At 44.8% G+C, this 72,089-nt stretch overlaps 1 protein-coding gene across 1 annotated transcript; it reads left to right on the forward strand.

Annotated features, from left to right (window-relative positions):
- The first annotated feature begins 11,951 nt into the window (after window positions 1-11,951).
- On the forward strand, window positions 11,952-58,764 carry SDR16C5 (short chain dehydrogenase/reductase family 16C member 5). Its single transcript, XM_040432782.1, has 7 exons — window positions 11,952-12,094; window positions 31,196-31,553; window positions 41,544-41,675; window positions 43,941-44,040; window positions 46,167-46,311; window positions 56,992-57,117; window positions 58,366-58,764. Exons 2-7 carry the CDS (start codon window positions 31,233-31,235, stop codon window positions 58,457-58,459), a joined length of 918 nt encoding a protein of 305 aa, XP_040288716.1. The 5' UTR covers window positions 11,952-12,094; window positions 31,196-31,232; the 3' UTR covers window positions 58,460-58,764.
- Window positions 58,765-72,089: the final 13,325 nt, after the last annotated feature.

The following is a 72,089-nucleotide window of genomic DNA, read 5'->3' on the forward strand; positions in this document are numbered from 1 at the left end:
ATTTTTTATTTTTTGTCACAAGTTAGTGGAAAATGATGATTTTTTTTTTTTTTTTTTTCATACAAAGTCTCATATTCCACTAACTTGTGACAAAAAATAAAAACTTCCATGAACTCACTATGCCCATCAGCGAATACCTTGGGGTCTCTTCTTTCCAAAATGGGGTCACTTGTGGGGTAGTTATACTGCTCTGGCATTCTAGGGGCCCAAATGTGTGGTAAGGAGTTTGAAATCAAATTCAGTAAAAAATGACCTGTGAAATCCGAAAGGTGCTCTTTGGAATATGGGCCCCTTTGCCCACCTAGGCTGCAAAAAAGTGTCACACATCTGGTTTCCCCGTACTCAGGAGAAGTTGAGGAATGTGTTTTGGGGTGTCTTTTTACATATACCCATGCTGGGTGAGATAAATATCTTGGTCAAATGACAACTTTGTATAAAAAAATGGGAAAAGTTGTCTTTTGCCAAGATATTTCTCTCACCCAGCATGGGTATATATAAAATGACACCCCAAAACACATTCCCCACCTTCTCCTGAGTACGGAGATACCAGATGTGTGACACTTTTTTGCAGCCTAGGTGGGCAAAGGGGCCCATATTCCAAAGAGCACCTTTCGGATTTCACAGGTCATTTTTTACTGAATTTGATTTCAAACTCCTTACCACACATTTGGGCCCCTAGAATGCCAGGGCAGTATAACTACCCCACAAGTGACCCCATTTTGGAAAGAAGAGACCCCAAGGTATTCGCTGATGGGCATAGTGAATTCATGGAAATTTTTTTTTTTTGTCACAAGTTAGTGGAATAGGAGACTTTGTATGAAAAAAAAAAAGAAAAAAAAAAAATCATCATTTTCCACTAACTTGTGACAAAAAATAAAAAATTCTAGGAACTTGCCATGCCCCTCACGGAATACCTTGGGGTGTCTTCTTTCCAAAATGGGGTCACTTGTGGGGTAGTTATACTGCCCTGGCATTTTCCAGGGGCCCTAATGTCTGGTAAGTAGGTAAATGACCTGTGAAATCTGAAAGGTGCTCTTTGGAATGTGGGCCCCTTTGCCCACCTAGGCTGCAAAAAAGTGTCACACATCTGGTATCTCCGTACTCAGGAGAAGGTGGGGAATGTGTTTTGGGGTGTCATTTTACATATACCCATGCTGGGTGAGAGAAATATCTTGGCAAAAGACAACTTTTCCCATTTTTTTTATACAAAGTTGGCATTTGACCAAGATATTTATCTCACCCAGCATGGGTATATGTGAAATGACACCCCAAAACATATTCCCCAACTTCTGCTGAATACGGAGATACCACATGTGTGACACTTTTTTGCAGCCTAGGTGGGCAAAGGGGCCCAAATTCCTTTTAGGAGGGCATTTTTAGACATTTGGATACCAGACTTCTTCTCACGCTTTGGGGCCCCTAAAATGCCAGGGCAGTATAAATACCCCACATGTGACCCCATTTTGGAAAGAAGACACCCCAAGGTATTCAATAAGGGGCATGGCGAGTTCATTGAAAAAAAATTATTTTGGCACAAGTTAGCGGAAATTGATTTTTTGGATTTTGTTCTCACAAAGTCTCCCTTTCCGCTAACTTGGGACAAAAATTTCAATCTTTCATGGACTCAATATGCCCCTCAGCGAATACCTTGGGGTGTCTTCTTTCCAAAATGGTGTTATTTGTGGGGTGTTTGTACTGCCCTGGCATTTGAGGGTCTCCGCAATCATTACATGTATGCCCAGCATTAGGAGTTTCTGCTATTCTCCTTATATTGAGCATACGGGTAATGAGATTTTTTTTTTTCCGTTCAGCCTCTGGGCTGAAAGAAAAAAATGAACGGCACAGATTTCTTCATTCGCATCGATCAATGTGGATGAAAAAATCTCTGCCAAAAAAAGAAAAAGGAGGGGAAAGGCGTCTGCCAGGACATAGGAGCTCCGCCCAACATCCATACCCACTTCAGCTCGTATGCCCTGGCAAACCAGATTTCTCCATTCACATCAATCGATGTGGATGAATAAATCATTGCCGGGATTTTTTTTTTTATATATACAAAGTGTTTGCCAAAGTATATGAACACCGCCACCTCCTCAGCTCATATGCCTCGGCAAACATATCTTTTATTGCAGAGGAGAAATCTCGTCTTGCAGCGCCGCATACACCGACTTGCGTGTAATCTGACAGCAGCGCAATGCTTCTGTCCGAATGCACATCAGTGCTGCAGCTGGTCGATCGGTTGGTCCACCTGGAAGGTAAAAAAAACAAAACAAAAAAGAAAAAACCAGGCCGCAAAGCAATAACTTTATTAACTTTAGAACAGAACATATTAACTTTTTTAACTTTTTTACTTACCGGTAATTTTTTTTTTGTTTAGTTTTTTTTACCTTTATAGAACAAACCTCTCCTTCCCCATGGGACAATGTGCAAAGCGCAAATCGCCCAAAGATGTGGCGAAGTACGTTATGCACTTTATCCCAGGTGAAAGGAGAGGTTTGCAGCAGCTGAGAGTAAAAGGGCCCTAATAGCCCTGTGTGCCTGTCCTGTGAGATGCAATCCCTATGCTAGGTGTACCTGTGTGTGGTACTTCCGGAAACACTCTCCATAGCATAGGGCAGGGTGGTCCGGACAGTCAGGACAGAAATAGCGGGTGTCACGCCTTATTCCACTCCTGCTACAGACACGACATCTTTTTCGGGGTGACGGTTGGGTTGAGGTACCAGGAACGACACTGGGGAAATGTCGCTCGTGTAGACGGCTAACTACACTGGGGGATGGGGCCACGGAACCTCCTGGGTAAAGGAGGTTCTCGATGATCTCTTCCTGGAATTTGAGGAAAGATCGTGTTCTCCCAGCCTTACTGTAGAGAACAAAACTATTGTACAGCGCCAATTGAATTAAATATACAGACACCTTCTTATACCAGCGTCTGGTTCTGCGGGAAACTAAATACGGAGACAACATCTGGTCATTAAAGTCCACCCCTCCCATGAGCGCATTATAGTCGTGGACACAGAGGGGCTTTTCAATGACACGGGTTGCTCGCTCAATTTGGATTGTCGTGTCTGCGTGAATGGAGGAGAGCATGTAAACGTCACGCTTGTCTCTCCATTTCACCGCGAGCAGTTCTTCGTTACACAAGGCAGCCCTCTCCCCCCTTGCAAGACGGGTGGTTACAAGCCGTTGGGGGAAGCCCACGCGACTAGTTCGCGCGGTGCCACAGGCACAAATCCGTTCTAGAAACAAATGCCTAAAGAGGGCCACACTTGTGTAAAAATTGTCCACATAAAGATGGTACCCCTTGCCGAATAAGGGTGACACCAAGTCCCAGACTGTCTTCCCACTGCTCCCCAGGTAGTCAGGGCAACCGACCGGCTCCAGGGTCTGATCTTTTCCCTCATAGACACGAAATTTGTGGGTATAGCCTGTGGCCCTTTCACAGAGCTTATACAATTTGACCCCATACCGGGCACGCTTGCTTGGGATGTACTGTTTGAAGCCAAGGCGCCCGGTAAAATGTATTAGGGACTCGTCTACGCAGATGTTTTGCTCGGGGGTATACAAATCTGCAAATTTCTGGTTGAAATGGTCTATGAGGGGCCGAATTTTGTGGAGCCGGTCAAAAGCTGGGTGGCCTCTGGGACGGGAGGTGGTGTTGTCGCTAAAATGCAGGAAACGGAGGATGGCCTCAAATCGTGCCCTGGACATAGCAGCAGAGAACATGGGCATGTGATGAATCGGGTGCGTTGACCAATATGACCGCAATTCATGCTTTTTTGTCAGGCCCATGTTGAGGAGAAGGCCCAAAAAAATTTTAATTTCGGAAACTTGGACTGGTTTCCACCGGAAAGGCTGGGCATAAAAGCTTCCAGGGTTGGCGGATATAAATTGTGTGGCATACTGGTTGGTCTCTGCCACGACTAAGTCCAAGAGCTCCGCAGTCAAGAACAGCTCAAAAAATCCCAGGGCCGAACCGATTTGAGCCGTCTCACCACTGGGCGGTGAAAGGGGGAACTACAGGTGCGGCTGAAGTTGGTGACTGCCAATCAGGGTTTGCCAGCACCTCAGGGATTCTAGGGGCTCTACGGGCCTGTCTGCGCGGTGGCTGCGACGGGGTAACTAATGCACGTGCCACCTTCAACTGCCCTTCTGGTGCTCGCCACGTCACCATGTTGTACGGCAGTGCTGGTACTAGGTCCAGGGAGGGCTGCGCTGCTGGTGTATGCCTCACCACGTGATCCGGCAGCGACAGCCCCACTCTGCTGCTCTTGAAGCGGATCCTGCATAACCTGTGGTCTAGCGACACGGGGCCGGGTACGCCTGGTGCTGCCAGGGACCTCCACCTCCTCGTCCGAACTTTGGGTCAGAGAGCCACTGCTTTCCACAGGTTCATATTCTGACCCGCTAGATTCATCAGATGAGGGTTCCCACTCCTCATCCGACTAGGTCAGAATCCTGTAGGCCTCTTCAGAAGAATACCCCCTGTTTGACATTTTGGACTACTAAATTTAGGGGTATTCCCTGAGACTACCCAAGAAAAAAAGCAAGCCTGTCTTACAAAGGGGAGGCTAGCGAAGTACCGGAGGCCGCTGCGGTTGATAAAAAATATCAAAACTGATTTTTTTATCGCCGCAGTGCGTGTAAAATGAATGTGCAGTGATCAAAAAATATATATTTTTTGTCACTGCGGTGGGGCGGGCGTGGGTGAACGCACGTGTGGGCGACCGATCAGGCCTGATCGGGCAAACACTGCGTTTTGGGTGGAGGGCGAACTAAAGTGACACTAATACTATTATAGATCTGACCGTGATCAGTTTTGATCACTTACAGATACTATAAAAGTACAAATGCTGATTAGCGATACGCTATTCAGCGAATAAAAGTGACTGCGGTGCGGTGGGGTGGGCGCTAACTGACGCTAACTACCTAACCAAGGGGCCTGAACTATCCCTAAAACCTAACAGCCAATACTAGTGAAAAAAAAAAAAAGTGACAGTTTACACTGATCACTTTTTTTCCTTTCACTGGTGATTGACAGGGGCGATCAAAGGGGTGATCAAAGGGTTAATTGGGGTGCAGGGGGGTGATCAGGGGCTACAGTGAAGTGTTTGGTGTACTCACAGTGATGTCTGCTTCTCTGCTGGATCCAACCGACGAAAAGGACCAGCAGAGAAGCCATATAACAGATCATATTTACTAATATGATCTGTTATATGGCTTGTGATTGGATTTTTTAAAAATCGCCAGCCTGCCAGCCAATGATCGTTGCTGGCAGGCTGGTGACGAACTTGTTCTTTAACTTTTGCCGGCCCGCGATGCGCATGCGCGGGCCGGCTTGGAGCGAAATCTCGCGTCTCGCGAGATGACGCGTATATGCGTGACTGTGCGCAGCGCTGCCACCTCCGGAACGCGAATCTGCGTACAGCGGTCCGGAGGTGGTTAAAAAGAGAGTGGCCGACCTGCAGAGGGGTTCATACTTACCAGTTGCCCGTCACTGGGTTCCGGTGCTATTTCTCCCCGGCCATCTCTGCGGTGCGCTAACCACAGGGTTGCCCAACCTGCAGCCCTCCAGCTGTCGCAAAACTACAACTCCCAACATGCCCCGATAGCTGTAGGCTGACTGGCCCACACTGTGTGCTGTCCGCATCCATATATCCGTTCCATAGTCCCGCAAAAAATATAGAACACATCCTATTCTTGCCCATTTTGCGGACAAGCATAGGCATTGGTACAATGGATCCCCCTCCCCCCCCAAAAAAACGGGTGTAACACGGATGTTATCTGTATTTTTTGCGGTTTGCAAAATACATACGGTTGTGTGCATGTAGCCTAACATTACAAAACTCATCCAGACTTATATATACATGAGTTAAGTATTGTCACATTGGTATGGCAGAAGTTCAATATCTGGGACACAGGGTTGGTTGTGGAAGACAACGACCGGAGCCGGCTAAAATTGAGGCTGTTGCCAATTGGCCCACTCCCCGTACCAAGACACAAGTTATGGCTTTTTTTAGGGACAGACGGTTACTATAGACGCTTTGTCCCTGACTATACCCTTGTCAGACCTGACGAAGAAAAACTCGCCCCGACAGGTCCTGTGGTCCCCAGAGTGTGAGACAGCTTTCCAAACCCTGAAGCAAGCTCTTGTAAATGCTCCTGTTCTCGCCGCCCCGGATCCTAATAAACGTTTTATCATTCACACAGATGCTTCCATGTTTGGACTGGGGACAGTGTTAAGCCAGGTCAGAGAGGATGGAGGGGAGCACCCAGTAGCCTATCTGAGCTGGAAACTATTGCCCAGGGAGGTCAGATATGCAACTATCGAAAAAGAGTGCCTAGCTCTCGTCTAGGCACTGAAAAAACTGACACCTTATCTCTATGGCCGTGCATTCACCCTCATCACCGACCACAATCCCATAGTCTGGCTCAACCGGGTTGCAGGGGATAACGCCCATCTTCTCAGGTGGAGTCTAGCCCTACAACCATACGACTTCACTATACACTAACGGTCTGGCAAGTTGAACGGGAAAGCGGATGGCCTGTCTAGGAAAACGGAGTTGGTAGCTTAAGTATCTCAGGGGCTACCCGGACAGCCCCAAGTCGACCCGAAAACGGTCCATCTGTGTTTGCCGGAGCTGTCAGCAAGGAGGGAGCAGTGTGAAGGAAGCCCTTTATTTTGCCCTCCATCATGAACACTGTTTGACTCTTGTTCACAGTTTTACCACAGCCAACTAAGGATGTGACACCTGGGGAGGGGGGTTGGCTTATGTTGTCACTCAATTATCTCCCAGGATACTGGGGGAGGAGTTATGTGCACTGTATAAACTTGATGTGTGTGTGTCAATAAAGTTCAGTTCATGGTTTACCCAGCAATAGGCCTCAGCTGATGTGTGGGATGATTTCGTGCCTGAGGGAGTACGCTTGACAGGATTATTTACAATCCGGGCAGGAAAAAGGGGGACCCGTGACGGTGGGAGTTGACCAGACCGTCACAAGTATGATTTATATATAAAAAAACAAAACAAAAAACCTTTGCATAGCGCCTCCTTTGTTTACATGCTGTGGGAGCGTATAATAACAATCACTGGGCTCTCCTTCATGAATATTTGTGGGTGTGAGAAATCTACCCATCCCCTCCCCCTGCACTGCAGATATAGATACCCGCTCCCCTCATCGCCAGTGTATTATAAAAGGACCAGGAGAAGGTGTAAAACATAACTAGTCAATTAAATTTATTGACAAAAACAAGGGCGGGAAATATGTGTGCTGTCATGGAGACTTCCAGGAAACCGGATTACCGGTGAGTGTAATACTCATTTCCCCAGTCGTCTCCATGACAGCACAACCTGAGAACTATCAAAGTAACTTAGGGGGGGGACTACAGCACCTAGGACCTTGCATCCAAAGGCCAAGTTCTCTGGCAAATACGTCAACCCTATAATGTTTGGTGAAGGTGTGAGCCCTCTTCCAAGTGGCTGCTCTGCAAATTTGTTCTAACAATGCAGAGGCCCTCTCAGCCCAGGAAGTAGAGACCAATCTAACTGAATGGGCTCTGAGAGACGGAGGAGCCTCATTACCGGAGGCTTTATAGGCCTCGGAGATGGCACACCTAATCCAGCGGGATATAGAGCTTTTTGCCGCTTTTTTAACCTTTATTTGGGACTGCAAATTGGACAAATACATTTTTCTCCATACACCATTCTTCTCTGGCGTGTAAATAATGAAGCACAGTACGCCTAACATCTGAATTATGGAATCCAGATTCCTGCTCGTCTTTAGGGTTAGGAACAAAAGATGGGATGACTATATCTTGTGACCTATGAAAGGAAGAGACCACCTTGGGAAGAAAAGAAGGGTCTAACTTAAAAATGAGCTTATCTTCCAGTACTTTGAGGAAGGTCTCCTGTATGGACAGAGCCTGGAGCTCACAGACCCTCCTTGCAGAGGAGATGGCAACTAAGAAAATGGTTTTCAACGTGAGCCATTTAATGGATAAGGAGTAAAGGGGCTCAAATGGTGCATCCGACAGGACGGTGTTCAGGTTCCAGGGTGCAACCATATTCCTGATACGGGGATTTAGTCGCCACCCAGGAGACCTCGTAAAGGCTGGTATTGTATAGGGCTCCTAAGGCCGACACTTGGACTCTCAGTGTGTTAGGAGCGAGGCCCAAATCCAACCCATCCTGGAGGAATTCCAGGATAAGAGGAATATCAGGGGAAGACTGATTAAACCTAATCCCGCTCCAGGAGGCGAACTTCCTCCAGACTTTCAAGTATGCTTTAGAGGTGTTGGATTTTCTGCTAAGAGAGTACCAACCACCCTTTCAGACAGACCTAATGCTAACAGGAGGGATTGCTCAGAATGCAGGCGGACAATTTGAATAGGTTGGAATTGTAGTGAGAGATGGAATCCTGCGTCAGAAGGCTCTCCTCCAGGAGGAACCGGATAGGATCGTTCAGGCTGAGGGACCTCAGGAGCCCGAACCAGCCACTTCTGGGCCAGAATGGGGCCCACCAGGATTAGCTTGCATCTTTCGGATTGGAACTTTTGGATCACCCTTGGAATCATTGGTATCGGGGGAAAGCATAGACCAGACCCGACGTCCAATCGTGAGTGAAAGCGTCTATTGCCACACATGGATCTCTTGGATTGAGAGAAAAGTAATTCTGAACCTTGTGATTCTTCCCTGAGGCGAACAGGTCTAGGATGGGATTTCCCCACCGATCCCGGATTCTTTGGAAAGCCGACTGGGACAAGGACCATTCGCCTGGATCCAGACTTCGCTGACTGAGGTAATCCGCCTGGAGATTCAGGGAACCCTTCAGATGCACTGCCGCCAGGGATTTTAGATTCCTTTCTGCCCAAAGAGAGCTTCTGGAGGTGTTTTGTTCCTCCCAGATGTTGGATAAACGCCACGGCTGCGGAGTTGTCTGAATGGACCAGGACATGGCGATTCCTGACTTGGACCTGGATTGACTTGAGGCCCTCCCATATTGCCCGAAGCTCCCTGGAGTTGGAAGACATCCTCCTCTGTTCTCCGGACCAGATCCTCTGAAAAGTTTCTGAAGCTGTAAGAGCTCCCCAGCCTCGGTAACTGGCATCTGTTGTGAGAGAAACCACCTTCTCCTGCCTCCGAGGAACTCCCGTTTCCAGGTTCTTGGTCTTGAGCCACCAACCAAGTGAAGTTTTCACCTCCCGGGACATTGACATACTTTGGTCCAGGGTTAGTTGAGACTTGTTCCACTGTTTGAGGACAAGCCTCTGTAGGGGTCTCATATGGAATTGAGCCCAGGCTACCATGGGGATGCAGGAGGTGAGGTGACCCAGCATCTCCATGGCCTGTCTTATTGAGCAACAGGGTTGCTTTGTGAAGTGAAGGATTCTTAGCTTCAAATTCCGGATCTTTAGAGGGGGGGGTGGGGGGGGGAGTATTTAAGTATTTCTGGAGAGTAGAATCTAGGAGGATACCGAGGAATACTTTACGATGGTTTGGAAACAGATCGGACTAATCCCGATTGACTAGCCAGAATAAGTCCTGGAGGCACGAGAGAACCACCTGAATGTGCCTGTGAAGGAGATTATTATCCCGTCCTCGCTCAGGGAGGCCACGACCTCCGCCATAACTTTGGTAAAGATGCGGGGCGCAGATGATATGCCGAACGGGAGGCACTTGAACTGAAAGTGAGGAACTCTCCCCCCTCCACCGCAAACCTCAGGAATCTTCTGGAAAGAACATGTATTGGGATATGAAAATATGCGTCCCTGAGGTCTATTGTAGCCATCATAGCACCTCTTTTGATGAGTTTTACCGCCGACTTGCATGGAGACGACTGGGGAAAGATGTATATAAATATCTATATATATATATTCTTATATTCACATAGAATTACCTATCTGCGTCTGGGGGGGGGGGGGGGGGGGACTTATGGGCCGGATCACTTGTGACGGGAACGCTGTTTTCACAGGGCTGCCGCTAATGGCGTAATTAGAAATGACTGGGCCCCACACCCACAGCATATTTTTGAATGGAGCCCCCCTCCCCCAGTAATTTTTTCACAACCCCTTCCTTTCAGGCCGCCCCCATTCCTGTGGCTAGTAAAGATCGCTCTCTCAGACCAGGCCCGGCAGCTGTTCCATCCGTTTCCTACACTGTCTATACTGTCACTGTATATATTTTCATTGTGTAATACTGTTGAGGGGGCCCTGACAAAATCTTTTAGTCCTCCTCCTCCTGGATGGGCCCCTTCTGGGTCAGGGCCCCAAAGCAACAGCTTCCCCTATAGCTACGCCCCTGGCTGCCGCTGCACTGGTGAGTGATCGTGCATGCGCGATTCCTCATAGAAGCCGACCGGCAGCAAGCTGCTGAGAGAGGGGCGGCACACAGGCTCTGACGTTTCGTGTACAGAGCTGGGCACTCCCTCAGGCAGGGATAAGCCTGTACATGAGACGTCATCACAGGAGCACAGGGAGATATAAAGTCATTTACAAAATGATTGTTTAGGATGGTATAAGGCACATTAGAATAAATATATATAACTTGGACAACCCCTTTAAGCCTCAGGCGGACGTCCGTGGAACACGGTCCGTGAGATACCGGACTGGCATTGCAGGAGGGCACAGCGGCGTCATTGGTTGCTATGACGCCGTGCGCTCCTGCAATGCCAGTCCGGTATCTCACGGACCGTGTTCCACGGACGTCCGCATGAGGTTTTACACAGAAGCATTAATGTTCTCATTTATCCAAAGTCCAGTCACAGATGGAGTGCAGCTCCAGGACACGAGACCTTATCACTTTATTACAAACGAATAAAGGTTATGTTTTAATAAAATGTTGCCAGACTATGAGTAACATTGCATCCCACTGCACCCTGCAGAGCATTGCATCCCAGTGCACCCAGCCTCTGAAGAGCATTGTATCCCAGTGCACAACTTCCCAAGCAGCGCACTGCATCCCAGTGCACCATGTCTCTGCAAAGCATTGCATCAGGTCTCTGCAGAGCATTGCATCCCAGTGCCGCGTTCCTGTCCATTCAGTGTATTGCATCCCAGTGCGCTAACTTCCCTTTCCATGCAGAGCACTGCATACAGGGTGCACCCAGACTCCCACGTCCATGGACAACATTGCACCCCAGTGCCCCTGCAGAGGGTTACATCCAGTCCATGAAGAACATTGCACCCAAATCCCCCCCCCCCCCCCCCCGAGCACAGAATTGCATTTTTAGTGCTTCCAAGATCCCCAGTCCCTGCAGAGCATTGCATGGCGCCTATGCACCCCGAATCCCATGTCCCTACAGAGCATTGCACCCAAATTCCTCACCTCCCGAAGATAATTGTATTTTAAGTGCTTCCAAAATGCCCTGTCCCTGCAGAGCATTGAATGACGCCTATGCACCCTAAACCCCCTGTCCCTGCAGAGCATTGCATGACACCTATACACCCTGAATCCCCTGCAGAGCATTGAATGACGCCTATGCACCCTAAACCCCCTGTCCCTGAAGAGCATTGCATGACACCTATGCACCCTGAATCCCCAGTCCCTGCAGAGCATTGCATGACGCCTATGCACCCTAAACCCCCTGTCCCTGAAGAGCATTGCATGACACCTATGCACCCTGAATGCCCTGTCCCTGCAGAGCATTGCATGACACCTATACACCCTGAATCCCCTGCAGAGCATTGAATGACGCCTATGCACCCTAAACCCCCTGTCCCTGCAGAGCATTGCATGACACCTATACACCCTGAATCCCCTGCAGAGCATTGAATGACGCCTATGCACCCTGAACCCCCTGTCCCTGAAGAGCATTGCTTCTTATCCCCTTGAAGCTGTTCCTGCAGACATGCTGTTGCTCAGAAACGAGGAAACACAACACTTTTCCACAGGAAACTCCAGGACTGCCCCGCCCATAAGAAAGTCTGGTCACGTGGGCATGATATCATCAGAGGTCCCTGTGTCCACTAGGAAGCAGCATCTGCCCTGTCTGCCAGCGGCAGCGTCCTCCGTGCGCCTGCGCAGTGCAGCCAGGCTGTTCCTGTATAAGTGAGTTGTCGGGATCCCCGTGCTGCCCAGTGCTGCGCTGCTCCCTGTGATCGGTGAGTCGCGTTAACTCTTTACAGCCCTTATTAACCCATTTGCCTCTCTTCAGTAGTACGTAAGGATAGGGTTATGTTATGAGCTCAGCTGGCTGCTCGAGGGTTAGAAGACGACATTTATTATTACAGGAGTTTAGACTGTGTTTTCTATGAGTTAGGGCTCACGTACACGTTCAGGATTCACGTGCTGAGAATCCGCAGGTGTTCGCAGGCGAATCTGTGCGCTCAATCCGCATCAATTGGTTGGTTGCGGATTTTACTAAGTGAATGAAGAAAATCCGGTCCGGAAAAATAAAATAAATTGACATGCTGCGGATTTTAAAACCCGCACCGCAGGTCATAATCCACGCAGAATACAATGTACATGACCTACGGCGCGGATTTTCCGCACGCAATCCCGATCGTGTGCATTTAGCCTTAGAGCTCATGTACACGACCGTAGCCTGTTTTGCGGGCCACAAATTGCAGACCTGCAGAACGCGGATATTGCCTGTGTGTGCGTTTCGCATTTTGCGGAATGGAACGACCGGGCCATAATAGAACAGTCCTATCCTTGTCCGTAACGCGGACAAGAACAGGACATGTATATTTTTGTAGGAGCCACAGAACGGATATACGGATTCGGACAGCACGCAGTGTACTGCGACCCACAAAAAAATGCAGACAAATAATGCGGACTAAAAAAATACCTTTGTGTGCATGAGGCCTTCTAATGTTCTCACGTAATGTGCGTTTATCAGTCTCCAGAACCAAAGGCGATGCGGCAACTTACAGATCGGAATTGTGAATGCGATTGTAATGCAGCAGGATTGGATTTGTGGTGACTGTCATGCCGCGGTCGCCCCAGCCTTTACGTCACAGTGTGTTTATCGTTCTTTATGATTTTAGAGTTGCGATGTAAGTCATGTGACTAGAGTCGCCATGCAGCCTTAGCAATAGACTGTTTCCGCAGCAAAAAAAAAAACACGTATGCCAACAGCGCATTTCACTATCTCCATTGCAACGGGTGAAATCCACTGGGGATATCCGCAATGTAAATAGTCGTGCTGAAGATTTCATATCCATGCGGCGGAACGATTCACGCTGCGGTTTTTACTACTCAGCGCATGGATGAGATTGGTTAAAATCTCCTTCACATTGCTGGGACTGTATGACGCGGCTGATCAGCGGTGGCGATTCAGTCACACGTGAGCCCAGTCTTAGGGCTCATGCACACCACCGTATGCATTTTGCAGTCCGCAAAAAATACGGCTGACGTCCTTGTGCATTCTAAATTTTGCGGAACCGAACAGCTGGCAATGCGGACAATAATAGGACAAGTTCTATTTTTTGGCAGAACGGATATCGAATGCACAAGTAGCAACTTCCGTTTTTTTTTTTGGGACCCATTGAAGTGAATGGTTCCGCATACGGGCTGCAAAAAAAAACCAACGGCATGGAAAGAAAGCAAGTTTTGTGTGCATGAGCCCTTATATAGATAAGTGGCCACCATGTACCCTGTTGCCGCTTATCATAATCTGCTATGTCTGGCTGGCATTATGTTCTCGGTGACTGTATACCAGGGGGGAGATCTATCAAACTGGTGTAAAGTAGAACTGGCTTAGTTGCCCATAGCAACCAATCAGATTCCACCTTTAATTATTCACAGCTCCTTTGGAAAATGAAAGGTGGAATCTGATTGGTTGCTATGGGCAACTAAGCCAGTTCTACTTTACACCAGTTTGATGTCTCTTCCCCCGTGTGTTTACTGTATGTGACTCCTACGCTAATGGTGTCAGACATCTTTGTATACTCCCATTTTTATTTTTTTTTGTGTGTGGACTGCAAAACACATACAGTCGTGTGCATGTAGCCTAAGTTTGGGATTTGTGACTATTGGAGTTGTCAGAACATGTCAGAACTGAATGCACACGGGACACGCCCTGACCTACATGGACTATGAACCCAATTCATACATCGAGTGGGGCGGCTCCTTATAAATATGGATGAATAATGGGTTTTATTTCTCAGCCGAAGTCTGAATTTCGAAACACACACATCTTACGTTTTCTGCCGAGGGTCTGCCGCTTGTAGGATGAAGAAATCTCTTGCCCAATTCCCCTTGAAGGACTGATTGCTTTTTGTGTTGCATCTGCAGGAAGGAATGTGGAGGAACGTTGGTATTTGCACACAGGAGGTGGTCACTAGCAAGGAAATTATAGAATGTATCGCAGAATACGTTTTTCTGTAAGGCCCCTTTCACACGGGCGAGTATTCCGCGCGGGTTGAACGCATTGCACCCGCACTGAATCCCGACCCATTCATTTCTATGGGGCTGTTCACATGAGCAGTGATTTTCACCCATCACTTGCGCGTTGCGTGAAAATCGCAGCGTGCTCTATATTCTGCGTTTTTCACGCAAAGCAGGCCACCTAGAAGTGAATGGGGTTGCGTGAAAATCGCAAGCAAGTGCGGATGCGGTGCGATTTTCACGCACGGTTGCTAGGAGACAGAGACCCGATCATTATTATTTTCCCTTGTAACATGGTTATAAGGGAAAATAATAGCATTCTGAATACAGAATGCATAGTACAATAGCGCTGGAGGGGTTAAAAAAATTATAATAATAATTTAACTCACCTTAATCCACTTGTTCGCTCAGCCGGCATCTCTTCTGTCTTCATCTTAGCTGTGTGCAGGAACAGGACCTGTGGTGACGTCACTCCGGTCATCACATGATCCATCACCATGGTAAAAGATCATGTGATGGACCATGTGATGACCGGAGTGACGTCACCACAGGTCCTGTTCCTACACACAGCTAAGATGAAGACAGAAGGAGATGCGGGGCTGCGCGAGCAAGTGGATTAAGGTGAGTTAAATTATTATTATAATTTTTTTAACCCCTCCAGCGCTATTGTACTATGCATTCTGTATTCAGAATGCTATTATTTTCCCTTATAACCATGTTATAAGGGAAAATAATACAATCTACAGAACACCGATGCCAAGCCCGAACTTCTGTGAAGAAGTTCGGGTTTGGGTACCAAACACGCGCGATTTTCCTCATGCGAGTGCAAAACGCATTACAATGTTTTGCACTCATGCGGAAAAATCGCGCATGTTCCTGCAATGCACCCGCCTATTTTCCCGCAACGCCCGTGTGAAAGAGGCCTTTCACATTTGCGTTGTTTGATTCCGGCAGGCAGTTCCGTTGCCTAAACTGCCTGCCTGATCAGGCAAACTGTATGCAAACGCATGTCATTTTTCTGACTGATCAGGATCCTGATCAGTCTGAAAAATGCCTGATCATTCAGAAAAATGCATTGCAATACCGGATCCGTTTTTCCGGTGTCATCAGGCAAAACGGATCCGGTATTTATTTATTTTTTTCTCATTTTTAAAGGTCTGCGCATGTGCAGACCGGAAGGACGGATCTGTCATTCCGGCATTCAGGCAAGTCTTCAGTTTTTTTTGCCGGAGATAAAACCGTAGCATGCTACGGTTTTCTCTTTTGCCTGATCAGTCAAAACGACTGAACTGAAGACATCCTGAACGGATTACTTTCCACTCAGAATTGCATGGGGATATGCCTGATCAGTTCTTTTCCGGTATAGAGCCCCTGTGACGGAAAAGAAAAACGCAAGTGTGAAAGAAGCCTAAACCAATTGAAACATACATACACAGGCATATACTATTAAAAGTATTACATCAGCATGTTGACACATGTATGTTATCAGTGTGCTAGGACTAAGGACATTAAGGTGCCTGAAATGCGTAAGCTGTCATCCGTTTTTATCATTTATGAATTTTCTGGGGAATTATAATAAAGCCCGAAGCATTTTATTACATGGGATGCTGGATTTTCTTTTCTTAGTTTTTATGGCTTGCTGAAAAGATGCGTTGGTAAAATATGTGACCGTGTGCACTAAAATGGTGCCAGAATTTTGACTCAAGATTCTGGCGCAAAATAAGCCAATTGAGATGCAGTATACACATAGGCTAGACAGTCTAAAGATAGACCACGTTTATCAACCAGAATCGGTCATCGTGATAAATCTTGCCCCTTTAGGCTATGTTCATATGGCAGATTTTTACCACAGAGTCCACATTGAAAAACCTCACTGCCTCCGTGCGGAAACCGCTGCCCATTTTCAGTGGGAATTGGTAGCCACAGACTATTTATAAGTGGATTTCCAGGGGCAGGCTCCGTGCGGACATGGGAAGCCTCGGCGATCTTCTGCCCAGAAACAACCAACATGTATGGAGATGAGCAACTGCAGCAATGACCTCTTGTCCCCATACAGTGGTGGTGATTGCTGCATGTAAGTGTAGCTCTCGCCTCCTCTGAGCAGGCGGTTTTCAGGGAAAAACGGATTATGCACTACTATTACCTGCTCGGTCTGCCCCTGTAAAAGGTCCTTAAGTTTACACGGAATATTAACGTATACATTAAACATAGGGCAAAAACGTGATGTGAACCCAGCCCGGCTTCTGCATAAGTAAATTATGACCGTCCTATCCCCCACGGTCGTTTCTCAGATTAAGGCTACACGCACACGACCGTTGTTTTTGTCCGCATCCGAGCAGCATTTTTTGCGGCTTGGATGCGGACCCATTCACTTCAAAGGGGCCGCAAAAGATGCGGACAACACTCTGTGTGCTGTCCGCATCTGTTGCTCCGTTCCGTGGTCCGCAAAAAAATATATAACCTGTCCTATTCTTGTCCGTTTTGCGGACAAGAATAGGCAGTTATATCAATGGCTGTCCGTGCCGTTCTGCAAATGGTGGAATGCACACGGACGCCATCCGTGTTTTGCGGACCGCAAAACGCACAACGGTCGTGTGCATGTAGCCTAAGGTTTACACTCTGCATTAATAATTGGCCTCACAATTTTGCATGTAAACAGCAGTTGTACCCATAAGGCAGTATGGAGCAAGCGCACACGAAGAGCTCGCTCCATACGTGGCAGGTGCCGGCTGTATAATAAATCAGACACCCACCAGCAGTTAACGGGATTGGAGATAGATCACATGCTAAAGTCCCCTAAGGGGACTAAAAAGTGCAGTTAAAAAATTAAAAAATAAAAGTTTCTAAACTACACACACACAAAAAAAAATAATATTTAAACCACCCCCCTTTTCCCAATTTTACATATAAAAAACTATAAACATAATAATAGGTATTGCAGTGTCCAAAAACGTCCAAACTATTGTGTGCGGTGAACGACGTGACGAGAAAGAAAATAGGTGATTTTTATTTTTTATTTTTTTTGGTCATGTTTTTTTTTCCCCTTCTGCAAAACAAGCTATGTTGAATTGAATGCAGCAATTGAAGAATACGTCTCACACAAAAAGTAAGCAGTCCTATATAAACGGAAAATGCAAAGAAAGTGAAAAGCAAAAACTAAAATGTGCCCTTAATGTGTCAGCTGCATCGTGGCCGCCCAGTGGCTGTTATGTGCGCCGACTCTTGCACACAGCATCCTCATTTAATGTTGGTTGTATTTTGATGAAATCTGTGTGTTAGGCGTCATGCACACGACCGTTGTTGTGTTCTGTTCCGCAAAATGGGGTTCCGTTGTTCCGTGATCCGTTTCCGTGTGCCTTCCTTTATTTTTGGAGGATCAGACATGACGGAAAGTAAAAAAAAAGTCTAAGTCAAGTTTGCCATGCAAATGATAGGAAAAAAAACGGATGCGGATGACAATCTTGTGTGCCTCCGCGTTTTTTCACGGTCCCATTGACTTGAATGGGTCCGCAAACCGTTTTCCGTGAAAAAAAATAGGACAGGTTATATTTTTTTGACGGACTGGAATCACGGACGTGGATGACAAACGGTGCATTAGCCAAGTTTTTAACGGACCCATTGAAAGTCAATGGGTCCGCAGAAAATCACGAAAAACGGAACAACGGACACGGAATAAAACAACGGTCGTGTGCATGAGGCCTTAGGAGACTGCAGGTATTCCTTGAAGATTTGTTAATTGGAGCTTAGAAGTAATAGGTTTGAAAGCTGTTTATCTCATAGACTTTGAAATGGTGGAATGCTTATCTTGGTGGCCTGACCGCAACATGTGTGCTGGGACTATTTACCCTAAGGTACAGATTGCAACATTTGGAACAAAGATTTTGAGTTTTTTCCCCCTAAACTCCAAGTCACTCTTAGTCACTGGGTAAGTATACCTCTGCTAAGCATGGTTGCAGGAATGTATAGATGTCCTTCACAAGATCCTTATGACAACATTCCATGTGGGGTTTAGGTCAGGTCACTTGAGTTCCTCCACACCAAACAAATGAAACTATGAGAAGAATGTATTAAGACTGGCGTGAAAACTTGTAAAACACAATAACGGAATTGCATTATTTTCCAATTCCACCTCATTAATAACTTTTGCCAGCTTCCCAATATATTGATTGGAATAATTAAATGGTCCCATTAGAAAGAACAACTTGTCGTGCATAAAAATAAGCCCTCTTATACCTATGTGAATGGAAAAAAGTTATGGCTTTTGGAAAGCAAAAAATAAAAGTTATTGACAATTGGAAGGGGTTAAAAGGTATAAACCCCATTAACAGTGACCCCATGTTGTAGGTGGATCCAAACTGGCAGAAGGCAGGGCAACACAAGTAGGTGGGAGCACAAAATACTGCCCCAGAAGAACCAAATACTACAGTGCAGCACAAAATACCTCCCCAGTAGAAGGTCGCCCGTACCAGCTGCCACATCCTGAGGATGAAGATACAATTGAGTTCAGGAGGAAGTCTTCTCTACTAGCGCCTCGTGCCGTTTATCCTTCTGGTCCACCATCTCCTGCATTCAGTGGTGGACTGACAGGCTCAGTAGTCTCCCTCCTACCTTCCAATATCCTAAGTATCGGCATAGTCATCTCCTAGAGAAGCAACCTAGACACCTTACATTTATTCCAACTAAAAAAACAACAAAAGTAAGCGGGCACTACGAGATACAAACTATGAGGATGCTCCCCATGTGACAACTAAACAAACATGTAGAAAGGATGGAGCACACCGACATGACAATTACAGCATTTTTACATGGGAGTGCGTATGATGCTTCAACTCCCATAACACAACAGCCCCTGATAAGGCAAAATTCACATATGAGATTTCCAACCCCCAAGACCCAAAGTGCAATGTGCTCAGACCAAAAATATATGTCTAAGGCCTCTTTTTTTCGTTTTTTGCGTTCCATATATGGACCAATTCATTTCAATAGATCTGCAAAAAAAACGGAAGGTACCCCGTATGCCTTCCGTTTCCGAATTTCCGTTCAAAGATAGAACATGTCTTATTATTGTCCGCATAATGGTACTGTTCTGTCAGGGGCCAGCTGTTCCGTTCCGCAAAAAACGGAATGCACACGGACGTCATTCGTATTTTTTTGCAGATCCGTTTTTTGCGGACAGCAAAGTGGCCAATGGCAGGCAGGAACCCCCCGACACCGGATGTTTTCATCGGAGCACGGGGAAAAGCAGCGGCGGTGCGGGGACCAGCAGCGGCCCAGGGAGTGCGGTAAGTATATTCCCTGTGAGGGGCCTGGCATATCTGGGGGCAGTTTATAGTATTGGATAACCCCATTAGAGGGAGTCTGTCATCAAAGTTTCACCTTTTTAACCCTTCCCATAGCTTTCTAGCAGCCTTACAGTTAATAAAAACGTTACCTTTTATGAGCAATCCTGGACTTATAAAACCGGCAAAAAACATCTTAGTAGCATATGCAAATGAGGGCTCGCAAGTGCCCAGGGGCTGCGTTACCCTCGTAGGTGCCCAGCTAGCTCAGCCTTATTGTCGCTTCCCCCCTCCCATTCTTTCCCTCTGCCCACCCATCCTTTCCCTCTGACCGCGTATCTACTTACTTCTTGTTTCGCCGAGATCCCGCGCCTGCGCACTCAGTCCGTCGGCATGGAAAGTGAGGCATGGAAGGGATTGTCACAAAGATAGCCAAGTAGCCTTTTGGTCAAAACAGTCCCGCATCGCCAAGCCATATCATGCTATTATATTATTTTATGCGCTGACACATCCAAAAGATAAATCGCAGCCTGATGCGCCAACACAATAAGGCCCTCTTTCACACGAGCAATATGGATTGTGTCAGGATCTATTCAGGGGAAAACTGATAGATTTGCGCGCAAGTTCAATCTTTTTTTTTTTTTTCTGCAACTACATTCAGTGTGCGTGTTTTCCGTCCAGAGTGCGTTTTTCATGCACATGAAGAATAAATCTTCTAGCAACCATCAGTGAAAAACACATTGCATCCAGATTTCCTCCGTTATTCACACAAGCGTCATTCACTTCTATGGAGCCAGTGCTGCGCGAATAACGCACAATACAGAACATGCTTCGATTTTTCCTGAACGCAAAGATTATGCGTGAAAACCAACACTCAAGTATACAGACCCAGTGAAATGAATGGGTCAGGATTCAGTCCAGATGCTATGCATTTTGGTAGTAGATACAAAGCGTGCGCTGGAAATAGATGCATAAGTACAAAGCATGCGCTAAGAATATATAGAACAATGATGTAAAGCACTTATCCTGCATCCTATCTACGAATATGTAGAATCTGATATCTGGACGTACACCAGTAGTATAAAGATAATCGCGTGTGATTGGACATGGCAAATAATAAATGCAAGATCATAGCCGCCAGAGAGTCACAAATGCCCTGAGGATATACAGGAGCAACAATAACAATATTACAATGAAAGCAAATAATACATTACAAGTGGCAGGAGGTGAGGTCGCCGTAGGCGGGGGGGGATCCGGAAAGAGTCCAATCATAAACCGTCTCGAGTCCATTAAAGTAGTGAATCACTGAAAGCATATAATCCATGAAATTCGCAGGAGCGAGCCGTAATGCCCTATCATGCTGTCCAATGCTCTCCTTGGGAAAGCATTGTCACCGAAGGCCCCAATATATAACCATCGCGCATCCGCAGAACACGTATACCAGCCGAGAGCCCGCCGCCATTTTTTTCTCCTGCAGAAATGTCTTATCCGTTATAAAGTGCAGACTGATAAGCCACCAGTGATAAAGGAAATTATCAGGCAATTGCTCCACTTGGCTGTCGGCTGACCGCTCCCTCAGCTGACAGTCTTTTTGGCCAACCCTCTATACACATGTACAGTCAGCCGTGTGTGCACGTGTTCTGCATGGGGAGAGTGGAGAAATACGCTGCCAGACACCTCTACCCCAAGAAAAAAACGTATCGGGCATGGTAAAATCCAACAGCCTGATCCTTCTTTTCCCCAACATCTCCCATCGAGGAAAAGTCAGGACTCCCAAACTCATTCGATGATTGGCTAGTCCTATTGAAATCCGAGGGTATGGCTGACCTGAAGGGGCTTAACACAAATTTAAGAGGAAGCAAGAATATCTAGAATACTGCACATCATTGTTTTAACTATATCGATGCAAAAAACGCTGCTCTCCAGTTTAATAAAATGAAACAAGCAGCAGGGGGCACACCTATGAATATAATGAAGGAGTGCAGGCCTTGGTATCAAAAACGAACATAAACAAAACCAAGTAAAGAAATACCACAACTAGACCCCACCTCCAAAAATAAAACATGATTTATTGAAACATACTCATTAAAACATCAATTCATGGAACATTCCCCACTAGTGGGTAAAATCATGTGCAAAAATACATCCAGTACCACCATTGAACAGTCAGTGTATAAGATTGTAACAGCAAATGCCTAGGCTGCATTTCCGTATGTGTTCCGTTTTTTTTGCGGACCCATTGACTTGAATGGAGCCAAGCACTGTGATTTGCGGACAAGTATAGGACATGTTCTATCTTTTCATTGTACGGAAATACTGAACGGAATGCACACGGAGACACTTCAGTATTTTTTGCTGAACCATTGAAATGAATGGTTCAGTATATGTACCGCATACTGAACTCAAAAAACGGCCAGTATACTGAACGCAAAATACTGTCGTGTGCATGAGCCCTTAGTCTTTAACCACCTCCGGACCGCCTAACGCAGGATCGCGTTCCGGAGGTGGCAGCGCTGCGCACAGTCACGCATATACGCGTCATCTCGCGAGACGCGAGACTTCCTGTGAACGCGCGCACACAGGCGCGCGCGCTCACAGGAACGGAAGGTAAGAGAGTTGATCTCCAGCCTGCCAGCGGCGATCGTTCGCTGGCAGGCTGGAGATGTGTTTTTTTTAACCCCTAACAGGTATATTAGACGCTGTTTTGATAACAGCGTCTAATATACCTGCTACCTGGTCCTCTGGTGGTCCCCTTTGTTTGGATCGACCACCAGAGGACACAGGTAGCTCAGTAAAGTAGCACCAAGCACCACTACACTACACTACACCCCCCCCCCCCGTCACTTATTAACCCCTTATTAGCCCCTGATCACCCCTAATCACCCCATATAGACTCCCTGATCACCCCCCTGTCATTGATTACCCCCCTGTCATTGATCAACCCCCTGTAAAGCTCCATTCAGACGTCCGCATGATTTTTACGGATCCACTGATAGATGGATCGGATCCGCAAAACGCATCCGGACGTCTGAATGAAGCCTTACAGGGGCGTGATCAATGACTGTGGTGATCACCCCATATAGACTCCCTGATTACCCCCCTGTCATTGATTACCCCCCTGTCATTGATTACCCCCCTGTAAAGCTCCATTCAGACGTCCGCATGATTTTTACGGATCCACTGATAGATGGATCGGATCCGCAAAACGCATCCGGACGTCTGAATGAAGCCTTACAGGGGCATGATCAATGACTGTGGTGATCACCCCATATAGACTCCCTGATCACCCCCCTGTAAAGCTCCATTCAGATGTCCGCATGATTTTTACGGATGCACTGATACATGGATCGGATCCGCAAAACGCATCCGGTCGTCTGAATGAAGCCTTACAGGGGCATGATCAATGACTGTGGTGATCACCCCCCTGTCATTGATTACCCCCCTGTAAAGCTCCATTCAGACGTCCGCATGATTTTTACGGATGCACTGATTTTTACGGATGCACTGATAGATGGATCGGATCCGCAAAACGCATCCGGACGTCTGAATGAAGCCTTACAGGGGCATGATCAATGACTGTGGTGATCACCCCATATAGACTCCCTGATCACCCCCCTGTCATTGATTACCCCCCTGTCATTGATTACCCCCCTGTAAAGCTCCATTCAGATGTCCGCATGATTTTTACGGATGCACTGATAGATGGATCGGATCCGCAAAACGCATCCGGACGTCTGAATGAAGCCTTACACGGGCGTGATCAATGACTGTGGTTATCACCCCATATAGACTCCTTGATCACCCCCCCCTGTCATTGATCAACCCCCCTGTCATTGATCAACCCCCCTGTCATTGATCACCCCCCTGTCATTGATCACCCCTCTGTAAGGCTCCATTCAGATATTTTTTTGGCCCAAGTTAGCAGAATTTTTATTTTTTTTTCTTACAAAGTCTCATATTCCACTAACTTGTGTCAAAAAATTAAATCTCACATGAACTCACCATACCCCTCACGGAAACCAAATGCGTAAAAATTTTTAGACATTTATATTCCAGACTTCTTCTCACGCTTTAGGGCCCCTAGAATGCCAGGGCAGTATAAATACCCCACATGTGACCCCATTTCGGAAAGAAGACACCCCCAGGTATTCCGTGAGGGGCATATTGAGTCCATGAAAGATTGAAATTTTTGTCCCAAGTTAGCGGAACGGGAGACTTTGTGAGAAAAAAATTAAAAATATCAATTTCCGCTAACTTGTGCCAAAAAAATAAAATTTCTATGAACTCGCCATGCCCCTCATTGAATACCTTGGGGTGTCTTCTTTCCAAAATGGGGTCACATGTGGGGTATTTATACTGCCCTGGCATTCTAGGGGCCCCAAAGCGTGAGAAGAAGTCTGGTATCCAAATGTCTAAAAATGCCCTCCTAAAAGGAATTTGGGCACCTTTGCGCATCTAGGCTGCAAAAAAGTGTCACACATCTGGTATCGCCGTACTCAGGAGAAGTTGGGGAATGTGTTTTGGGGTGTCATTTTACATATACCCATGCTGGGTGAGAGAAATATCTTGGTCAAATGCCAACTTTGTATAAAAAAATGGGAAAAGTTGTCTTTTGCCAAGATATTTCTCTCACCCAGCATGGGTATATGTAAAATGACACCCCAAAACACATTCCCCAACTTCTCCTGAATACGGCGATACCACATGTGTGACACTTTTTTGCAGCCTAGGTGGGCAAAGGGGCCCATATTCCAAAGAGCACCTTTCGGATTTCACAGGTCATTTACCTACTTACCACACATTAGGGCCCCTGGAAAATGCCAGGGCAGTATAACTACCCCACAAGTGACCCCATTTTGGAAAGAAGACACCCCAAGGTATTCCGTGAGGGGCATGGCGAGTTCCTAGAATTTTTTATTTTTTGTCACAAGTTAGTGGAAAATGCTTATTTTTTTTTTATTTTTTTTTTCATACAAAGTCTCATATTCCACTAACTTGTGACAAAAAATAAAAACTTCCATGAACTCACTATGCCCATCAGCGAATACCTTGGGGTCTCTTCTTTCCAAAATGGGGTCACTTGTGGGGTAGTTATACTGCCCTGGCATTCTAGGGGCCCAAATGTGTGGTAAGGAGTTTGAAATCAAATTCTGTAAAAAATGACCTGTGAAATCCGAAAGGTGCTCTTTTGAATATGGGCCCCTTTGCCCACCTAGGCTGCAAAAAAGTGTCACACATCTGGTATCTCCGTAATCGGGAGAAGTTGGGGAATGTGTTTTGGGGTGTCATTTTACATATACCCATGCTGGGTGAGAGAAATATCTTGGCAAAAGACAACTTTTCCCATTTTTTTATACAAAGTTGGCATTTGACCAAGATATTTATCTCACCCAGCATGGGTATATGTAAAAAGACACCCCAAAACACATTCCTCAACTTCTCCTGAATACAGAGATACCAGATGTGTGACACTTTTTTGCAGCCTAGGTGGGCAAAGGGGCCCACATTCCAAAGAGCACCTTTCGGATTTCACAGGTCATTTACCTACTTACCACACATTTGGGCCCCTAGAATGCCAGGGCAGTATAACTACCCCACAAGTGACCCCATTTTGGAAAGAAGAGACCCCAAGGTATTCGCTGATGGGCATAGTGAGTTCATGGAAGTTTTTATTTTTTGTCACAAGTTTGTGGAATATGAGACTTTGTATGAAAAAAAAAAAAAAAAAAAAAATCCTCATTTTCCACTAACTTGTGACAAAAAATAAAAAATTCTAGGAACTCGCCATGCCCCTCACGGAATACCTTGGGGTGTCTTCTTTCCAAAATGGGGTCACTTGTGGGGTAGTTATACTGCCCTGGTATTCTAGGGGCCCAAATGTGTGGTAAGGAGTTTGAAATCAAATTCAGTAAAAAATGACCTGTGAAATCCGAAAGGTGCTCTTTGGAATATGGGCCCCTTTGCCCACCTAGGCTGCAAAAAAGTGTCACACATCTGGTATCCCCGTACTCAGGAGAAGTTGAGGAATGTGTTTTGGGGTGTCTTTTTACATATACCCATGCTGGGTGAGATAAATATCTTGGTCAAATGACAACTTTGTATAAAAAAAATGGGAAAAGTTGTCTTTTGCCAAGATATTTCTCTCACCCAGCATGGGTATATATAAAATGACACCCCAAAACACATTCCCCACCTTCTCCTGAGTACGGAGATACCAGATGTGTGACACTTTTTTGCAGCCTAGGTGGGCAAAGGGGCCCATATTCCAAAGAGCACCTTTCGGATTTCACAGGTCATTTTTTACAGAATTTGATTTCAAACTCCTTACCACACATTTGGGCCCCTAGAATGCCAGGGCAGTATAACTACCCCACAAGTGACCCCATTTTGGAAAGAAGAGACCCCAAGGTATTCGCTGATGGGCATAGTGAGTTCATAGAACTTTTTATTTTTTGTCACAAGTTAGTGGAATATGAGACTTTGTAAGAAAAAAAAAAAAAAACTTGTGACAAAAAATAAAAAGTTCTATGAACTCACTATGCCCATCAGCGAATACCTTAGGGTGTCTACTTTCAGAAATGGGGTCATTTGTGGGGTGTTTGTACTGTCTGGGCATTGTAGAACCTCAGGAAACATGACAGGTGCTCAGAAAGTCAGAGCTGCTTCAAAAAGCGGAAATTCACATTTTTGTACCATAGTTTGTAAACGCTATAACTTTTACCCAAACCATTTTTTTTTTACCCAAACATTTTTTTTTTATCAAAGACATGTAGAACTATAAATTTAGAGCAAAATTTCTATATGGATGTCGTTTTTTTTTGCAAAATTTTACAACTGAAAGTGAGAAATGTCATTTTTTTGCAAAAAAAATCGTTAAATTTCGATTAATAACAAAAAAAGTAAAAATGTCAGCAGCAATGAAATACCACCAAATGAAAGCTCTATTAGTGAGAAGAAAAGGAGGTAAAATTCATTTGGGTGGTAAGTTGCATGACCGAGCAATAAATGGTGAAAGTAGTGTAGGTCAGAAGTGTAAAAAGTGGCCTGGTCTTTCAGGGTGTTTAAGCACTGGGGGCTGAGGTGGTTAACATCCTCTTTGTCAGGACTTTTAACATGACATGAGTCTCGCTTAACACTCCTTGTCAAACCATTAGTCAGATCTGGGAAGAGTGAGGGTGGAGACCTCCAATATGCTGTCCAAGCAGTGTGGCTAGTCAGGGCTTCTCACATTACACTAATCAATTAATTGCTTATATATGCTGGAACCTGCTGGATATGGAGGTCCTGGCCTGGTGTGGTTACACGTGGTCTGCGGTTGTGAGGCCGGTTGGATGTACTGCCAAATTCTCTGAAACGCCTTTGGAGACGGCTTATGGTAGAGAAATGAACATTCATCGTAACAACCATCGATGATAGAAGGAGGAGGCGCATGCGCACTGTCATCACTTGAGCCGGCAACCGCCATATTAGAAGAGGGAATATGACCAAACACTATAATAGCAGCTGACATACTGCGCCGTTCTACATCGGGTCACGATGGGTAAATCCCACTTTCAGCTATGCATAAGGAGGTCCCCACTTTTCCAAGATGGGGAACCCTCCTCTAATTGTTACCGCGATGCTGCAAGCACGTTAGTGCCTCCGCACCGTGGGTCACATTCTTGCTGCAGTACGTGACCTAGAGGGTTCTCCTCAGTTACATGTAACAGGACGGTAATTGTCATAGACTCAAAAGTCAGCAATATAAGTCTAGTCGTTATCTTTTTAAAACAACAAACATCCTCCATTATATGCAATCGGGACAGCGGCATCAATACCCAGAGAAAAAACCAACATTTGTAAAATAAAAGAAAGAGATTCATTGTGGGCTCCTCATCCACCATCCAGGTTCATCAGTTTTCCATCATATCTTCCCCCAAAATTCAAGTGTACCTAAAATGATACAAGAGTGTTAGTGATACAAGTGACACCAAAGGAACCTAATACCATTGTTTTACTTATTTTAGTTATTTTTGTTAATACTTTTTCCAATTTCCATTTTTTTGAATATATTTTTTATTATCAATGAAGTTGTCCCCAACAGGAGGGAATACTTTACATACCACTAGCAGCAATATAAAGGGCAAACGCGCCCTCTCACATAACCCCTCCATACCTATAATCAATATTTAATCCATTAGGATGTAAACTGTTGAGAGTTTGAATCCAAAATGATTCTCTCTTTTTGAGTAAAGCTATACGGTCACCACCCCTGCGGGGCATTTGTATCTGGTCTATGATCCAGCATCCTAGATCTTTTTCATTGTGCTTTTTAAGTAAAAAATGCCTTGGAACTGGAAGATCTGTGCGTCCCTTTCTGATAGTGAATCTAGGATTATTAAGCCTGGTCTTGAGGTCCGTAGAAGTTTCCCCTACATATAGTAACTGACAGGGACAGGAGAGACCGTACACTACAAAAGTAGAGTCACATGATAGATGAACCTTGATGGGGTAGGTTAGTCCCGTGTTGGGATGTGTAAATATCCTGGATCTGCAGATGTAACCACAGTTGACACAATGAAGGCACGGGAAACAACCAGTGCCTGATGGTGCCAGCGTGGTTTGTCTAGTGACGACTTTGGGTCCAACATCAGCTTTCTGATGTTTTTACATCTCCGATAAGCGCAAAGGGGAGGTGTCCTAAATTCAGGCGCTACCTTTTTGCAACCACTTAATATGGGCCAGTGTCTCCTCAGAATCTTATTAATATCGTTGCTGTAAAGTTCCAGCATGCTGTGTTTTTGAAAAGAAGCATTCTGAATGGAGAGCAATCGGCATTATTTTCTATTGAAGTGTTCCGGAAAAATGGATCCGGTTTTGCGGTCTGCGTATGCGCAGACCTTTTAAAAATGTGAAAAAGATAAATACCGGATCCGTTTTGTCCGGATTACAACCGGAGAGACGGATCCGCATTTGGATCCATCTACAAACAGTATCCGTTTGCATACAGACTGACGGAATCCAACAACGCAAGTGTGAAAGTATCCTGAACCCACCCTTAAAGAGGACCCTGCACAGTCAATGGCAGCACTGAGTGGACAGAGACAGTCTGTGCAGGTACACACCCCAACTGGTAACACCCCTCTGTACCCTTACTGCAGACTGCTAGCAATTCATTCATAACTTCTAGTAGGAATAATAAAGGAATGGCACAACATAGAGCCATAAGAATAGATGCTCCAGAATTGTTATTACACGGGGAACGCATGAAGCTATTAAAACAGGCATGTCAGGAGAGGGGACAGATTTAAAGTGGTTATGGGGAAGCTTGTGTACAGCTTGTGAGAGGAAGCCGGCTTTATTTCTCCAGTTCTGCTATTTTTCTCTGAAATGTGCAACATACTTTGAGACTACCCGACTGGTCGTCTGTGAGGAGATGGTTAACCGCTCTTTAGTTTACTATTCGAATGCCTTGTTTATTCCATTACCATTTCTACTGCGGAAGCCAGAAGCAGAAGTTGCTGTAAAAATGGAGAACCTCTAGTCTACAGATTAAGGCTCCATTCACATGTCCGCAAATGGGTCCGCATTCGTTCCGCAATTTTGCGGAACGGGTGCGGACCCATTCATTTTCTATGGGGACGGAATGGATGCGGACAGCACACAGTGTGCTATCAGAATCCGCATTTGCGGAGCGCGGCCCCGATCTTCAGGTCCGCAGCTCCGCAAACGATAGAACATGTCCTATTCTTGTCCGCAGCTTCTATAGGGGTGCCGGGCGGGTGTGTTGCGGATCTGCAATTTGTGGGTCCGCAACACACCATGGACGTGTGAATGGAGCCTTAACTAGACCAGGGATCAGCAACCTTCAGCACTCCAGCTGTTGTGCAACTACAAGTCCCATCATGCACACTTACGCCACTGTTCTTGTAACTCCCTTAGAAATGAAAGGATTTGTAGTTTCAGAACAGCTGGAGTGCCGCCAGAGGCTGCTGATCCCTCATCTAGACCATTAAAATCCACCAAAAGTTAGGCACCAGCAGCACATTTATAAGTGCATCGAATCCCTTACATAATATGCACACATTGGGGGAGATTTATCAAACTGGTGTAAAGAAATACTGGCTTAGTTGCCCATAGCAACCAATCAGATTCCACCTTTCATTTTCCAAAGGAGCTGGGGAAAAAGAAAAGTGGAATCTGATTGGTTGCTGTGGGCAACTAAGCCAGTTCTAATTTACACCAGTTTGATAAATCTCCCCCATTGGGTTTCATTTTGTGTCATTTATTAGGACTGTGCAGCTGTTTTTGCTGTTCATGGTGTCACTTAGGCTACTTTCACACTAGCGTTCGGGGCTCCGCTTGTGAGTTCCGTTTGAAGGCTCTCACAAGCGGCCCCGAACGGATCCGTCCAGCCCTAATGCATTCTGAGTGGACGCGGATCCGCTCAGAATGCATCAGTCTGGCTCCGTTTGTCCTCCGCTCCGCTCAGCAGACGGACACCTGAACGCAGCTTGCAGCGTTCGGGTGTCCGCCTGGCCGTGCGGAGGCAAACGGATCCGTCCAGACTTACAATGTAAGTCAATGGGGACGGATCCGTTTGAAGTTGACACAGTATGGCTCAATTTTCAAACTGATCCGTCCCCCATTGACTTTCAATGTAAAGTCCAAACTGATCCGTTTGCATTATCATGAACAAAAAAAAAAAAATATATATATATATATATATTTTTTTTTTTCGTGGTAATGCAAACGGATCCGTTCTGAACGGATCTAAGCGTTTGCATTATAGGAGCGGATCCGTCTGTGCAGATACCAGACGGATTCGCACCTAACGCAGGTGTGAAAGTAGCCTAAACTGCACCATTACTGCATGGGAATGTTTATTTTTGACCAGCTTGATAATCCTATACATGTATGTCTGTAATGTCCTAGGACAGGAATGCCCAACCTGCGGCCTTCCAACTCCTTGCAAAACTACAATTCCCAGCATGCCCGGTAAGCCTACAGCTATTAGGGCATGCTGGGAGTTGTAGTTTTGCAACAGCTGGAGGGCCGCAGGTTGAGCATCCCTCTTCTAGGATATAGCGCATCATGGATTGTAAGGGTAAATGCACATGTTCAGGATTTATGCGCGGACAATCCGCTTCAATTGGTGCGGATTTACATGAGGAATTGGTGCGGATTTTACTCTCCCTATTGAAGTGAATGGAGAGAATCCAGTTGGGAATCGATCTGCATTGTGTACATGAGAATTTGAAATCCTCATCCAATACAAGGTGGATGCCCCAATCCTGATCGTGTGCATTTAGGCTAATGACATTGCCCTCAGGTCCGGGCTGAGCTCCACCATGCCAGTTTTCAGTGGGATTCTACACCAAAAATCAATCAGTTCATAGTAAAATAAATATAGTGGATAAAAAAACAGCTGAAATAATCCTCAGCGGTGCACATTCTGTTGCAGAAACATCTTGGACTTTCGCTACAGATTTTACGTAAAATCCACAGCGGAAAAAGCCTCTTACCTGTGGCTTAATGGGTTAAGTGGACTTTAGGTGTGTGCTTTTTATTTTTTTGTCCTTTCTGTGCTAAATATTGATTGTTGTTCTACAGGTTTTCTGCACCTAAAAGCACCTACAATCCTTCCATCATGAACTTTTTCTTGGAGACATTGAAAGTTTTGCTTCTTACAATCTACCTGTCATTGGAGTCCATCATCTTGTGGCTTCTCCCATCTCGAAGAAAGAATGTTGCTGGCGAACTGGTGCTTATTACTGGAGCTGGAAGCGGGATAGGACGTCTTATGGCGCTCGAGTTTTCCCGCCTTGGCGCTACTCTGGTGTTGTGGGACATAAATGAAGAGGGCAATAAGGAAACGAGCAGACTGGCCAAGAAAAATGGTGCTGTCCGGGTGCACACATACACGTGTGACTGCAGCAAGAGGGAAGAGGTGTACAGGGTTGCAGACCAGGTACGTCTTTTATCTGTTTAAAGGGCTTCTGTCACCCCACTAAAGTAATTATTTTTTTTTGGGCTAGTTAAATTACTTATCCTGCGATATATGAAAATATAATGGTGTTACTTACTTTGATTCAGCAGTTTCTTCTAAAAACGAACTTTTATAATATGTAAATTCGGTCTCTACCAGCAAGTAGGGCGGCTACTTGCTGGTAGCAGCTGCAGAAAACCGCCCCCTCGTCGCGTTGATTGACAGGGCCTGTCGGGATCTCCTCCTCCGGCCAGCCCTGTCGGCATTTAAAAAATCGCGCGCCTGTGTTCATTCTGCGCAGGCGCTCTGAGACTAGGAGGCTCGCCTCCTCAGAACTCCCTCAGTGCGCCTGCGCCGATGACATCACCGAAAGAGAAGACGTCATCGGCGCAGGCGCACTGAGGGAGTGCTGAGGAGGCGAGCCTCCTTATCTCAGAGCGCCTGCGCAGAATGAACACAGGCGCGCGATTTTTTAAATGCCGACAGGGCTGGCCGGAGGAGGAGATCCCGACAGGCCCTGTCAATCAACGCGACGAGGGGGCGGTTTTCTGCAGCTGCTACCAGCAAGTAGCCGCCCTACTTGCTGGTAGAGACCGAATTTACATATTATAAAAGTTCGTTTTTAGAAGAAACTGCTGAATCAAAGTAAGTAACACCATTATATTTTCATATATCGCAGGATAAGTAATTTAACTAGCCCAAAAAAAATTACTTTAGTGGGGTGACAGAAGTCCTTTAATCCCCGTTTTTTCCAAATTTTCCCCCCAAAAAGTATGTGAAATATAAATCCTCTTCTTGTTTTGAATTTCTGTTCAGACTTTTTTTTTATTGTATGTTTTTTTTTTTTCTGGGAAAAACAATGTGGCTGCTAAGGCTACTTTCACACTGGCATTTTGATTTCCGTTTGTGAGATCCGTTTCAGGGCTTTCACAAGCGGTCCAAAACGGATCAGTTTTGCCCTAATGCATTCTGAATAAATAAGGACCAGTTTGCCTCCGTTCCGCCTCGTTTTGGTGTTTCCGCCTGACGATGCGGAGGCAAACGGATCCGTTTTCACTGACACAATCTGGCACAATAGAAAACGTTTGCCGTTTTGGCAATGTTAAAGATGATACGAACAGATCCGTTCTGAACGGATGCATGCAGTTGTATTATTGGTGCGGATCCGTCTGTGCAGATCCATGACGGATCCGCACCAAACGCAAGTGTGAAAGTGGCCTAATCCCACAAGGGTTGTCTCTTGTCCTTCTAGAGTCCGGAATGACCTGTGTGCCTCTTCATGAAGCTGCAGGGGATTCATCTCTGCTCAGAGCTGTAGCTAAGCTTATGGAGGATTTACATGGCTCGATTTTCAGGCCGATCATCGGGAACAAACAGGCCCTTGTAAAGGTACCCCAGATCACCCCATGAACGAGCAAAACGCTTGTTCATTGGGTGAAATGTTCTTCCATGCGGACACCTCAATCATCATTTCTGGGTGGCAGATCATACTGTGTAAACAGGGATCTGCTGCACGCAGGGCTGTGGGGTCGGTAGATAAATGCTTCCGACTCCGACTCCTCTGTATTTAATACATTCCTTGAAGGAAAGAAAGGCAACATACATGTCATTACCACAGAACTACTGGCTAGGAAGCTGCTGCCTTCTCCTTTGTGTGCTGATCTTCTGCTGAAGATCCAGGAAGGGGCATTTATTGTAAAACCTGATTTCCCTAGTAGAATCCCATAGTCATGTTTAAAGTTTAAGCTAACAATCTGAGTTTATAAGTTTTTATAGCCTTAGCTGAATGACAACTATCCATTCCCTTCACTTACACAAGTGTCTACTTAATCAGTTATCAGCGAGAGGCTATGTTACCCATGGGCGTTGTGTTCCCTGTAAGGGCTCTTTCACACCTGCGTTCTTGTCTTCCGGCATAGAGTTCCGTCGTCGGGGCTCTATGCCGGAAGAATCCTGATCAGTTTTATCCTAATGCATTCTGAATGGAGAGAAATCCGTTCAGGATGCATCAGGATGTCTTCAGTTCCGGAACGGAACGTTTTTTGGCCGGAGAAAATACTGCAGCATGCTGCGCTTTTTGCTCCGGCCAAAAACCCGGAACACTTGCCGCAAGGCCGGATCCGGAATTAATGCCCATTGGAAGGCATTGATCCGGATCCGGCCTTAAGCTAAACGTCGTTTCGGCGCATTGCCGGAGCCGACATTTAGCTTTTTCAGAGTGGTTACCATGGCTGCCGGGACGCTAAAGTCCTGACAGCCATGGTAAGTGTAGTGGGGAGCGGGGGAGCAGTGTACTTACCGTCCGTGCGGCTCCCCGGGCGCTTCAGAGTGACGTCAGGGCGCCCCAAGCGCATGGATCATGTGATCACATGGATCACGTCATCCATGCGCATGGGGCGCTCTGACGTCATTCTGGAGCGCCCCGGGAGCCGCACGGACTGTAAGTATACCGCTCCCCCGCTCCCCGCTCCTACTATGGCAACCAGGACTTTAATAGCGTCCTGGGTGCCATAGTAACACTGAACGCATTTGGAAGACGGTTCCGTCTTCAAATGCTTTCAGTACACTTGCGTTTTTCCGGATCCGGCGTGTAATTCCGGCAAGTGGAGTACACGCCGGATCCGGACAACGCAAGTGTGAAAGAGGCCTAACAGCGGAAAGTATAAGTATTGCCGCTCCTTAACTGTGCGTTGCGTGCCATATAGTGAAGCATATGAAAAGCATGCTTCTTCATGGTCACTTAACGTGTTCGTTTTGCGGTTACGTGAGGCACTGCATGCATTGGCCTTTATTCTTACAGTAGAGAAGTAATTAATTATAACTTTTTGTAAATTAGGACATTTAAACTTGCTTTTTAAAAAAAAATTATTCCAATTTAAATTTAGTAGGAGTCGGTTCATTTTTGCCGACTCCAACTCCAGGTACCCAAAATTGCTTCCGACTCCTCGACTCCGACTCCAACTCCACAGCCCTGTTTGTATGAGGTGATCGCTGCATGTAAAGGGACCTCTTCACCTTTAACGAGCAGGCAGTTATTGCAAAGGATAATTGTCTTCTCGTCGGCCCATGCAAATGCATCTTTACTTTTACCAGAGTACAAAGGTTCATTTAGCTGCCCCAGCCTTGTTTCTAAATGGCCTGGCCAAGGCAAAGTGGCTTGTTAGCCTCCCCCAGCTACATTCTGCCCTGTATAAAATTGTACAGATTGGCCATTTAACAGTTGCTGAAAGCAACTAAGAAATGACTATGATTAAGCAACTATGACTAAGAAATGACTATGACTAAGCAACTATGACTAAGAAATTACTGACCAGGAGATTTGATAAAAGATGAGCGAGCCTCACAATAAGCTGACACATCCTGTTCTGTAGAGACCACTTCTCAGCAGTCTTCTCATTATCATCACAGGCAGGATTAACGTGACATGTAACACCTCTATTACAAAGCTGGAGGCAGATAACACAGGATCCATCATGAATGTTAGGTGGACAGAGTCCACCCACTCACCCAAAGCCCCCACCCCTACAGCATTCTATGGAAGTCAGTGGAGCACATTTATCAGTGATTTCACACTACACTAGTCGTAAAGTCACAAACTATACACATACTGTATTTGCGGCATCATTTGTGACTTTTAATTTCTCTTTCCACTTTACACAAATGCCGAGAAAACTGTGTGGGACTTAGCAGGAGGGATATGGTCCACCAGATTTACTATCATTTATGGCATACATTTATACAAATCTACATCTGCTCTTACTGTAGCTGGTAGGGATCGACCGATTTTTTTTTTTTTTTTTTTTTTTTTTTTTTTTTTTTTTTTTTAGGGCTGATACCGATAATTTGTGAACTTTCAGGGCGATAGCCGATAATTTATACCGATATTCTGGTAATTTTCATTTTTGGAAAAAAAAATAATTCCTACACAAATCTGCTGAAAATTAATGTTTATTGTTAACGTGTATTATTTTTTTTTTATATATATTTTTTTTTAAATCTTTCTTTCATTTATACTTTTAATATTATTAATATTTTATTTTTTTTTACTAACTTTTAGCCCCCTTAGGGACTAGAACCCTTGTCCTATTCACCCTGATAGATCTCTATCAGGGTGAATAGGAGCTCACACTGTCCCTGCTGCTCTGTGCTTTGTGCACACAGCAGCATGGAGCTTACCATGGCAGCCAGGGCTTCAATAGCGTCCTGGCTGCCATGGTAACCGATCGGAGCCCCAGGATTACACTGCTGGGGCTCCGATCAGAGGAGGAGGGGAGAGGGGACCCTGTGGCCACTGCCACCAATGATTAATACTGTTGGGGAAGGGGGGGGCGCACTGCGCCACCAATGTTTTTAATACTGGGGTGGCTTGGGGGGGCGCACTGCGCTACCAATGAAGCGAAATCTCTCATTAATTCATATACAGGAGGCGGGAGCTGGCTGCAGAATCACATAGCCGGCTCCCGACCTCTATGAGCGGTAGCTGCGATCTGCGGTAGTTAACCCCTCAGGTGCCGCGGATCGCAGCTACCGCTCATAGAGGTCGGGAGCCGGCTATGTGATTCTGCAGCCAGCTCCCACCTCCTGTATATGAATGATTGAGAGACTTATCTTTATTGGTGGCGCAGCGGCCACAGCCCCTCCCCTCCTCTTGTCCTCCTTCCTCTCACTGGCTGCAGCGGCCACAGCCCCTCCCCTCCTCTTGTCCTCCTTCCTCTCACTGGCTGCAGCGGCAGCAGCATCATAGGGGGGAGGGAGACCGTGTGCTGTCTGCATCCACATTTCCAGTCCTCGTCTCCGGAAAAAAATAGTTCATAGAACATGTTCTATGGGGGTGCCGGCCGGTGTATTGCGGATCCGCAATACTCTATGGACGTGTAAATGGACCCTTAGTAAATCTACCCTGTTGTTTTTTTTTCTGAGGTTACTTGTATCTGTGTGGCTCAGCAGCTCAGGCTAGATGGTTGCCCACATAACCATGTCTAAAAAGTAAAGTGTAGAATAAGAAAAATGGTAAAAAAAAACCAAAAACGTAAACATTCTCTTTAATGCATTGTCTCCCGATGAACATTTTTTGTTTAGTTTACAGCGGTCTCCCAGCTCTTTGAGGGAAGAGTGTTACGAGCTCTCATTGAAGAGATCCAGCAGGTGTATGGAGACTCCACAGATAACAGGGTGGATATTGATGTTGATGGCCTATCCTCAGGATTTCGGTGCCGTAACGAGAGTGTAGTGGACAAAGCTGGTAACTGCATTGAAGAGAATGGGAGCAGTGCTGCAGTTACCAGTTCTGTCCGCTGCACAATGGATGGAGCTGTGTAGTTCTAGATGATCAGCAGGTGTGTGGGGTGTCGGACCCCCACCGATCTGGTATTGATGGCCTAACCTGCGGAAAGGCCATCAGTGTCAGAAATCTTGACGGCCCCTATAAGTAGGCAAATTAGCTCTTCTCTAGAAAGGAAATGTCATTCACTAAACTAGGCCCCCATCTGTAGACAACTGTTTGGGATACTTGCCCCTAATCAGTAGAGAGTAGGGTACTAATTGGTACTAGTACCATGTTTTCCCAGCAAAGACAATTGATGGGCAGTGTTGCAGATCTGTCACAGCTTGGGTCTGGCGGAGCGCTGTGCAGAGAATATCTAAAGGGGCCGTTGCTTTTTTGTGTCCCTTGTATTATAGGCAAAAGAAAATGCTGTAATGGTTTAACAGTAATAACGTCTATGTGACAAATGAAAACGAATGTACACTGGCTGTGGCAGACACTGGAATCGAGATTCAATAGTGTAACTTTTTGCCCTCCTTGGGTTGTAATTGTGGCTTTAAAGGGAACCTGTCACCGGGATTTTTTGTATAGAGCTGAGGACATGGGTTGCTAGATGGCCGCTAGCACATCCGCAATACCCAGTCCCCATAGCTCTGTGTGCTTTTATTGTGTAAAACAGGGACAGGACTTATCTCAGGTTAATTTACATATGTATCAAAAGTTTTTTTTACACCATAAAAGCACACAGAGCTATGGGGACTGGGTATTGCGGATGTGCTAGCGGCCATCTAGCAACCCATGTCCTCAGCTCTACACACAAAATCCCGGTGACAGGTTCCCTTTAAACACTGTCCTTAGCGCGATATTTGGATTTAATTGGAATTTTCCAAAAGTGTCTTACATAACTGCACTTTTGTTACATGCGTAATTTTCAGACAAACCCAATTGAGATCTCTGGCAGAGTTCTCCGGCTCTACAGAGACGTACAGAAAATTGGCGAGCCCGACAGATTTGGCTTGGTCCTTTTTTTTCCCCTCTCTTTGATGTTGTTAACTGCACAGTTTCCTAGAAAGACAGATTTACGTAAAACTCTTAATAACATTTTTTCCAAGCTGTGAGATGGGAAAATAAGTCTCATTGTTCAATTAACATCTACAGATAATCAGCTAACGCCGAATGATTTTATGCATTTTTTTTTGTTAAGGGTGGGGTATATTTGTTGGCCAGTTATCCTTCGCATCATCAGTTGGCAGCCCCCTTTCTCTTTTTCTATTTTTTTTTTATGTCTTTCTTCTTACTTTGTAAAGAAACCGCAGTTCATTTACGCATTCACTTGTTGCTTTTAGGAAGAAAAACATTTGAAATTAGATTTATACATAGTTGCAACAAATAACTATTAAAGGGTATTCCAGTTTTGCCATTTTCACCATCTATTGACAGAAAACACATACTATCACTTACTAATAGTGATTTTTTTTTTTTACCTGTAATGCCCCATTTTCCTGCACTTCATAGGAGTCATGTGACATTTTTCACTGCATTGGTTCCCTATCTTGATGACATCATGTCTACATTTCAAGAGTGGCTAGGCTTGTAAGGCTCTGCTCTGTAGACGCAACATCATCAGTGACCTTGCCTCTCAGGCAGGGTGGATAAAAACAAATGATTTATTTTTATTTTTTTATCTGATTTTTTTTTTTTTATATAAAATGCTTTTTGAGGAAAATATATTACCATCAAAAGGTTATTCCATCATGAAATAAAGATTAGTTTTTTAATTATGTAGAATAAGCCTGTATAGGTTTAATTTTTTTGGTAAATAAATTCCATTAATCCATTCACAATGTCATGCTCTTCCAGAGGTTTTTGTAAGGGTACTTTCACACTTGCGTTTTTCTTTTCCGGCACTGAGTTCCGTCACAAGAGCTCTATACTGAAAAAGAACTGATCAGGCATATCCCCATGCATTCTGAATGGAGAGTAATCCATTCAGGATGCATCAGGATGTCTTCAGTTCAGTCATTTTGACTGATCAGGCAAAAGATAAAACCATAGCATGCTACGGTTTTATCTCCGGCGAAAAAAACTGAAGAATTGCCTGAAATGCCGGATCTGGCATTTTTCCCCATAGGAATGTATTAGTGCCAGATCCAGCATTCAAAATACCGGAATGACGGATCCGTCCTTCTGGCCTGCGCATGCGCAGACCGGTAAAAATGTGAAAAAAGATACAAGACGGATCTGTCTGTCCGCATGACAAGCGGAGAGACGGATCCGCTCTTGCAATGCATTTGTAAGACGGATCCGCATCCGGATCCGTCTCACAAATGCTTTGTCACATGCGGATCTGGCGCCAGATCACACTGCCGCAAGTGTGAAAGTAGCCTAAGATTATTGGTCAGTTTCTCTGCCTACAAGATATTATCACAGATGCTTGGTTTACTTTTGCAGTTCTCAAAACTGAATTTGACTCAGCAGAGATCACATGCCTCTTCTTCACAGCAAAAATGGTATAACATGAACAGAGTTGAGAAAAATACCTTAATCCTAACTTCTACAAACCTATGAATGCAGAATCAACCTAATCAAACTGATATGAAAAGTTGTTATTCTAAAAATCTTCATCTACTTGCATATTATAAATTATACCAGCAAGAATTAGTCTTTATGTAGAAAACTATGATTTAAATCAAGCCTTACTGACTAGTGATTTAAATCAAATCCACCCTGCTCTCAGGGCAGTGTTCTGAACGGACCCTGCCCTGCAGATGTGATGTCAGCCACAATCCTGTGTCTAAGGCCTCATGCACACGACTGTAGGCCGCCCGTACCCGTATTGCTGCCCGCAAACAACGGGTCTGCAATATACTGGCACTGGCCTTGTGTGCACCGTACAATCCAGAGCATACGGTGCGGAATGGATGCACGGATCGGAAGCACTATGGAGTGCTTCCGTGGGTTTTCAGCCCGTGCCCTCGCGACGCAATAAATTAGTGCAAAAGTAGTAGTACTTTTTGTGGTGTAGATCGCGGACCCCATTCAAGGGTCCATGTCCGCAGACGGCAGCCACACGGTTGGTGCCCGTGCATTGCAGGTCGCAATTTTGGGTACACAGCATGGGCATGGCCGGCGCATGAGGCCTTAGGGAGGGATTTTTTTCCAAGAGGGCTTCAAGCAGCCATGGATCCAGGGCTGCTATCAGGAATGTTAAGGTTTCATACAGGCAAAACATGTGCCTCCCCCCACATTTTATTCACATTGTTTTCCAGTCACCCTAAATAATATGATCACTATATTTTACGGGTTATTTTGAGTACAGAGATACCAAATACTGGTTGTGATATTTAATAAAAAAAACTGTAAAACTATAAAGGCATAAAAAAAATCCCATCACAGCAGAGCTTTTCTGTAGAGGATTGGATAAGTTCACACAGTGTGGGGTTCAAATCTCACTGAAACCTGTAAAATAATCTTTATAAGAAAATGTATGGTGGGATAATAGACTTTTTTTCCTTTTTAGCTTTTTTAGCAAAAGTTTAAATTTTCTGCAAAGTTATTGTTACTAAAAAAATTAAAATAAAGCAAAAGCAATTAAAGTTTTAGTATGAAATATCACAAAACAATATTTGGTATCCCTGTAATCAAAATAAGCTGTACAATATAATGAACATATTTATGGGGATTGGTAGATTGCGCATTTTTATTTTTTATTTATTGCTTTTATTTCAGTGATAAACTGTTTTTTTATTTAGTTTTATGCCTGCGAAGGAAATAGCCTTCTAAACACAGAAAATTCAACCCATTCAACAGAGCAGGTCTGTAGTGAAATGGTAACTCTTCTGCCGGACAAAGGCTGGAGTTCAAATCCTGATGAAGACCTGGCAAATTATTTCTTTAGTATATTCTGTGTGCTGGAAGAGGGCCCCTCCCCCAATCCATATCCAACACCGCTTCATTAGTATTTACCACATTGCCTACCCGGCTTGTATCAAAAATTCCATGTAATTTGAGGGTTGAATTTATGGTCCCAGAGTATGCAACCATGTGCTCTATAATTGCATATGTCACCCTTTGACAATTTTCGGCATACGTTCGGCCAACTGCAGCCTTTTTAAATGTTCGGTGTATCAACTGGAAGAATTTCCCTTCACATACTCCGTGTCCACTAAAATGCAGTCAATAGACCTGAATGGCTGAGAAGTCCGAATCCTAGAGCGGATCCGGCCACGCTGGAGGATCTGCCTATCCATGTGGGTAAACAACCCCTTTAAGGCCTCATGCACAGAACCTTATGTATTTTGCAGTCCACAAAAAAATGGATCCGCAAAAATACGGATGACATCCGTGTGCATTCCGTATTTTACGGAACAACTGGCCCCTGATAGAACAGTGCTATCCTTGTCCGTAATGCGGATAATAATAGGACATGTTCTGTTTTTTTGGGGAACGGAAATACGGACATATACGGAGACGGAATGCACATGGAGTAACTTCCATTTTTTTTGCGAATAAAAACGGAACGGACATGGAAAGAAAATACGTTTGTGTGCATGAGACTTAAGGAAGTAGAATTCCACTACCTGCATTCTTCTGGATATATGAATTGTAAATAGACATATAGCGATATTTCTATGGTCATCAATTAGTAAGTATATGCATAGTGTATATTATAATCCATGTACCTTGTACTTTGTTTCTCACTCCATTAGGTGAAGAAAGAAGTTGGAGATATCACTATCTTAATTAACAACGCAGGCATTGTGACCGGAAAGAAATTTATAGACTCCCCTGACGCCCTTGTGGAGAAGACCATGCAAGTGAACACTATGGCACATTTCTGGGTAAATCAGTGCTCGTGTGCAGTCTAGTGTAAAGGTTCGGTTGGGTTGGTCAGTCCACAGACTAATTTATATCTTGTATTTCGAAAAAAAATTGTGACCAAAAAAATATAATTTGGCTCCTAAATTTGTAACCAAATGCACCAAGTGATACTTTGCATAAATGATAACATCCAATGCATTTCCAAAAAAGGAAAATGGCTAGTGTGGTTCAGGAAACCATAAGGCTTTGTTCGAATACGGGATTTGTCTGCATCGCAGATTTTGCTTTCCTGTCAAGATTAAAGAGGTTGTGTCACTTCTGCAAATGGCATTTATCATGTAGATAAAGTTAGTAGAAGCCACTTACTAATGTATTGTGATTGTCCATATTGCCTCCTTTGTGGCTTGATTCATTTTTCCATCACATTATACCACTGCTTGTTTCCAGGGGTTACGACCATCCTGCAACCCATCAGCGGTGGACGTGCTTGCACACTATCGGAAAAAAGTGCTGGCCTCTCTGGTGGCTGGGACCAAGGGAGTGCACACATGCAGGTGCTTGTCCAAGCATGACCACTGCTGCTGGATTACACAGTGGTTGTAACCGTGGAAACGAGCAGCGGATAATGCGATGGAATGAATCCAGCCAGCAAAGGAAGCAATATGGACAATCACAATACATTAGTAAGTGCCTTGTATTAATTTTCTCTACATAATAAATACTAATGGTTGAAGTGAGACAACCCCTTTAAGGCTGTATTACATACAGCGATCATGCTGGCGATTGTCAGGAGCTTTCCTTCCCGGCAATCACCTGCTCGTGTGTGGAGGAGACCGCTGCTATAACATGAGGTAATCTCCTCCACAGTATGAGGAGGTGCGATCGCTAGTGCCATTGCTTGTCCCCATACTGACTAGGTGTTTGCCGGCAGCAGATCGTTATTACACAGCACAATCTGCTGCCGGCCAATGATTTTTAAACCTGTTGAAAGATTCCAACTGCCCGATGAAGGAGCGTTTGCTTGTTCATCGGGAAATCGGCGGCAGTATTACACTGCCAGATCATCGCTAACTAGCATCGCCAACAACCCAAAAACGTCACTACTAGTGGTATATTCTGGAGCCTACCTGGAACCTATTATTTTTCTAGTCTTGATAGAAGGGTATCTCTGGGTGCAGAACACCTCAATCCATGAAGTGGATAGGCTACTGGTGTTGAAGGCCATACCCGATTTCCGTTTGCACAGATGCATTAAAATTCTTACATAATCCTGTCTTGTAAATGATAGGTCTACCTCCAAGAATCAAAACAGCTGCATAAAGGGATAACAATGTCAGGTCAAATAATAAAAATAGAAGTTTTGTACAGTGTATGTCGATCTAAACTAGAAAACCCTACTACCGTTTTTTGCTATAGATCGGGGATGGTGAACCTTTCAGAGACAGAGTAACCAAACTACAACCCAAAACCTACTTATTTATCGCAAAGTGCCAACATGACAAGTTAACCTGAATACCACAGTCCAATCTAGTATATCTTTCATGTACTTAATCATTCAGCTATAATACCCTGCCTACAATCAATGCGCTGCCTGCGCTGTTCATAGTGCGCCCTGCGCTGATGAATGGCAGGAAAAGTCTAAGGCATATTGGTACACCATAGACTTTTTCCAGGGTGTGGGTGCCCACAGAGAGGGCTCCGAGTGCCACCTCTGGCACCCGTGCCATAGGTTCGCCACCACTGCTATAGACTCTATAGGTTTGTAAATGCACCACTGAGACCACATTCCTGGTACACATCGGAGAATACCAGATTTTGAGTTTTCAGTGCCTCTAAAAGTTCTATTATTCTGTCTTTTCACAAGAATATCTTTTACTGGAGATTCATTGTCTGTCTTTTATGTTTTTTATTTCTTTTAATAAAACCGCTCGGATTTATAGTATTTTCAAAATTACATTTTGTGTTCTGTTCCCTGGAAACAGCCATTGGGAATGATCAAGTAAACACCTAGTCGGAGGCCTCGCACAGACAATAGTTTTCATCTTGCTCTTTATTTTAGGCTGTATTTCTTCCTTCTGTGGCTTTCCCACTACTCGCCGTCCTTTCTGTGTCAGTGTGAACAGCCAAGGGCCACCATAAGCAATAGCCATCTTTATAATATACATTACTAATTTGCAATACCGATAAAATATACTGAATTGAACTTAGCTGTGCATTTTTGCCTATATAAATCTTTGATTTCTTGGAAAATTTGTGGATTTTTTCTTTTTTTTTTGGACTTCTAGACTTATAAAGCCTTCCTTCCGGCAATGATGGCCTCCAATCATGGGCATCTCGTGAGCATTGCAAGTTCTGCTGGACTTATTGGAGTCAATGGATTAGCAGGTGAGAAAATACCTAAAATGTGTCATCAAAAAATGACAAATTTTATAAATATTAAATTAATTTTTTTTTTTTTCCAAGTTACTATCTATATTTTAAAAATATAAACTTGTGCTGTTCTTTTAGACAAGGTTTGTGACTCGAAGTCAGGAGGGAAAGGATAACCTCTGATATCATCTATTGTGAATATGTGTTATCTATACAGACAAACATTCCATGTCGTTGTAATTCTGCTTGTGATGATAATGGGATGACTGCTGAAAAGTGCAGAATTAACTTTTTTGTTTAAATAGATAGTGTCATGTTAAATTGCAAAAAATTGACAAAAACTGTAAAAAGTATATGTTTAACATAAAACAGGATGATTTAAAGAATAGATCATTTTCTGACGGCACACGCGCATTAACCAGTTAGCAAGGTGTGACACTGCTGCCGACACTACTTGAAGGCTGGCTAATGGGACTATTGGAGAGGTGAGGTTTGGGTCTGTTGTGACCAGTGTGTAAGGGAGGGGGGCTGCTGTGACTACTAGTGAAGTTAGGAGCCTGCTCTGAGGGCTAGGAAAGTGGACACTGCTGTAACTGTAGGGGCGCATTCACACGACCGCGCGGTATGTTGCGTTCCGCAAATTACGGATCCGCAAAACACTGATGCCGCCTGTGTAAGTTCCGCAATTTGCGGAACGGGCGGCCCATTATAGAAATGCCCTGTCTTGTCTGCGATTGCGTACAAGAATAGAACATGCTCTATATTTTTTTTTTGCAGGGTTTACGGTCTGCATCCTTTTGCGGTCTCAATCAAATGAATGGGTCCGCACCCATTCTGCAATTTTACAGTCGTGTGAATGGTCTCTAAAGGTGAGCTGTATACGGACTACTAGGAGGGAGGGTGACATTATTATACTTATAAGGCCAGGCTTGCACATTCTCTTTGCTGGACAGGTTGCCATTTCTAAATGTTTAGCAGTCCTTTAGCAGATTGTGTAGATCTCACTTTACATCTTGAAATTCCCTCCCTACTGATTTTTGGAACTGGGACCTAGACCGGGCTAAGAGTCTTCCAGGCTGGAATTTGTAGAAAATATCTATATCCAATAATAATCCCTAACAAATTGTATAAAAGGTGGAACAGAAGTCTGCTGTTACATACAGTCCGAGCCTGGAGAGTGACAGAAACCAATATTCCTTGTGGGCTGAAGCTTTCCTAGGGATTCAGAAGGATCTCGGGTATTCTGCTATGCCTGGGAAACCTCAGGTAACTGTTACCTGCAGGTTTTTATTAGTAAAAGGAGTGACCTTTGACTATAGTTGCAGCTAATATCTTATCATACAAAATGATGTTAGGGTTAAAGTACATAAGCCAAACAAGCAGAGCAAAGTGTATCTGAATCTGTAACACTGCAGACTGTTAAACTCTGTGCTAGTTTTACCCTTCCTCTAGTAGACTCTTAAAGGGGTCACCTGGGCTCTAGATCCTGAGAATAGGTTATCAATACCTAGAGCCCAGATGACCCCTTTAAAGTTCATACACAAGCAGATATGAGGACTGAGCACAGTTAGGCTTCTTTCACTCCTGCGGCAGGGTGTTCTGACTGGCAGGTCCGACGCACAGTTTTGCCAGGTAGCGACCGAATCCCTATATTGTCAGTGGGGTCCGGCGGGAAGGCGGTAGTACAGTATCTGGCGATATCTCATCCCTACCGGAACAGCCTGCCAGAGTTCCCTGCTGCAAGTGTGAAACTAGCTTTACTTAGAGTGGCAGAGATACATCCAGAAACGACACCGATTTGGGGTTTTACTACAAACTATGCCGTTTTCAAATTTACTGTTAATGGTGGCATAATAGGAACATGATTTTGGAAGTAAACAGCGTTTTTTTAACCGCAAAAGTGCACTTTCATTCATTTTGAAAACCACCCTCACCTGCACTTAAACCACAGGGTGCCATGGTGTCCTGTTACCTCTTGTACCCTTTAAGAGGAGCATAAAAGAGTACATGTCTTATCAGATATCTACCAGTCTTCATATCCTCCATCGTGATTGTCTTATATTATCTAAAATAAATAAAAAGTCGGCAATGAACGCCATGTTCTCATGTAGTGAATCTGTGTAAACCTGTTTCTCTTACAGATTATTGTGCTAGCAAGTTTGCAGCCATTGGTTTTGCAGAATCTGTTGGGCTTGAAATGTTGGCTCTGGGAAAGACTGGTGTGAAGACTACAATTGTCTGCCCATATTTTATTAATACTGGAATGTTTGATGGATGCGCATCCAAGTATGTATCATGAAAATTAATATTTTATCATATAATATACCCATATGCCTGTAATTGAAAGAGTGGGCTACATTAGCCTTATGCTCAGAATATGAGATGTACATGAACAACTACACGGTTCTGGATTATATATACAATGAAGTACCAGCTAGGATTGAAGGTTCTCACTACTGTCTACCACAGATCTGTCCAGTGTTTGTTGTGGGGGGGGGGCATTGCAAATTTTTGTTAGACAAATATTTTTTTTTAATCTGCCCACAGTACCCCAAGCGCATGTGTTTTTTTTTTTTTTTTTTACTTTTCTTCCCCTGTTCTCAGAATCACTGCATCCTGGCAGGATGTTCAAATGCAGAACATCCTGTTTTCATCAGCTAAGCTTCCTACTCAGTTATCTAACCAAAGCCAGCATGCTTTGCTCTATAGTGTTCCTCAGGGCTTGCTCTGACTGGCACAGCTTTTCTTCTGCAGTAGTCACATTCCCTACGTCTCCCCTCTCTATATTATCTAGGTGGAGCAAGCCGTGAGAAACATTACAGAGCAAAGCATGCTGGGTTACAAGCAAACGCAGTTGAAAACAGGACATTCTGCATTTAAACATCCTGCCAAAATGCAGTGATTCTGAGAGCAGGGGAAGTAAAGTCCTGGCGTGAAAAACATGTACAGTATCTGGGGCATAAATATGCAGTGTTTAGGGTAGGGTTGTCACAACACCAGGGTTTGAACTACAATTTTGATACCAAGTAAAAATATCATGATATCCAATGCCAAATCAATACTTTGCCAAAAACGCAAAAATATAAATACCATCCATTGTTTAATGTTTATTGAATTACGGTAATCCTCACATTAACTGTAAATAATGTCACTCCCCTCCCTCCAGTCTTCTGTAAGATTCAGTCCCATGCAAAAACATCACTCCTCTCCAGTCTTTTCTAACATACAGTCCCATGTAAATAACATCAATCCCCTCCCTCGTCCTCTGTAACATACAGTCCCATGCAAATAATATCCTACGTCACCAGTATACACGTGTAGACAATAACACTGCTTTTGTTTCCTGTGCTTCTCGGTTTACATAACTAGTGTACAGTGAGCAGAACTGATATTAAGCTTACTTATGCTGAGTAAAACAATATATTTCTTTTCCATAAAGAGTTAATAATGACCAAGATATATTAACTGTTACATTAACGTAAATTACCTAGTTTGAGCACCAGGGGGTTGGCCATAGCGCTAGGAGCACCATTAGCACAACACTCCCGAGCTCTTTGTACTCCCCCTTTCCTTTGAGTGATAAGGTGAGACATCTTATCTAGCCCTGTGCTCAAGTGGCAGCGCAGAGGCTCAGTGACTCGGTGACTGCACAGTGGATCTAATGAGCTTGGAAATCAGTGCTCATCAGATTCACTGCACAGGCACTGAGTCACTGAACTGACTCTGCACTTGCGCAGTGGTCCTTATGCTGCTTCCCGAACTCAGGATGCAGCATCTTACTCACCGTGCAAGCGCCAAGCCATTGACCCTCAGCGCAGCTGTGAAAACACAAGGTTATACAAGATGTCTAGCCCTGTCACCCAAAGGGGAAGGGGGAGTACAGAGAGCATAGCACTAGCCGTGCTCATAGCACTATGGCCAGCCCCAGGTGCTCCAATACCTAATTTACATAAATATAACAATTAATATATCTGTCATTATTAAAGGGATTATCCAATCCCTATAATAGCAGGCCGCGAGGCTAACCAGCCTCTCTAGTGTCACCCGCGGAGGGACGTGGGTGCCGGGGAGCAGGTAAGTATGCTCTAGCGGTGGGGCCAGGGCCGGCCTTAGGTGTTCAGGCACCCTGTGCGAGCTAACCTTGTGGCGCCGCCACCCCCCCTTACACTAGTGCTGATAATGTGGTAGTGTTACCTGCAGTCCTATGTAATACCACAGATAACACTAGTGTAGATCATGTGGAAGTGTTACCTTCGTCCTTAGTGTGCCTCCCTGTGTCTATCGCACGGACTCCATGCTGGCGCTGCCTCCTCTTCCATCTTCTTCTTCTTGCCCCGCACAGAATGTTCTGAAGCAGCTGCGTCAAGACATAGGAACACTGTGGGCATGGTGATATACACACAGGGAGAGACACACACACAAAGGGACGGACACACACACACACACACACAGGGACGGACAGTCACACACACACACACACAGGGACGGACACACACACACACACACGGACGGACAGTCACACACACACACAGGGACGGACACACACATACATACAATAAATATGATCACCACACGGCTCCTGCCTGTCTGCTTTGGTAAAGCAGGGCATAGCTGGGCTATGCCAGGCTTTAGCGGAGTGGGCACAGGACAGTGGACACAGGGCATGATATGTATGCGAGCACAGCTGAGCGAGTGCAGGGCAAGGGCCCGCATACACATCGCCCCTCCTGCCTGTCATTGCGGTTGGATGATGCGGAGTGTGCACATAGCCCCCCCCCCCCCCCCCCCCTTTCCTAAAGGTAACTGATGTGCTGGGGGGAGGGGAATATGATTGGTGGAGCAGCAAGGAGTTAAAGTCCAACCCTTAATGGCCCCCAAAATCCCTGGGGGGTTGATGTAGTAGCAGGAAAGCACACACTGTCCTCTGAGCCCACCCCCCCAATGGCACATTTCTCCCACTCCATCATGGGCCAGTGGCAGATGGGATCCATCCAGTTTTTATCTTTGTACAAAATTGTACTACCAAATACCTGTAACGTATGGTGAAACTTGGCTCAGGCTGTGGCTGCTGGCTGGCACTTGGGCTCGCTCCTTCCTTCTTCTCTCTGGGGCCCTGGGGGCGGAGCTCAGTGGCAACGTCAAAAGCGTCATGCTCCAGCAGCCACTGGTCTGCTCTCTTAAAGAGACAGGCAGGCCAGGCAGCAGAGCGGAGCTCAGAGCGGCCGCGGGCCCCGCCCCCTCCTCACTCTTTCTATAGTCCGTGCTGTTATTTGGCTGGCGGGCGGCGGCCGCAACAAAATAGGAAGTAGACTTAGTTTGCGGCGGGCTGTCGGCCGCCCAGCGCCCCTGTTGCTATGGCGCCCTGTGCGGCCGCACACCCCAAAGGCCGGCCCTGGGTGGGGCCCAGGCATTCTGGGGGTCATTATAGGGATTGGATAACCCCTTTAAACCTGGGTTCAGAGCTGAACATGGACATATCCCCTTCTTCCCCCACTCAGCCCCTCTGACATGAGCATCGGAGCATTTCATGCTCTGATGCTCTCTTGCCCTGTGCTGTATAGCTCAGGGCAAGGGCTTTTTTTTGTTTACAAGCTTACACTGCTAGGCAGAGGTTTATGCCTAGCAGTGTTCCCAGTGCTGTCACCTGCACTAATGGTCGGGCTTTAGCGGTGCTCTAGCCATTTTCCACCGCCTATTAGTACCGGTGACATCACGGGGCTCACTGCTAGGCGGAAGCCTCTTCCTAGCATGCCCATGGAGAGCCTGATACGTCACCGGATCTCAGGATCTCTAGAACTGACCTCCTCAAATAAAGTGATTTAAAATTTGTTTGACATGACAGATCCCTCATGAAATGTAGAGAGGGACTGCAGCACACTCAAGTCTTCAATATAAAGCTGTGATTTATTCACCAAAATAATGCGACGTTTCGACTTTACACAGTCTTTTTCAAGCTTGTTTTGGTGAATAAATCATGATGATACGGCGTTATTTGCTTATTTTTATTGAGATACTCCAAGATAGCATCTCTTAGAAAACCTTCAAACAGTTTACCCACGGAGATGTTAAACTTACCAGCCTATAGTTTCCGGGCTCTGTTTTTGACCCCTTTTTGAATATTGGCACCACATTTGCTAAGTGCCAATCCTGTGGAACACTCCCTGTCTATATAGAGTTCTTAAATATCAGAAATAAGTGTCTGGCTATGACATTACTTAATTCTTTTAGGATACAGGGGTGCATGCCATCTGGTTCTGGTGATTTGTCCATTTGTTAGTTTTACTTTCTTTGGCAATTAATCTCTCTGTCTCCAGTTTGGCTGCTTTTATTTGTCTTTTACATATTCTATTTTTTTTCTCTTATAGTTTTTCAGTGCTTCCTCACTACCTCCCTGTTTTAGTGATTTAAATGTTTGTGGGGGTTTTTTTTTTGTCATTTATTGCTTTCTCAATACAATTCTATTTTTTTCTTGTTCCTTACCCTTTTATTCCCATAAGGTATATACCTCTCACAATTAGAGTTTAGGATGCTTTTAAAAATATCCAATTTTGTGGCTGTATTTTTCTTTTTGAAGACTTTGTCACAGTTAGGCCTATGGCCAGGGGCATAGCTATAGGGGGTGCAGAGGTAGCAGTCGCTACCGGGCCCAGGAGCCTGAGGGGCCCAAAGACCCTTGTGCTGCATAAGAAGACACCAGCATTATAGAAAGTGCATGCTGGTCAAGTTACACCTCTGGCTGGAAGGAAGGGGTTAGGTCAAGAATTTGGCATGGGGGGGTGCCATTTTAATTTTTGCCTTGGACGGCACAAAGGTTTGTGCTTCCCTGTCCCTGGCCACAAAGCACTGAGGGAAGGGGGGGCCCAAGCTGAACTCTTGCACTAGGGCCCATGAGCCTTTAGCTACGCCCCTGCCTATGGCTTCTCTTAGATGGCTAAATTTAACTTTTTTGAAGTTTTGGCATTTTTGTGCTTCCTATTTTGAATGACAAGTGGAATGTTACTTTATGGTCACTATTTCCTATGTATCCCCCAACCTGCATGTCTGTTGGTTGGTACTACTAGTAAATCCAGTATGGCATACCCTCTAGTCGGGTCCTGAACTAGTTCCGAAAGGCGATTGCCTTCGGTTATTGCCAAGAACGTTTCCTTTGTGAGTTGTACAGGATTCAGTTTCCCAGTCTATATCTGGGTAGTTTAAGTCCCCCATAATAACGACCTCATGATTTGCCTCCTCATCTATCTCGTTTAGTAGCAGATTTTCTGTGGATTAGGTGGTTTATAATAAACTCCTATTAGTATCTTATTATTGTTTTTAGCTCCATGTATCTCTACCCACAGTGACTCCACATGTTCATGTCCCTCACTTATATCTTCACGGAGTGTGGGCTTTAGACAAGACTTTACATAAAGGCAGACCCCTCCCCCTCTCCGGTTTTGACGATCCTTTTCTAAACAGACTGTAACCCTGTACGTTAACTGCCCAGTCATAGCTATCATCCAGCCATGTCTAAGTTATTCCCACTATGTCATAGTCCTCCTCACACATTACTAATTCCAGTTCATCAGTTTTATTCGTCAGGCTTCTGGCATTAGTGCTGTGACAACTCGGGGTCACAGCTCTCCAGGATCGCCGTCTTCTCACCTTAGACGGTTGGCACACATCAAGAAGCCACTCCAACACTGCAGATTTGGGTGCAAACTGGCCACGACCAGCTTTATTGTCACTTTTACAGCAGTCCAAAGAAATCATAAACATAATTCCTAGGCCGTCTGGCCACTGACTACACAGTAGTTCTCCCACTCTATTGGGATCTGGGTCTACCACCCAGCTCCTCAAAACACAACATGGGGCTGACTTAACATTGGAAAATTGGACCCTTAAAACATAACTTTTAATTAAGATATAACTTAAATCGCCCTATATGGGGTAGCGAATAGATACTTATTAATCGTGGGCAAACATATATAGCCCAGCTACCACTGTACATATAACATCCACTCAATAGCTCGGATGATGAAATGTATAGGTGCCATAAATTAGGGACAAAGCACTTTAGTCAGGTCCTGGGGCATTAATACTAATGCCGGGGAAGACTCTCCCTGCACAAACCCTGACTGGACCTCTGCCCAGGGTCAACCCCTGATGGTGGGATTTTCCTGTCCTCGTGCCTTCCCTAAATGGCCCTATAAGGCCCTAGATGGTAATAGGTAGAAGTTGAGTTGGTAATACCCCGACGCGTTTCACCCAATCGGGTTCCTCTGGGGGTCAGTACAATCTGAATACACTCAAACTACATGGATGGCATACTTTATCCAAAAGATAATAGCTGAGTACAAGCTGAAAACACTCAAACTATATGGACAAAAAAACATGAGGACTCCAGCATTATCCTTTATTATCTGTTTGAAGTGATTTGTACAACATGGGTTTTACCCTACACAGGGTTAGAGGGTCCTGGCTCCCACAGGCCTTGGCACAGCATGCTCCTTCCCCAGACTGGGAGCCCTGATTAAGGAGCTCAGCCCACATTTACCTGAGCTCCTCAGCTGGCTGCTAATTATCTTAATTACCAGCCTACCTGGTGCAGACAGAGGGAAAATCCTATTTTCCCAGCCTTTCTTGTTCTCGCCCAGCTTCCTCTGGGTGAGATGCACCATTTTAATGGCACTCTGGCAGCTCCAATGCCGCAGTGCACATGCAATTAGAGGTTTTTTTGTATATTTTTACCCTAAACCTTTCCTTCTGAACTGTTCTAGTCCCTCCTTCCATTCCTCCACCAGTCCCATTACCTTGCCCCCGGTCTCTATCTGCACTATCTTCCCGTCCTATAATGTAATTATTCCCCCCAGTCCCTAGTTTAAACACTCCTCCAACCTTCTAGCCATCTTCTCCCCCCAACACAGCTGCCCCTTCCCCATTGAGGTGCAGCCCATCCCTACGATAGAGCCTGTAGCCGACAGAGAAGTCAGCCCAATTCTCCAGGAACCCAAACCTTCCTAATCTCCTGCTGCCTTTCTTGTGTGGCTCGTGGTATTTCGGAAAACACTACCTTTGAGGTCTTTGCCCTAAGCTTGTGACCTAAATCCCTAAAATCATTTTTAAGGACGCTCCACCTACCTGTAACTTTGTAATTGGTTACGATATGGACCATGACCGCTGGATCTTCTCCAGCCCCTCCCAGTAATCTGCCAATCTGGTCCGCGATGTGTCGAGCTCGAGCGCCAGGAAGACAACACACTGTTCGACGATCCCGGTCTGTGTGACAGATCGCCCTATCTGTACCCCTAATAATTGAGTCACCCACTACCAGCACCTGTCTGCCCTGCCCTGCTCTCCTGGTTCCCTGCTTACTAGAGCTGACATTCTCCTGAGGAAGGGTCCCTGAACCGACATCCCCCGCATCTGCCAACCATGCAAACTTGTTGGGGTGTGTCAGATCAGGGCTAGCCTCCCTGGCACTCCTCCCTCTACCCCACTTTCTGTTATCCAGCCACCAACCTCACTTTACTGAGCCTCCTCGCTACCATCCTCCCTAACATCTATACCATAGAGTGCTTGCTCACTGAGCAGCAAACTCTTTTCCAAATTGTCAGTGTTGAAACTCGCTTGTTTAGATACTCGATGTGCGATTCCAAACGGCAATTTGCTCACATTTTGAGCAAAGATATGCACCCTCAAACGGCTGTTCCAGGACTGCATACATTTGACAAGATGTGCACTGGACTGCGCAGTCAATAATGGAACACATACTAAATGGGGATTACACAAGAAAATAGAAAAAATACAATAATACAACTCAATGAAAAACAATTGACTTATTGTAGTCCCCTCCTAAAGTCCCTGAATCTAATCTCCCTTAATCTTAAAGGGGACTGTCTCACTTCAGCAAATAGCATTCATCATGTAGAGGAAGTTAATACAAGACACTTACTAATGTATTGTGATTGTCCATATTGCCTACTTTGCTGGCTGGATTAATTTTTTCAACCACATTATACGCTGATCGTTTCCATGGTTACGACCACCTTGTAATCCAGCAGCGGTGGTAGAGCTTGTTCACTAAAGGAAAAAGGAGCAGCCTATGTGCGCTCCCACGGTCCCAGCCACCAGAAAGGCCAGCGCTTTTTCCTATATTGTGCAAGCACGACCACCACTAATGGACTCCAGGGTGGCCGTAACTATGGAAACAAGCAGTGTATAATATGATGGAAAAACGAATCCAACCAGCAAAAGAAGCAATATATAGATAATAACAATAAATTTGTAAGTGGCTTGTATTAACTTCTACATAATAAATACTACTTGCTGAAGTAAGACAACCTCTTTAAGTCAGACATGTGAACGCTCACAAACTCATGTTGTTTGTCTGCTTGTATAGGTGCTGCTCCCAAACAACAAATTGAATAAAATGAGAATGAGAAACATCATCTTGAAAAACCTGTTCTGGTCACATAGTTCTCACGCAGATCCAGATTTCACTACCGTATCTGATGATCTTTGTGTGATCGTCACATGACCAGAACAGGTTTTTAGCTTCTTTTCAATCTGAAAGTTAAAGGGAACCTGTCACCGGGATTTTGTGTGTAGAGCTGGGGACATGGGCTGCTAGATGGCCGCTAGCACATCTGCAGTACCCAGTCCCCATAGCTCTCTGCGCTTTTATTGTGTTAAAAAACAGTTTTGATCCATATGCAAATGACCTGATATGAGTCCTGTATCCGGAGATGAGTCAAGCGGAAAGGAGCCCAGCACCGCCCCGCCTCCTCCGAATCTCCTCCTTGCTGGCTGACGTCACAGAGCTGGAGCGCCGAAATCTCGCGATGCGCGAGCTAGCGCATGCGCAGTGTCGGCATCATGTTCATTCCCTGTGCTGGCATCAGCACAGGGAATGAACTACGCATGCGCTAGCTCGCGCATCGCGAGATTTCGGCGCTCCAGCTCTGTGACGTCAGCCAGCAAGGAGGAGATTCGGAGGACGCGGGGCGGTGCTGGGCTCCTTTCCGCTTGACTCATCTCCGGATACCGCAATTTGCGGTCCCCAATGCACACGCAACATCCGTGTGGCGGTCAGGACAGAACAAGACGATCCGTCCGCACCGTAAAAAATAGAATCAGTGATTGGGTGCGGGGTGCACACGGCCGGTGGACGTGTATTGCGGACCGCTGTATGCAGGCCACAATACGGCCGGGCAACGGCCGTGTGCATGAGGCCTTAGGTTGGAATTTTTCCAGCAGGGCTTCAAACAGCTTTGGATCCAGGGCTGCAATATCAGGAATTTTATGGCTCCATACATGCAAACAGTGTACCCGCCTCCCCCAATTTTTATTCACACTGTTTACCAATCATGAGAAATAATATGTAATGTGCACATGAACACCACTGTATTATGACTGGCGCAACAGACTTAATAAAAATAAATAAAAAACACAGTAATAGTACAAGGCATCCCTTCTTTACAGCAGAGCTTTTCACAGAGAAGTGGGTAAGGCAGCTATTTACTGTTACAATAGGTCTGGGATCTGTGAAATAATTTTTATGATTAATGTCCTGGCAGAAAAATAGAATTTTTACTTTTCAGCTTTTTTATGGTAAGTTACAAATTTCTGTAACGTTATTGTTAAAAAAAGATTTTTGTAACATACTTAGTATGAAATATCACAAAACAATATTTGGTATCCTTGTAATCATAATAAGCTATACAATATAATGAACACCTTATTTATGGTGATCGGCAAATGGTGCAAAATATTCCCCTGGTGCAGTCACTGTATTCTATTGCACCGGTCCCCGCTCACTGTACTAATGCTATCTACTGTGACTGCAGGCATGCAATGGTTAACTATAGATATGTTCGATCCAGCGCTGAGCAGCCTGTACTTACGATCATAGGAGGCTGGGCGGGCGGGCACTGGCAGCGTAACTTCCTACGTCACGTGCCTGCTCCACCCACTTTATGAATGAAGCAGGCGGCGCAGGTACGTGACGTAGGAAGTTACGCTGCCAGTGCCCGCCCAGCCACCTGCCTCCAGCCTGCTATGATCGTAAGTACAGGCTGCTCAGCGCTGGATCGAACATATCTATAGTTAACCATTGCCTGCCTGCAGTTACAGTAGATACCATTAGTACAGTGAGCGGGGCCTGGTGCAATAAAATACAATGACTGCACTGGGCCCCCGCTGTCATTTAAAAACTAGTGTAGATGCTAGCCCCCACCCCCTGTATTGGGGGTCATTCACAGTGGCTGACACTGTTATGGGGGGGGGATCTGTGGATGTCAAATAGCATAAGATGCTATTTATCTGTTATCCACAGATTCCCCCCCATAGCAGTGTCATGCCATCCACAGATGCCCCCATAACAGTGCCATCCACAGACCCCCATAACAGTGCCATCCACAGACCCTCATAACAGTGCCATCCACAGACCCCCATAACAGTGCCATCCACAGACCCCCATTAGTTCAAAGCCCACCAAAAGCACACCTTTTGGTTCAAAATATTTATTTTCTTATTTTCCTCCTCAAAAACCTAGGTGCGTCCTATGGGCCGGTGCGTCTTATAGGGCGAAAAATACGGTACTTTTAGCCCATAAGTTACAAACCGCTGAAATCAGTGAGTCTGTCCCTACTTTATGCTGGTCTGAGTGAGGGCAGCATAAAGTTGATGACAGGTTCCCTTTAAGGCATGTTATCCTTGTGTTGACAATTTCTGGCAGCCTAAAATATCCAGTTAAAATCATTAAGATTTCAGATTTCCTCTTTTTGCAGCAGGTCTGATCATGAAGGTAGCACTGCGGAAACACATAGTTCTTTCATGCATGAAGTCCATTTTCGTTTAGTTGACAGAATTCTGTATTTGCTTTTTGTATCCATTGATAAATATAATCTTTATGGAAATTCTCTGTACTGTATAAGTTGGCTTCAAGTATGGGAGATGTTCATTCAGATTTTCTTTTCTGTTCTCCAGATGGCCTAGGGTACTGCCAATTTTAGAGCCAGATTATGCCTGCAAGAAGATCATTGATGCCATCCTAAAGGAACAAGTGTACTTGGTGATGCCTCGCAGCCTCTATGTCGTATTTGCCTTTAAAAAGTGAGTTCTGGATTTACATAGTCTATTTTGCAGGAGTTACTTATTGATGTTCCCGGCACATCCACTGATCAGCTGTTTGAAGAGGCCTCGGTGCTCCTGTGAGCGCCGCAGCCTCTTCCTAAGCCTGTGATGTCACTTTTCGTCAGTCACATGGCCTTTATGAAGCGATGTCCTATTCAAGTAAATATGATTGAGCTGCAATACCACGTATAGCCACTATGTAAAGGATGGTGCTGTGTTTTGTATATTATGAGGAGCACTGCTGCCTCTTTAAACAGCTGATCGGCAGAGGTGCTGGGAATGTAAGTCACACTAATTAGATACTGATGAACTGTCTTAAGGATAGGTCATCAATATTACACTCCTAGAAAACCCCTTGAAAGGGTCTACAAGGAAACTAACTCCTATCCACAGGATAGGCGATAAGTGTTTGATCGGCAGGTGTCCAACCGCTGGGGCCCCTGCTGATCACGAGAACAGGGGCCATGTTCCCCTTTTTGATGGAATGGTGGACAAGCGTGCGTGCTGCTCCTTTTAAATGGGGGACAATTGTCCCCATTCTCGTGACCGGTGGGAATCAAGTGACCAGGGAAAATGGGTAAGTGTAAGGATTTAAATGACTTTCACAAGGGCCAGATTGTAAAAGCTAAGGGTCTGATCCATGTAGCCCCCACCTCCAAAACTGTTTTTGTAACCCTATGGTTTTTCGATCTCCATTATCGACTGAGATAGTAATACCTGTTTAAAGGATCTGCTGCTAACATCTTGGGTTCAAGATACCACAAGACAACACTTTCAGAGGTCTTCTGGAATCTAAGCCTCATCTTCTGAGACGTTTCTGTGGCACAAGGGGGACCTACACATTTTTAGGCAGATGGTGCTAAAGGTAACCTGTCACCTCTACCTCGCTGCCCCTTGCTGATTTCATCAGTCTCACTTCTAGGCTAGTATCCAGTACTTTTACAGGACTGACAAGTCAAACCTCAGTGTGCGCCAGAACTGCGAGTCCAATGAGACTCATGGCCCGCCCTCCCCTGCCTATGAGTGATAGACCATTGAAATCCGCACGTCTGTCACTATACTCAGCGAGAGTAGCATAGTAGAGCTGACAAGTTCTTTTTTTTTTTAGTTATGGCTGATGGGTGTTTATATCTGGTACCTCATTAATATCATTTTAAGCATTTACAGTTTGTTAGATTTTGTAATATATATAATAAACCATCTCTCTCTCTTTTTTTTTGTCTTTAGTATGATCTCTGCAAAATTAGGTGTTGTACTTGGGGACTACTTGGGAGCCTTTCATTTTATGGACCACTTCAAGGGTCGTATCAAGAAGGACTAGACTCGGCCTACACAGCTACCGACATTAAGATGACCTGTGAATGTAATACTAATACATAATATCTCATAGACCAGTGGTTCAAACCAAAAGTCTCTAAATTAAAATTTTATGTAATAAAATTTAATTACATTTTTATATATTTTATCAAATCTTTCTTTTGCATTGAGGGATATACCTGTCTACATTGGAAAGTCTGGAGAAACTCCAGTAACACAAAAAGATCCCAACACTAACGATTCTTATAATAAAATGACTTGTGCATGTAACACTTTATAGTTACAAGTAAAGGTGATTTGCTAGTTTGTTTTATTTTGTTGCTTTTATGTGTTGTTTTGTTGTCCCTTTTTAAAATATATTTTTTATGTGTTAGTAAATCTAGATTTGACACTGTAAAGCCTCTTTCACACCACCGCTGTTGATTTCTGTTGTTTTGCTCCATTATAAGAGCAGAACAATTAAAATGACGGAAGTGCTGATTTGGCACACAACTGACCTGAACGGAGCCAAACATATCCCATTGACTGTATTGCGATCTGTTCAGTTTCTATTTCAGAGGAGAAAAAAGTCCTTTATGCAAACGCCTTTTTAGTTTTATATTAAAGGGAATATAATTGTTAGAAAGTCCTTTATGTAACCACAAACCGGCGGTGTACACCCGTCTGTAATAACCAGGCACGCTGCTGGATGCTGCGTCTAATTTATGATGAGGCATACCTCTCATAGAAAATTTGGCGCAGCATCCGGCAGTCTATGCTCCTATGCCAGTATCGCTTAGTGATGTTGCTGGATCTACTCTGATTTCCTTTGATCCAGAGCTGTTGCTCGCTTCTAGATTAAGGGGATCCTTTATTATCCAGAAATACGCATATTTCTGGCACAGATTGCGACTTTTCCCTGCTCATGCCAGGTCTAAAAAAGTGGGCTTGGCAGGGAAGGGGACAAGCCGGTAGGCGTAGAAAAATTGTCTAAATGTAAGCCAGACATAACTTCGGCAGATCCATTGGCAGATATAGGGGTTATTCAGACCAGCTAAAACGCAGTTCTTAATAAATGACCCCCTAGGAGCTTTAGGGCTCATGCACACGAACATGTACGTCCCGTGCCCGTATTGCGGCCCGAACGGGTCCGCAAAATCAAAATTTGAAGCAGACCACTTCCTTGGGATTTCCATGTCTCCACACTGCAAAAAATAGAACATGGTCTATTTTTTTGCGATGCAGACTGAATGTTGCAGATTGCGTCCACATCTAGAAACGGCGGGCACACAACCGGTGACGGTTCATTTTGGACCGATATTTGCAATCCGCAGCACACATACATGTGTATGAGCCCTTAGGCTCATAGTCATACTTTAATTCAGCACTGTGAGTCCAAGCTGTAGAGGAAGTTGGAAGACCCAGCACTAGACAATGATTGATGGGTACTTTTTTCAGGAGAATAGAGAGTTGATCGGCAAAGGACCTTATTTCTCTGTAGAGGGGTTTTCCAAAAATAGAATTTTCTTTCCGTGTCCGTTCCGTTTTTTTTTTTGGGGACCGTATGCGGAACCATTCATTTCAATGGGTCTGCAAAAAAAACGGAAGTAACTCTGTGTGCATTCCGTTTCTGTATGTCCACATTCGACAAGGATGGCACTGTTCTATTAGGGGCCAGCTGTTCCGTTCGGCAAAATACAGAATGCACATGGGCATCATCCGTATTTTTTGTTGATCTGTTTTTTGCCAACCGCAAAATACTTATGGTCATGTGCATGAGCCCTTAATGTCACTAGTAAGGGAAAAAACGTGGATTTACGTACGGGAAAAACCACAGGATATTACAGTACCAGCAAAGCGTAAGAGATTACACTAATCTCATGTACATTTTGCGGATTTTTTCTGTAAGGAAATTGGCCTGCCATTTCAAAATAAAAAGCATGTCAATTATGTTTGTGTTTTTTGCTGTAGATTTCACCCTTTACAATGGAAGGGTGAGATCTGTGACAAAACCGCATCAAATCCACTGCACTTAGACATTGCGGATTTTAATGCGGATATGCAGCAGCAACACACAGAAATCCATATAGAAATTCATGTGGATCTTATGTGCGTTCACCGTACTTATGTGCTGATGTCTTTATGGAACTTAAGAAAAATGCCTTAGCCAGATAGACCAGTCTAGAAGTTAAACTATTTTTGTTGCCCACAATAAGAGCTTTCTGATACAGCAATAAAAACCGGTCCTACTGGATTCTTGTCCATCCTTGATGTGATATGCAATGTGTGTCTTTATATACAGTGAGGAACAGAAGTATTTAAACACCCTGCGATTTTGAAAGTTCTCCCACTTAGAAATCATGGAGGGGTCTCAAATTCACATTGAAGGTGCATTCCCGCTCTGAGAGAGAGAATAAAAAAAAAAAAAAAAACAGGAAATCACATTGTATGATTTTGAAAGAATTTATTTGTCTTGCACTGCTGAACATAAGTATTTGAACAAAATAAGGGGTTGGGTCAGCACAACCTGCCTGTAGGTGCAGATCACTATGGCGAAATACATATACAAACGGAAAATGCAAATGTGATCGCACACTACATCCAGCACTCTGCCCTCCATGCTGGATGAGACATTGGTTTATATTTTGGCCAAAGCATAGTAAGCCACTCACCGCGTCAAGGTCGTCTCATGAGTGGTCCCTAACTCTTGTTCCTACCTGTTCATGGGCCATGACAGCCACATAAAATCCAGGGAATGCAGGTCAGCATGCAAGCCAAGTACACTTTGCTTGTAACCCCGTCCGGTGCCATTACAGCTTTCATCGGATCCAGGGATGCAAGTACCAACATGCATGCTGAACCCACCATATACTTCTCCTGGAGCCAGATGGCTAATGGTAGGTTCTATACAAGCAGACTCAGTTTTATACTGACTTTAAAACCAGCCTCAAGGACAGATTAACTGGTCAGGTGTGCAATGACTCCAAGGAGATCGCCACGCCTCCAATATATACTACAAAGAAAAAAATAAGGGGTTGGGTCAGCACAACCTGCCTGTAGGTGCAGATCACTATGGCGAAATACATATACAAACGGAAAATGCAAATGTGATCGCACACTACATCCAGCACTCTGCCCTCCATGCTGGATGAGACATTGGTTTATATTTTGGCCAAAGCATAGTAAGCCACTCACCGCGTCAAGGTCGTCTCATGAGTGGTCCCTCCTTGAGGCTGGTTTTAAAGTCAGTATAAAACTGAGTCTGCTTGTATAGAACCTACCATTAGCCATCTGGCTCCAGGAGAAGTATATGGTGGGTTCAGCATGCATGTTGGTACTTGCATCCCTGGATCCGATGAAAGCTGTAATGGCACCGGAGGGGGTTACAAGCAAAGTGTACTTGGCTTGCATGCTGACCTGCATTCCCTGGATTTTATGTGGCTGTCATGGCCCATGAACAGGTAGGAACAAGAGTTAGGGACCACTCATGAGACGACCTTGACGCGGTGAGTGGCTTACTATGCTTTGGCCAAAATATAAACCAATGTCTCATCCAGCATGGAGGGCAGAGTGCTGGATGTAGTGTGCGATCACATTTGCATTTTCCGTTTGTATAAGTATTTGAACACCTGAGAAAATCAATGTTTAAACTATTTGGTACAGAAGCCTTTGTTTGCAATTACAGAGGTCAAACGTTTCCTGTAGTTCTTGACCAGGTTTGCACAAACTGCGACAGGGATTTTGGCCCACTCCTCCACACAGATCTCCTCTAGGTCTGTCAGGTTTCGGGGTTGTAGCTGAGCAACACGGAGTTTCAGCTCCCTCCAAAGATGTTCTACTGAATTTAGGTCTGGAGACTGGCTGGGCCCCTTCAGAACCTTGATATGCTTCTTACGGAGCCACTCCTCGGTTATCCTGGCTGTGTGCTTTGGGTCGTTGTCATGTTCAAAGACCCAGCCACGACCCATCTTCAATGTTCTGACTGAGGGAAGGAGGTTGTTGCTCAAAATCTCACAATAAATGGCCCCATTTATCCTCTCCTTAATACAGTGCAGTCTTCCTGTCCCCTTCACAGAAAAGCACCCCCAAAGCACGATGTTACCACCCCCATGCTTCACAGTAGGGATGGTGTTCTTGGGATGCAACTAATCCTTCTTTTTCCTCCAAACACGACGAGTGAAGTTTAGACCAAAAAGTTCTACTTTGGACTCATCTAACCACATGACTTTCTCCCATGCCTCCTCTGGATTATCCAGATGGTCATTGGCAAACTTCAGACGGGCCTGGACATGTGATGACTTGAGCAGGGGAACCTTTCGTGCAATGCATGATTTGAAACCATGACGGCGTAGTGTTCTACTGACAGTGACCTTTAAAAACTGTGGTCCCAGCTCTCTTCATGTCATTGACCAGCTCATCCCTTGTAGTTCTGGACTGATTCCTCACCTTTCTTATCATCAGTGATACCCCACGAGGTGAGATCTTGCAATAGATCTTCCATTTTCTAATAATTGCTCCAACAGTTTGATTTTCACCAAGCTGCTTGGCAATTACCCCTTAGACCTTTACGACCTTGTGGAGGTCCACAATTTTGTCTCTGTTGTCTTTTGACAGCTCTTTGGTCTTGCCCATGGTAGTAGTTGGCGTCTGACTGACTGACTGTGGGGTGAACAGGTGTCTTTAAAGAGCTCAGACAGGTGCTACTAAGTTAGATTATTGAGTGGAGTAGAAGTGGACTTTTTAAAGGCACAGTAACACGTCTTTGAGAGCCATAATTCTTGCTGTTTCTCAGGTGTTTAAATACTTATGTTCAGCAGTGCAAGACAAATACATTTTTAAATCATACAATGTCATTTCCTGAATATTTTTTTTCCTCTGAGTGGGAATGCACCTACAATGTGAATTTCAAACCCCTACATGATTTCTAAGTGGGAGAACTTGCAAAATTGCAGGGTGTTCAAATACTTCTGTTCTTCACTGTACATCATCAGTTGTGAATTTGTGGAAGTTAACATACCATGGTATATTGCTGAACTTTCCAGTCTCTTTGAAAAGTCTTAGCCAAGTGTAGCCGCCAGAACCAAAATTTACTGTCATTACTGTTACTTTCTGTGACTGCAAGGAAGCTATATATTCCATAACAAATATTCTATATCATCCCATGTAAACTGCAGCACTGACCTAATTGGATGGTGTAATCACTCAAGATTTAGAGATTTGTATCTCTAGTTTATTGAACAGTACCATTCTAAGTATGGAGCATGGAATTTTTATCAAGGTCTGCTCCTTCATACTGCACTATTTGTGACTGGCAAGACCCGTTTTACCCAAAATTATGTCACTTTTTGCCCCTTTACAAACATGCTCTGCACTTTTCTCAAAAAAAAAAAAAAAAGACATGGGGGAGTCTGGGCCTTCACTACCCAAAACATTTAAAATTACTTGCACCAGTTTCCTGGCAACAATTAACAACCGAAATCCACACCAGCTCTAAGCTGGCATAAATTTTAGATTCTGGCGCATGGGCCTGACGAGATGTGCCAAAATTAACAGGTGCACACTTTATATTCATTTTGGCACTTCTCGCAACACCATTAAGAGGATCAAGATTGACGTTAGAAACGCCAATCTTGATAAATAATAAGGGTGCAAGACGCAAATGTGTGCACTGTGAGCCACTAACCACTGCGTGACAGTTTTTATATGCCCATGCTAGCACAGATAGTGCTGATAGGCCCGCTTTACTGTGATCCTCAATCTACTTTAGTATAAAGAAATGCTTTTTTTGCCTCTACTGTACAATGTCTCTACCATAATGTTCTTATTATTTACATAATCGTATAAAGTAATAGATTGGTTGTGCACACCTCATATGGAATATCGCATATATATCAGGACTTGTTTGGATAAGTGCTCAATATTTATTGTACATAAATTAAAAAGGGTTATATAAATACACTTGATAGCTGAACAGTGTGTCGACAGAATATCTTCTTATTTAATAACTATGATAAAAATTCAATCCTAACGTGATGTTTGATGTGATCTGTAAACTATCTGTAAAAATGTTTTTTACAGATCACATCAAACATCACGTTGGGATTGAATTTTTATCATAGTTATTAAATAAGAAGATATTCTGTCGACACATTGTTCAGCTATCAAGTGTATTTATATAACCCTTTTTAATTTATGTACAATAAATATTGAGCACTTATCCAAACAAGTCCTGATATATATGCAATATTCCATGAGGTGTGCACAACCAATCTATTACTTTATACGATTATCTACTCCATAGACAGGGTGTGTCTATACTGGCTGGAGCACCCGTTCCACGTTAGCTACTAGGTGAGCCGTCACAAATTATATTTTTCTTATTATTTACATGTAATACCAATATTTATGAAAAACCCAAAACTTAGACATGAATAATAAAAGTAAACTGGGGTTAATCTTACCCCCGCTAATTGTCAGTCTTCAGGATATTCTGCATGTTCCTGAAGAAAACACAAGGGTTTATTTTTAATAAATAATTGTTATTTTTAATTATTTAATTAATTATAATCTAATTATAATAATGAATCCTTTAAAAAAAAATATATATATAAATAAAGGTAAAACATACGGACCCAAATTTAACACTAACATGAAGTAGAATCCAAATGGGAAAAAAAATGGTTGCAGGCTCCAAATCCGCCCTTTTTTTAGTTTGCATAGGTATAAATATACCAAAGTTGTACTGCACATATAGGCTGTATACACAATCCATATACTAAGGAAAAGTATTACTGGTATAATCGGTGATTAAAAATGTAAACACATTAAAGTATATATATACTGACTAACCAATATAATGATAATTAAATGTTGATCAGATTAGAAATAGAGTACTCACTCCACTAGAGAGGTGGTCTGCAGGAAAAGCTCAGTACACCTGCAGGCCTATATCTCCCCCGCCAGGATTGCTTGAAGTTCTTGAATAATGATGTTCGTCCACTTAAAGATCTCACTGGACTCTGTTCATCATCTTTCTTTGTTTTATTGTTATGAATATATACAGCTTGACGCGTTCCAGGGACAAAAATTCCCAGTCTTTAGGTGCAGAAAACATAAGTGTATATAGGACTCACCAATTACATACAGTCAGGTCCATAAATATTGACGTTAAAAACAAGGAAGTCACCCCGATTGCAACACACGTTAATGAAGTTCACGGGGGTGATCCGGGATGCCTCCGTTTCACTGTACTTGAATTGGTACATCCATCTCCACGTGGGGGGGATTGGGACAGGAGGATCCTACAAAAGGAAAGCGAATGGATCCACAGACTCCGGTCCCAATCCCCCCGCGGGTTAAATGAAAGATTGACTTTTTCGTGTTATTTGTGACCTGTTTTGCTTTTTGGCCTTCTGGCCTTCTGGCCTGCTTTCGATATTCCCTTTCCTCCCCTTTTCCTTTCTCCCCCCCCCCCCCCCCCCATTTTGCCCTTGCTACAGGTGGACTCGGTGGTTATTCTTGTCCCTTTACTGGACCGGGTGCGTGAAGCACCGAAATCGTAATTATCTTTAACAGTGATGATAAATGGCTTCACTGTTCTCACTTATATCGTTCTATAATTATATATTCTTTATCGATGCAGACAATAATCCTCTGTCCTTTCTATATGTCCCCCTGATCATCCACTTCATATTATTACTGTTTTATGGGGCTGGATGATACTGTTGCCTCTATTTGGCAACTTCTCTATTCAATTTTTGATCTTCATTGAGCCCTTAAAGATTTAAGTTACCTATATAGATGTGTCAGATCCGGCTGTTTGCGTTCCATGCTGGAACGCAAGGGCTCGGGGAGATGACGTCATGACTGCACGTCTCCATGCGATTGTGTTGCTGTATAGATGCGCTCCAGGCTGGAGCGCATATGCCGATGACGCCACTTCCGGGGGCGTATACCGGAAGTCGCGCGGCGTGCGTTCCACTGTGGAACGCATGCTGACTTCAATGGTATGTACATGCTCCCCAACCCGATATACGCATTTGACCAATGAGGGGCATTGATTTGGGCCTCCGCCCAGACACATGTGTACAATCAGTGAACTTTAGGTGTTCACTATAAGAGGGGGCACCTCTGGGAGATTCATAGTTGGACCCTGGGAGGGGATACATGTCCTTGACTACTTGACCAACAGTAAGTAAACTGATAATTTCACCCCTAGACATGAGCTACTTTTAGTGGTGTTCTTGTAACACATGCCTTTCTGTTATATAGTGGATCTTTATCTATCAGTCTGACCTTGCCCTGGTGGTTGATTTGATCCTGCCTATACTTGAAGGTATGCCTACCTCCCTATTTATCTATATTATCCTATGAGGGTGGAGTGCAGTGTTTTGGCATGAATATTCTATTATGTCTTTAGCTCACTTTATTGATTGATACGTGGGTTACGCCATGTGAACATCACTAACACGATTGGCAGCAGCGCACTCCATTATCTACATGGGAGTCTCTGTACTATCTATGAGCCTGATAGTGACTCTATCAATACATGGAGTTGGCCCTTTACACTGTAAGTGATTCCTCTTAATATTATCTATGCCGGTGGTGGTTCGTCACACTCTTAACCTGGTGGTGTGGTATAGACGTACGCATATTGATATATGGATATCCTCCTTTCTCTTTACAGATATCTACCTTTCTTACGTATGACATACGTGTGTGATACATCAGGACTGTTGGTATAGATTTATTTGTCCCTCCCAGGATTTATTATCTGGTCCAAATAATAATTTTTTATGCTGATTACTGAATGTCATAACTGATACTTTTGAACGGCTATTTACGGATGTACCAATTGTATCTGGGCCTTCGTCCGTTTATCCTGTATCCCGCTCAAATCGGTTTATCTATATTTAATATTTTTTCCTATCACCCCCTGATGATCCCACACCGTGGGGGAAACGCGTTGGGGTTTACCACGGTTTTATTCTGTGGCATCTTTTGTATCTTATTTAAGTAATTTATGTTATTCTGTAGTCGTGTGCACCGTGTACCGGATGGTAGTTCTTACCATCAGGGCTGTATATACGGTGCCTCATTAGCATCCTTTTGATCCTCTCTGTCCATGCCCACACCAGCCCACCACTTTTTGTATTTCTACCTATACTCATCACCCTAGGGCCTAATAGGAGTTGTTAGCCAGGTTCGAGGACAGGGGGGCTCCACCACTAGGGGCCGCCCCTGGGCTTAGGGCCAAGCTTTAGTATACATTATTAGGGTCAACTACCCCACTCCCTGGCAGTATCCTTTGGGTGGCCTGGTGTGGGTCTGGACATACAGGGACATGGTTGCTGTTTTGATATATTAAAATCCATTTATATTATATTTTTGTAAAGGGTTATGCTGTAGCTGGACCTCAATTGGTTGACCTCTGACCCAATAGATACGTATTTGTAAATGCTGGATGTTGATTTTCTACTATTACTATGGCCAGTTTCTTGTCAGGGACACTTTTCACCGAGGCTCTAGCTATCGAAGCAAGGGATATCTTCTCTGATAGGGATGTACCGGGTCTAGGCCAGCAGGCCACAAGTAAGCAGGTCTTTAATGAATTATATAACGGTTATAAAGAAAATATCAAAGGCTGGTGGGAGATTAAGTCGTTGGAAAGTTACATTGCTAATAAAATTGTCCCTCGTGGGCTCCGCCTTCGTGTTAAATCAGCAGACAGAATATCTTCACCCTCTCTTCTAGCTAGGTGGGAGGAGTTACTTACACAGAGTTCATTAAATTTAATGCATCTACTTCTCGAAGAAGAAAGGCAAGGCTTTGAACTATCGTCCAAAAAATTACATGAACAAATTGAGAACGCCCTAAAGTTAAAGGAGGATCCTGACTTCTCTAGGCGCGAGGTATCCCTGCAAACTGCCGTTGAACGTTTCCAGGGATTGATCAAAGAGCGTAAACATAGGCAATTTGTTAGGGACCTTAGTGAGTTCAAGGAGAATCGTGCCTACACCGTCACACAGGGACCAGTAGGGGGACCAGAACCCTCCTCCTCAGAATTCGACTCTTCAGATACTGACTCCTATTCCAAGCCTTACGGTAGTTCTTCCTACTCAGGTCGCCAGGGAACGAGGCGACGCGGTGGTCGAGGATGGCAAAAAGGGGGGGTGGCTATGGAGGCAGGGGACGAGGTGCACGGGGATCGGGGTATCCGAATGCCTCCTCCTCATCACCTCCCTCTGGCTACTCCAATACCCAAACTCAACAACAACCAGGTTCATCTTCTTTTTTAGAAAAGAATGTAATGCCATATCAAACTACGCGACCGGGGTCGCCCGGACAAGGGTCAATGACAGACCTTCAAATTGTGAATCTGTCTTCACGAGTTCTCACTCCAGTCGAGGTGGAGGTCCTTAAGAGGGGTCTATCATTTGTACCTACCTCTAATTTTAGTCTATTTACATGGACCAAGGACCTTCACCTCTTCTGCAGGAGGCTCAAGTGGCGTAAATTCTTTAAAGTCTCAAATAGAGACACATGCAGTAGATTGGGCCTTGATGAAGAGGACTTTGATGACCTTCAGACCCTAACCGACCTAAATAGGGACCATACCCGTATCACCGGTACAGGCCCTTTTACTGCATTAAGACCGAAAAGTAAGAAAATGCCCCCCCCCCCAGCTAACTATGAACATGTAGATATTTTCCTACAATTGGTGACTAATGACCTTGAAGAACTTGACCGGGCAACCCCTAAATCGTATAATCTCTCCATCCCTGAGATGCAGGCTTTGCAATCTCTTGAGAAAGATCGCACCATCATTATAAAGCCCTCAGACAAAGGGGGAAATTTGGTTGTACTGGACAACGAGGTCTACATGCGCATGTGCCTTGAATTACTCAGGGATCGGGAGGGTTACAGTATCTTACCATCGAATCCTACTCCGACTTTTCTTGCTGAGCTTAAACACATTCTGCTCGTCGGCCTTGCGAATAAAGTTATTGGGACTTCGGAATTTGAATTTCTCCTACCTACTAAACCGCTGATAGCGACCTTTTATGGGCTTCCTAAGATCCATAAAGGGACTAATCCACTCAAGGGTCGCCCCATAGTGTCTGGTGTCGATTCACTTACCCAGAACTGTGGGGTGTACCTGGATAAGGTGTTGAGGGAGTTCGTTGTGTCCCTCCCAGCATACACGAGGGACACAACGGACTTCCTCAACAAAATAGATGCTTTGACTCTTGACCCTGACTGCATTTTATGCAGTATTGATGTCGAGGCGCTCTATAGCTCCATTCCACACCAGCATGGCCTTATAGCCATTGAGTATTTTCTTTGTGCCAGGGGCACTCAATATAACCTACATAACCAATTTATCATCAGGCTCCTCGAGTATACCCTGACTCATAATTTTTTTCTATTCAATTGCAAATTCTACCACCAGCTCAGGGGGACGGCGATGGGGAGCCCCTGTGCCCCCACTTACGCCAACCTCTTCCTGGGCTGGTGGGAGGATACCCTCGTTTTCCCTGACTATGATGTATGGTGGTCCGGAAACATACAGTTCTGGACTCGCTATATAGACGACGTGTTCGTCGTCTGGAAAGGAGACTCTGTTGAGCTTAAAAGATTCATATCTGAGCTCAATATGAATGAGATCGGTCTCCACTTTACCTTTGAACACCATCAGTCTAGCATTACATTTCTTGACGTCAAGGTCACTATAGTTGGGGATCGGCTTTCTACGAATATCTATAGGAAAGCCACGGCCACGAACTCCCTCCTTCACTGGAGCAGCCACCATCCTACCTCCCTCAAACGCGGGATCCCAAGAGGACAATACTTGCGGGTGCGGAGGAACTGCTCCAGTGATGAGGCCTTCTTTCTAGAAGCGAGGGCCCTTCGTGACAGATTTGCACTCAGGGGGTATCCCCAACCAATACTCAGGGAAGCCTTTAAGCATGCCCAGAGGAGAGAACGGAACGATCTTCTTATCCCTAAAACAAGGTGTCTAGATAGCCCCCAACCCACGAGAATCATCTCTAATTTTGACACAGCCAATCAGAATGTTAAGAAAATCTTAAGTAAATATTGGCCCATCTTGAGAATGGATCCCGACCTCTCCGAGGTCGTGAGTGATCGTCCATCTGTCTCGTACCGACGGGGCAGAAGTCTTAGGGATCGTCTGGTGGCCAGCCACTTTATGCCTCCCGCTAAGACGGGGACTTGGCTTGATCGTAGGCCAGTAGGCCTTTTTAGATGTGGTGACTGTAAGGCGTGTGCATTCCTGAATACAGCGAAAACAATTACAGGATCAGTCTCGGGTCAGACCTTCCAGATACGTGACTTTATCAACTGCAAATCTAGGGGTCTTGTCTACCTGTGTCAATGTACCTGCCCCCTTGACTACGTCGGGAAAACCATCAGGGAATTTAGAAGACGAATCCTGGAACACGTTGATGACGTTAAAAACAAGGAAGTCACCCCGATTGCAACACACGTTAATGAAGTTCACGGGGGTGATCCGGGATGCCTCCGTTTCACTGTACTTGAATTGGTACATCCATCTCCACGTGGGGGGGATTGGGACAGGAGGATCCTACAAAAGGAAAGCGAATGGATCCACAGACTCCGGTCCCAATCCCCCCGCGGGTTAAATGAAAGATTGACTTTTTCGTGTTATTTGTGACCTGTTTTGCTTTTTGGCCTTCTGGCCTGCTTTCGATATTCCCTTTCCTCCCCTTTTCCTTTCTCCCCCCCCCCCCCCCCCCATTTTGCCCTTGCTACAGGTGGACTCGGTGGTTATTCTTGTCCCTTTACTGGACCGGGTGCGTGAAGCACCGAAATCGTAATTATCTTTAACAGTGATGATAAATGGCTTCACTGTTCTCACTTATATCGTTCTATAATTATATATTCTTTATCGATGCAGACAATAATCCTCTGTCCTTTCTATATGTCCCCCTGATCATCCACTTCATATTATTACTGTTTTATGGGGCTGGATGATACTGTTGCCTCTATTTGGCAACTTCTCTATTCAATTTTTGATCTTCATTGAGCCCTTACTGATTTATCTTACCTATATAGATGTGTCAGATCCGGCTGTTTGCGTTCCATGCTGGAACGCAAGGGCTCGGGGAGATGACGTCATGACTGCACGTCTCCATGCGATTGTGTTGCTGTATAGATGCGCTCCAGGCTGGAGCGCATATGCCGATGACGCCACTTCCGGGGGCGTATACCGGAAGTCGCGCGGCGTGCGTTCCACTGTGGAACGCATGCTGACTTCAATGGTATGTACATGCTCCCCAACCCGATATACGCATTTGACCAATGAGGGGCATTGATTTGGGCCTCCGCCCAGACACATGTGTACAATCAGTGAACTTTAGGTGTTCACTATAAGAGGGGGCACCTCTGGGAGATTCATAGTTGGACCCTGGGAGGGGATAAATGTCCTTGACTACTTGACCAACAGTAAGTAAACTGATAATTTCACCCCTAGACATGAGCTACTTTTAGTGGTGTTCTTGTAACACATGCCTTTCTGTTATATAGTGGATCTTTATCTATCAGTCTGACCTTGCCCTGGTGGTTGATTTGATCCTGCCTATACTTGAAGGTATGCCTACCTCCCTATTTAT

The sequence above is a fragment of the Bufo bufo genome, chromosome 5 (assembly GCF_905171765.1).
Source record: "Bufo bufo chromosome 5, aBufBuf1.1, whole genome shotgun sequence".
NCBI lineage: Eukaryota > Metazoa > Chordata > Amphibia > Anura > Bufonidae > Bufo > Bufo bufo.

Bases quoted from the DNA above. Each gene is read 5' to 3' on its own strand.
- SDR16C5 (XM_040432782.1), top strand. From the start codon at position 31,233: ATGAACTTTTTCTTGGAGACATTGAAAGTTTTGCTTCTTACAATCTAC. The intron at 44,041-46,166 runs GTGAGAAAATAC...TTTCTCTTACAG, and splicing joins TGGAGTCAATGGATTAGCAG to ATTATTGTGCTAGCAAGTTT. The intron at 57,118-58,365 runs GTGAGTTCTGGA...TTTTGTCTTTAG, and splicing joins GTCGTATTTGCCTTTAAAAA to TATGATCTCTGCAAAATTAG.